Source organism: Notolepis coatsorum, assembly GCF_963971535.1.
Source record: "Notolepis coatsorum genome assembly, chromosome: 11".
NCBI lineage: Eukaryota > Metazoa > Chordata > Actinopteri > Aulopiformes > Paralepididae > Notolepis > Notolepis coatsorum.
This window is the reverse complement of record NC_140175.1, coordinates 81216987-81289075: the sequence shown is the minus strand read 5'-3', so window position 1 is coordinate 81289075 and position 72089 is coordinate 81216987. Positions and strand designations below refer to the sequence as shown.

Genomic DNA, 72089 nt, shown 5'->3' with positions numbered 1-72089 from the left:
GTCACGCGATTGGTGCACATGTCACATGACCAGAAACGTCAGTGGCCAATCAGGCCGCGCAAACCGAACGCGGAAGTGTAACCCCATTCACGTGGCCCCTACACACGGAACGCTGTGTTGGGGGATAGGGTTCCGCACGGACAATTATGTTTGATACTTTTCTGTCTGCAAACGAGCTACTGTTAGCTAGCAAGTAAACAGTCTTGACAATAAAGCAAAATTGTATTTTGCAAACTACATTTTGTGTCGTCAGTTGTGGTCTCAACGATATTTAATTAACTATTTAGTCACGTTAGTGTCACATGGTCTACATTAACGTGACGTCACGTCGTCATGAAAGAAGAACATTTGTGAGACGCAGAACAAGTGAAAAGATGCTGGAAGAGTGCCTGACACCATCTGTCAAGCATGGTGGAGGTAATGTGATGGTCTGGAGCTGCTTTGGTGCTGGTAAAGTGGTAGATTTGTACAAGATAAAAGGGATTTTGAATAAGGAAGGCTATCACTCAATTTTGCATCATGCCATACCCTGTGGACAGTGCTTAGTTGGAGCCAATTTCCTCCTACAACAGGACAAATGACCCAAAGCACACCTCCAAATTATACAAGAACTATTTAGGGAAGAAGCAGGCAGCTGGTATTCTGTCTGTAATGGAGTGACCAGCGCAGTCACCAGATCTCAACCCCATTGAGCTGTTGTGGGAGCAGCTTGACCGTATGGTACGCAAGAAGGCACTTCAAGCCAATCCAACTTGTGGGAGGTGCTTCAGGAAGTGTGGGGTGAAATTTCTTCAGATTCCCTCAACAAATTAACAGCTAGAATGCCAAAGGTCTGCATTGCTGTAATTGCTGCAAAGGGAGCATTCTTTAACGAAAGCAAAGTTTGAAGGACAAAATTATTATTTCAAAATAAAAATCATTATTTCTAACCTCGTCAATGTCTTGACTATATTTTCTATTCATTTTGCAACTCATTTGATCAATAAAAGTGTGAGTTTTCATGCAAAACACAAAATTGTCTGGGTGACCCCAAACTGTTGAACGGTAGTGTACAATCTGGGGCTGCGCTCCACGGTCAATGAATGGGGCTCTGAATTTATGAGGCCATAGCATGTTTGTGTGAGCTTACACCAAAAATGTAAGCCAATATATACAGATATGAGGCATTTTCTTTCGAATGTTACCAATGGTTACAGGCAGCCATGTTGGACTAAGACGGGGGGCCTCACCTGAACAGCATTTGCTTGAGCATGCGGTTGGCGGTGGCCACGTGCGGCAGCCGGCCTGTGGAGAGGGAGTGCAGCTCCAGGTTGGACGAGATGATCTGAGTCGTCACCTCCGTATCTGCTGCTGTACCTGCTCCACAGCAACTGGACAGCAACACAACAAACACAGGTCTTAAGCCTGTGATACACCAGTCACCAGGCAACTGGACAACAACACAACAAACACAGGTCTTAAGGCTGTGATACACCAGGCAACTGGACAGCAACACAACACACACAGGTCTTAATGCTGTGATATACCAGGCAACTAGACAGCAACACAACAAACGCATAGCTCAGGGTTTCCGTTAGAAAAAATTGTTGTCGGTCTCCGTGACCTGCAAGATTTCAATCTACCGGACAAATGAGATTAATTCCGGTCATAGTTTAGAATAAAGAATGTCATCCTCAAGGCATGTAGATTTATAATATTATTACTTAAAACTAGGCTACTTTTGCGTATACAGTCATTAATTAATATATTCCAAATAAAATAAGTCCCTCGATACTCCGTGCTGCTGCTGACTTGAACTAAAATAGACCGCGTATGTGGGCAGTCGGTCCGACACTAAACAGTAGTCTGTTATAATCACATTTTTATGAGCTAACGAATTCCGTTATATTGGACATTTGTATTAATTATATCAAGCGAAGAACTGAGAAAGCAGAGAGGCGGCAACATTATCGTGGTTTGCGTGACGACTCTCTCCACCTCGCAACAACTTATTTGCAAAGAGTATGGCGCTGCAGAGAAGCTCATTCAGCTGTTATTGGCTCTTTTCTGGGAACCGCACAACAGCGCCCCCCACCCAACATTGGCTGAAAATGGCCGAATTGGAGTACTGATGGAATACTGCATTGTGCCGTTGCCTCTCTGGCTCTGCAGCTTCACATGCACTCGCACACCCAGCACTAAGCTCTCGCTGACAACGTCGTTGTCATTATTAGAAGCAACGAGGAAACAAATGTAATGATCGTTTCGTTCATCGCATAGGCTATTTAATTTTAGCCTATTTTAATACAATTCAAATAATCAAATTGTGCTTAGACTCAGGGAATTATTTCCACCGGACATTAAGACCGGAGATATTAAATAAGTCGGACTTCAACAGATTTTGCCGGTCAAAAACCGGTAATTACCGGCTAACGGAAACGCTGGCATAGCTTGAGGATGTGATACACCAGGCAACTAGACAGCAAGTCAGCAACACAACAAACACATAGCTTGAGGATGTCTGCAGCCGAGCACACACACACTCATGCTGCACACGCTCACACTTATGGTCACTTTACAAAAGGAAAGGTCACTTTAAGAATAGTATAGTATAACTTGAGATTGTATAATATAGCAGTGTACATAAAGACCCAGTGCCTCATCCGTAGCTAACAGTGTATTGCACTACCACAGGACCTAGCATGTCCTACCATGCTCTGTAAAAACTCATGTACATATACCGATATGCCCTACTTTGATTACTTGTATTATTGCACAATGTCGTTCTATTGGATTCTTATATTATTATTATTGTATTATGCACAATCATTGCGGGCAAGACCCCCCGCATTTCATTGTATACTTGTATGCCGTGACAAATAAAACTCTTGACTTGATACACCAGGCAACTAGACAGCAACAACAAACACATGTCATAAGGATGTGAAGGGACTTACAACAACAAGTTAATATCAGTCTTTGAGGTCCCCTAAACATGTCTGAACTGAAGTTTCTTAGGCTCTCCATTTCAGTCCTGTTCTCAATGAGCAGTTTTTGTGCCTGTACTGAGCAAGCTGCTTTATCGTACAAATAGCAGTGGCGCGCGAGCCTGTACTGTCAATCAAATTGCAGATGCAATATGACTCCAGATCCAGCAATAGCATAGCAATCTTGTTGTTAAAAATGTTGTCAAGATATTTTAGGCAGAAAAGAGATTTATGCGGGAGCCTCCATCTTGTACATGAACATTTTATCAAGATATCTTCACACGCACGTTATTAACTATGGCGATTGTGGCTGCTGAGGGAGGGTTCTTGTTACACCTGAACTGCAGAAAAGGCACAATGCACATATTTCACATTTTCTCAGTTTTAGGACAACCCCCCATGGTGCAAAAACAATGCAAAACACAGGAAAAGCCAAGGCCATTTTCACAATAGGTCCCATTTAAGCACAAGAGTCTCATTTGTACTTACTAGATGTTGGGGGCAATGTAGTGGATCTTGGAGCAGTTCTTGTCTGCCACTATCATGCCTTCTGTAGCCCTGGTGTCAGCTCCCAGAACTATGCCATCCTTCACAGAGGAAAAACAAATACAGATGAGGAGAGATGGAACTAGCTAGCTAGATAACCCCAGAGAGCACAGCAATACACTGGCTTCTTAAAGAAACAATACAGTTCCAAGACATTGCATCGGTCTGAGAGAAGAATCAAGCATAGGAAATACACAAGGACTGTTGTATTCTATTGTGGAAGGTTAAAAGGTTTGTTTGAATGTTGTGTTGTGGATTCAAATCTTGTTTGTTCACTGGATACCGTGAAGCTGCCCGGCTTGCAAGGAGCACGGCCAGAACCTCGACTACATGTCTTGGTAAGTAAGCTAATAGCTGTGCATCCGTTACACCACTGGCAAGTATTTCATACCACTTTCACTTTGTGTAAAAATAATAAATAACCTAGAACTATCCCTTTAAGAATTACCAAGTTCAAAGGCCTGTTCCGTGGTTGCACTACTGACTTTGTTTACATTGTTACAGTGAGTTCTTGGGTTGAGATCTTTATCTAGAAATATCCATCAGGCTCAGGATTATTAGTATATCCCGAAATATCTTAGCGTCTAGGTGACAAAGAGGTTCAACAACGTACCTTGAATACAACACCAACGATGGTGGTACCCGTCTTGCGGGCAGCAGGCAGGCTGCATCCTACTTTGGCGACGTCAGCTTCCAAAGCTGCATTTCTGAAAATAAATTAATAAAAATGTATTATAAAAATCAGTGTCATTGGGGGGGGGGGGGGGGGGGGGGGAGGCATTTCTGAACAAAAGCCTGGTTGACAATTAAAATCCTGAATTGTTGTTAAAAACTAAAAACTCTTTGATAATAGCCCGATTACTAGTCGATATAATCATTATACAATTTTCATAATAAACTATTTAAAGGAAACGTATTTTGTATATTTTACAACTTCATAGACTTCCTTGAATCTGTGGAACATGTTTGGCTAGTGTAAATCTACTTTATTTTAACGTCCTCTTTCTTCCTTTTTATTTAGCATACTGTTTGTGGGTGTAACAAACACCACATTTTAAATTCATAATGTTCTTGCCCCAAGAGTAAAAAACAAACATGGTATGACATGTTGTTTATCATAACAAACAACAAGTGTATCATATGAAATTAATTGCTGCATCATCAGACCAGAGATGATCTTACCAGAGACGACTAAAGTTACAGCATACGACTCTTTTTGCAGTCATTTTCTGAGACGTCGAAATTAACGTGAGTTAGCAATAGCAACAGCTACGTAACAGTAACGTGCAAACTGATGTTAAATGACGAAATTGCTATCTTTAACGTTATTTGATCTCGCGGAAGGTCTGCGATATTTTACATGTTTGAATTAGGTAACAAATAAATCCTATAGATTTGCACAACAGTCAAAGTGATGCTAACGTTACTCTGCTAACTAATAACGCCTGAGTCATTCGACCAGGCCACGGTGTGTGGCTGCGACAGTCCGGTAACGTTATCATCATATTTTAGACGTGTAGAAAAGACACTGTTACCTCATTTCGGCATAGAACGTTTAGTTAGTGTGTAGACATATTACATTTGTCTTTCAATCTCCCTGAAATGCTTACCTTGTGCAATTCTCGAAACTGAAACCTCCGACTGGCGCCTGGCGCACTGTCAACGTCGCCATTTTCTTCAAATTTTATTTCCGGCAAGTATTTCTCGCGCGAGTCAAAACATTTACGGAATCGGAAGTCCCGCCTATTGTTGCCATTGGTTACTAATACAACGTCAAGGACCATACCAGTCTTTTGACATGTGGGTTCCAAGTGATTCTTGCCTTGATAGAAAAATCACGGAGCTGTTATTTTTTAATATATATATTTTTTACCGTTATTGAAAAATATGGTAGTTTCGACTGATTCACCAGTGCCATTGGCTTCCAGCATATCTGAAAATAAAATTGTACATGTAACATATTTTCAGAAAGGTTTTGTGATACAATAGTTCTTACACTTTATACTTGTATCACTGACTGTGCATATTGGTATTACAACTCTATACATCTGATTAGCACTACACACAGTACTACTCATTTATATATTTGTATACCCAGTTTAATCACCCCTACGTTGTATATTACTATGTAATGTATATTACTATTGCACTTTACTGTTACATTTGCACTCTGGTTGGATGCCAAACTTATTTCTGTTGTACTGTACTTGTGTGCTGTATAATGACAATACATTTTAATCTAATTTAATCTGTCGCCAAGGGTTTGATAAATCTCTTTTCAGCCACCCTCTGGTGAAACGCTTTCTGCAGGGCTAAGACGCCTCAAACCAGTAAAGCTTGTGTTGACTCAGCCCATTCTTGCTTAAATGTAAATAAAGTAATTGACCACAGGAAAAAAGGTTTATAATGTACATTATGTTATAGCCATAAGTAATATTTTACATATTGTATCGTATTGTACAATGTGTACAATTTATAGAAAATGTATGAGCTCGTCTGCTGGGGATTGAACCTGGGGCACTACAGTACATTGGTAGGCAAGTGATTTTTACCTCAACACTACCCAGACACACTTTTCACCCCAACAGCCTCTCCCAAACGCCTGTAACTGTTCCGCAACAGTAAGTTACTTCCGGGGTAGGCCTGATTGGCCCCGACAGGCACGTGACGCGGCAAACTCAGGACGCGCAACGAAGCTGCTGAGAGCTGTCGCGCGGAAATAGGCTGTCTATTGCCATTCTCTAACACAAACTCTAACTTTAACCAGCTCCTTAACAGCGCCTAAACTTAACCCTTCTAACCTTAAGCAACTCCGAAACAATGCCTAACCTTAACCAACTCCGAAACAATGCCTAAACTTAACCGGCGAAATGAAACGGCGAAAGAATGCGAATGCACGTTAAAAAAAATAAAAATAAAAATAAATTGAAGGGAATCGAACTCGCCAGCAACGAGCCGTAGGATCCACAGCCATGCAGTCTTGCCAATTGAGCTATTTCTGGATACTGAATTAGGGGGCGGTTACTGGCATATAATGAGCTCCGCTCTGCCGCTACGCTCCGCGGCAGAGAAAGTTGCGCGTCACGTGCCTGTCGGGGCCAATCAGGCCTACCCCGGAAGTAACTTACTGTTGCGGATAAGCTATAAGCCTCCCAAACCATAACCACAACTCTAACCCTAACCGTAAGTGCCACACTGGTACTTTAAAATAACTATAACCGTTAAGCAGGCCTTAAACCTAACCCTTATTAGAATCGAATTTTATACCTTAACCATGACCATTAAGCACATAGAAAATAATGTTAACTCTAACAAGGACATTTACTTGGTTCTTAGATTCCCAACACAGTAACAGCAGGACAACAGATGAAGGTATAACAGAGGTAAATCTTTATTTGGAAAATGTATTAACAAGTGAAAACACTGTGAGGACGAGGGAACAAGAACTCTCATAATTTAGGGCTGCTTGATGATGGCTTGAATGCAGTGCAGCTGTTTTTCGACTACCTGGGGAGGCTGTGCAGGCAGCTGAACCCCCACTCACCACATTGCAGGCCGGGCCTCGTCCATCAAGCTGAACCCCCCACTGTCCGACCCTGGGGGCAGTGGAAAAGAAGGGCAGCTCAGTGACCCCGACCTCCATGAACTCATCCAGTGGAAGATCACAGGTGAGCACACCCAAGCTGGGGCCCTCTCTCCCACGCAGGTTGCTGGCCCAATGGAACCACTCGGAGCTGAAGGAGGGGGTGCTGACTAGGCTTGTTCTGCCCCCCATGAACACAAGCCGTATTGCATCCACCCAGTGGTTCCCATGAGTCGGACCCACAAGCTGTGGCTGGAATACCATCGTGCTTTTGGACATGGGAGTAGAGAGTGGACATTGACCATACTACTTCCATATGCTTCTGATCGGGGATGGGAGCCAACTCTAGGCTATGGACGTCCCAATGCCCTCTGTGTGGTCAGTAAAGCCAGGCCTCAAGGTAACTGCTCCCCTACACCCTATACAGAGTAACTAGTACCCTTTTGAAATAGTGTCCATGGACTTCCTATCACTAGGGTGACCAGCCAGCATACAAATGGCATAGTAAACACTTTTCTTTTCTTCCCTTATTTTTCTTTGTTATCCTTCCCCAGCCTTAGCTGTCTCCCCACGTCCGCCTCTTTCCCACTCCCCGTAGTGTTTTCAGTGAGCTTCACGCAGCTGTAGGTTATTCTAGTTCCTCATACGGTGGTCCACTAGGGTAGTGGGCTGCAGTATATGTCACATAAGATATCACTTTATGTAGATGATCTATTATTGTATATGAATGGGGTTCCCTCCACATTACCAGTTGTACTAGATATATTTTCTGTTCAATATCTGGCTATAAAATCAATCACAAAAAAAATCGTCCTTATTGCCTCTAAATACACCCATTCTAGATATTCAGCTGGACAACCAGCTACACAGTCCTACTGTACAGCATTTCAGACATTTGGGTATTGATATTCTTTCTAATTTAGAAACAATAATAAGAAAATATATTTGTATGTGACCTCCTCCCTGAACGCAAATTAAATAAATTAAATAACCAAATAAAAAGGGGAGCAGTCAAAATACTTTAGAAACTCACTGTTCACCATGGTTCTAGTATCATTCTAAAGTTCTAAGGTTTATGTCGTCACAGGCATGAGATGCAAAGCATACCTCTGTTTCATGGACAGTTTTGTTTACATAGCTTAATCATACCAAAGATGCATCTACTGTATCAAATATGCGACTGAGCAATGGAAAATTTATGTTTTTAAGTAGAGCAGGTGAAAGTGGGAGGCAGGTTGCATCTGATACAGAATTATGCCTACTCATGTTTTTATTTATATATATATAAAAATAAAAAAGCAAAGGTAAAAACGTCTTGCTGAACATTTATTACATTAAACCACTATTTTAGTAAATATCACAAATAAGATTACAATGTAGTACAACCTTGAACAAAAATGACCAAAGTCCTGAAATATTGACACTGTTTTCCTGCTGAGACAGTGAACACCATGGACCCAAGAGGACAGATTAGTCTGGAAGTCTTTCCAAATGATCGATCCCAACTTCCAAGACTAAAGCCATCAGGATAATTCTAAGGAGGGTCCCGGCTCCAAACTCTCCACAGACACCCAGACAGGCCAGCCAGGCCCCACGCCTGACAGTTGGACAGACTGATGTTTCCTGTCCCCCAGAGGTGTTGAACTGCTGTGCGCCTATCTACCAGAATGTGGTAGAGCCAGGACCCAAAGTGCCAACGTGGGTCAGAAATATCTGTGCCATCCTCAAAGAGAGGAATCAGCAAAGAATGAGCCCTGCTGTTTGCTCAACAGACAAGGCGTCTGTCAGCAGAGGGAGCCAGAGAGCTGCTGGACAGCTAGGAGGAGAAGGAGCTAGAAGGCCTGCCGTCAGTCATGTCCCCACTTGGGATGACCCATCCAAAAATACCAGGAGCAACAATGAAATGGGCTTTTTATTTTATTGTATCCGTCCTGTTATTCTTTTTTATTATTATTAATTCCACTAGATATAACAGTGAGAGAAGGTATAATTAATGACTATTCTGCTCTCTCTTGTTTACTGTTATGTAAAATTATGTTTACGGTTATGCCTGTTATGGAATTCTGGATTCAATTATGTGACATCAAATATCTTGTCAACAAAATCAATTTGGGGGTCCTCGACATGAAAAAGTTCGAGAACCACTGATGGAAACATGGGTCCACCTGCATGGTCTGGATTTCTTTCGCCACCTGTTTTTTCTTAATCCTTGAAGTGTCTATTTTAAGATTTTAACAGGTAACAGGTTGAAATAATGTCCCATGGGGTTTAGGTTTAACCCTTTATTACACCTATCCTGAACGAAAACCTGAAAAAGAAAACAGCATCACTTTTGAAGTTAACAACATATAGAGACAAATTAAAACATTTCCCCAAACAATATTTACCCAAGGAATTCAGTAAAATTGTTATTTTTAAGATTCAAACACATCTTTTTTTGTTACCTACTTTTTCTCCTCCTTTTTCTGTGATCTTTCTCCCATCCCAATTTTTCCTATCGTGCCAATTCTCCCTCCCCTGTCCTGATCGTTGCTCGCATGGGCCCCCCACTGGCCGGTCATAGGGAGGATAGAAGCCCATCACATGTCCCCTGCAATACATGTGGAGGCAGCCAGTCACTTCTTTTCACCTGCCAGCACGGACTCTCATTGGCGAGGTGTAACGTGTGGGAGGCTCACACTGCCCCCGCCCTCTCCTGTTTTTGCTGTGCAGGCGCCCTGACCGACCTGTAGGAGTCGCTGTTTACAACAACCAGACTACCACCCATCGACTCCCCTCCCGCTGACTGCCAATTGAGTCAGTATGACGGCCGGCCCAAGCCGGAGGCAACGCTGACAGCCGAATTCGAGACAGGTGTCTCTTGCGTTGGTGACAAGCGCAATGTCCGCTGCGCCACCCAGCCGCTAGATTCAAACACATCTTGATTCTATTTCAGGACAAGAAAATGCTAAAAAAGCTGAAAATGTTTAGATCACATCTCTATTTTCCCACTTTACTCAAATGCAGTCCATCAGATGAGATCAATTTGAGGTTAATATTGGAAATACAATGTTAATAAAGATTGTATCATGCTGTTATGCCCTAAATATTGTAGATTGTGTAAACAAGGCCAAAAGTGGAAGACTAATGTGAAAAGACATCCTACATAGACAAATTAACACATTTTCCTATAAAATTTGAAATCCAGTGAAATATGTTTTGTTAAGGTTCAAACAAAGTACTATTACAGTACATCTTCTCTGTTGGCACAACATTTAAACCTAAACTACTACTAATCATCATCATCAAAGTCTATCTCTCCAATCTCCATCCTCATCACACTCGTACGCTCCATCCTCCTCATCTACTTTGTTTAGCATAATCTGCCTCCTTATTAAGAGCTTCTTGCTCTTCTGACTCCACTTTCTGGGCCAGTACCTCAACAAGTGAAGGAGGGAGGATGGGTCCAATCGTCCAGACAGGCTCTAACACCCCTCGGCCCTCATCCATCATCTTCTCCCAGCCCATATCCTGATCATAGGGTTTGGGCATCTCAAATATTGGCTGGTCTGCTCTTTTGTAGCAGGCAACTCTGAAGTTGACTCACTGTACATGTGGGATGAGACAGACCTTGGGAGGAGGCAGGTGTTCAAGGTCTACTTTGGATCTGGATATGCCCATCAACCTCCAAGAACTCATGCATTACCCTCTCTTGATGGCTTTTTTGCCAAGACAAACAATGATGATCCTCCTCTACCAACATGACCAACCTCTCCATATACTGATGATCCTCCTCTACCATGTCAGCATGACCAACCTCTATATACTGATGATTCTCCTCTACCATGTCAGCATGACCAACCTCTATATACTGATGATCCTCCTCTACCATGTCAGCATGACCAACCTCTCTATATACTGATGATCGTCCTCTACCATGTCAGCATGACCAACCTCTCCATATACTGATGATCCTCATCTACCATGTCAGCATGACCAACCTCTATATACTGATGATCCTCCTCTACCATGTCAGCATGACCAACCTCTCTATATACTGATGATCGTCCTCTACCATGTCAGCATGACCAACCTCTCCATATACTGATGATCCTCCTCTACCATGTTAGCATGACCAACCTCTCCATATACTGATGATCCTCTACCAGCATGACCAACCTCTCTATATACTGATGATCCTCTACCAGCATGATTTTATATAACAATTTATCAATAAGTCTTGACAGACACAACCATTCCACCAGACATGCTTCTGCACGAGGTTTTACACTTCCAAAAGTGAGGTCGAATGCAATGAAGCGAACTGTCATGTTCCGTGGTATGCAGGAATGGAACTCTCTTCCCAGACATGTTAAGCAGGAGAATAGTAAATGTAGTTTCAAAATCGTGGTAAAACAACATTTTCAACCAAAGAAATTGACATTCCCTAATAGATAGTGTGTACGTAAATGAAAATGTATGCGTCTGATAAAGAGATAGGTATATATGGATGAAAAGGCATGTGTCTGATAGGGATATATTATTAAAATATTGTATAATTGGCTGATATGAACATAGATAATGTATGTAAAAGCTAAATAGTATATTATGCTGTATTGTATTATGAATTGATTATGAGTAGGTATTATTGTATTGTATTATGAATTCATTCATAAGGAGTATATATTTTTATATTGTATTATGAATTTGATTAGGGTTTTTATTGTTTTAATTGTCTGTATGACATGTAAATGTTGTGAGTGTATAAGGGTTTTTATTGTTGTTTTAATTGTCTGTATGACATGTAAATGTTGTGAGTGTATAAGGGTTTTTATTGTTGTTTTAATTGTCTGTATGACATGTAAATGTTATGAGTGTATAAGGGTTTTTATTGTTGTTTTAATTGTCTGTATGACATGTAAATGTTGTGAGTGTATACGTCTGTAACTGTATTTTATGCGTTATGGACCCCAGGAAGAATAGCCCCAGCACTGCTGTGGCTAATGGGGATCCAAATAAACTTAAACTTAAACCAACCTCTCTATATACTGATGATCCTCTACCAGCATGACCAACCTCTCTATATACTGATGATCCTCTACCAACATGACCAACCTCTCTATATACTGATGATCCTCCTCTACCATGTTAGCATGACCAACCTCTCCATATACTGATGATCCTCTACCAGCATGACCAACCTCTCCATATACTGATGATCCTCTACCAGCATGACCAACCTCTCTATATACTGATGATCCTCCTCTACCATGTCAGCATTACCAACCTCTCCATATACTGGTGATCCTCATCTACCATGTCACCATGACCAACCTCTCCATATACTGATGATCCTCCTCTACCATGTCAGCATGACCAACCTCTATATACTAGGGCTGACCCCTATTAGTCTTGTTTACATCAGGGTCCCCCATTTTCAATTCATGACATACACAACATACAGATATTCAGATATAAGAATCTAATCTAATCATGACATTTATGACATACAGATATACATTACTGTTACATTTGTGACAAACAAGATCCTAACAGTAAATATATACATACGAGGGGGAGGGAACTGTATATTAGGAGGGGGTGGGTGGGAGGGTGGTTCAGACATTTACAGGGGCCAGTTTCTAATTGCAGCCTCCTGTATGTAGGTGCTCTTTTAGAGCAGTTTCGAAGGTGGGTAGGGATTAAATTTTTTTACGGCTGTGGGTAGGGCGTTCCACATTGATGTGGCATAATTGCAAAACGTGTTTAGACCCTCGTTTGTGCCGAATCTGGGTTGAACATGATTCGTGGAACTCCCTCTGGTGTTGTGGTTGTGGACCTTTGGGAAGTATTTCGACATGTACATGGGTACCTTCGTGGTGTAGTGTAGGCCCATTGCAAGTTGCTGTACGTCGTCTACTCTAAGCCATCCTAGGTTGTCAAAATGGGAAGGGGTGAGGTGGGTTTTAGGAGTAAGGTCAAGCAGTAGTCTGACCAGTTTGTTTTGTGATGTTTGTAGTCTTGTTTTTAGTGCCTTTGAGGTGCTTTGGTACCATGAGGTGCAAGCATAGTCGTAGTACCCTTGAATGAGTGCTCCTGCTAGAGTCTTCAGGGTATTCTTGTTTATCAGAAAGGAGATCCGGTACAAGAATCTTGTTCTTTGGTTGACTTTTTTTTATTACATTGGATGCCATTTTGTCACAGGAAAGATTTGCCTCTAGGATGGAACCCAGGTATGTAATTTCATCTTTCCTTGTGACAATATTGTCACCCACTGTAACAGAGAAGCCGTTGGTTTTGCTGAGTTTGTTATTTGAACCGAAGACAATGGACTCTGTTTTACCCAGGTGTAATGATAGTTTGTTGTCAGCGAGCCAGGTGCAGATTCTGCCGAGTTCTGAGCTGAGGGTTTTTTCAACCTGTAACTTGTTCTGGTCAGAGACCAGCAGGGCTGAGTCGTCCGCGAACAGGAACAAGTTGCAGTCACAAGCCGACGACATGTAATTTGCATAAATTAGGAAAAGTAACGGTCCTATAGTATGCTTCCTTGTGGAACACCACAGCTCACTGGGAGGTGGGGGGATAGAGTACCGTTTACCTCTACCATCTGTTCTCTCCCCTCCAGGTAGGATTGCATCCAGCTCACTGATAAACTATCAAAACCAATTGCTTTTAGCTTGTCAACGTTTTAAATCAATCAATCAATCAAACATTAGAAGATTTTAACCCTTGTCTGATAAGGACAAAATTGTCCTTTGAGATTTTTTTTTTTTTTTTTTACACAACTTACATTTTTGTAGCCAATATTATATGTGGCAAAGGTGTGTATCTTTGATTTTGTTTACTCCTTTCATTCAGCCTGTAGAATTTAAAGTTAACTCTTCACATTAGACTAAATTGTCCTCTTTTCCATATTTTATTCAACTTCAGCCTTGATCATAACCACCATCTATTCAATTAATTTTAGAATTGTAACTGTGTGGGATGGCATCACAGATTATAAAAAGAAGAAAAAAACATACATTGAAAATGGATTGGGGGGGGGGGGTATTACAGGCTAGCATGTCAATGATTAGCAACAACACTGATTTCGATTGATTTTCCTTTCTTACCATTAGGGGACTAAATTGTTAGTTTTCAGACCCAAGGATTAAATAATATGCTAATCACCCTCAAACAAGTACACGTCAGACTAACCCTTATTATTCAACAAACCTAGATTCAGACGACACTGCAGAGCATTAATAAAAATACTTCTGTAATGTAATTTTGTAGACAAACATCAATGACTACACCAATTAGTAGATTGATTCAGGAAAATTCTACATTTGTATTGAACTACCTTCACTACCAATTAACACAGCTAATGTAGTTACACTAATAACTGGACATCATGTGGCACAATATCGTTTTATCTCGATTATCTTGTTTTCATGATTGTGTGAAGTCAAGTCAACACTGTAATTGAAACTCAGTTAATCACCCAGTCCTAGTCTGACACATGAACAAAATCATGCACTCTTTCAAGGGTAAGCAGTATTCGTATAAAAAAAAAAAAAAAAAAAAAACACCTTGTGCTCATGATAAATTACTTTTTTATTGTAAACAGACATGTAAAAACACTGTGCACAATATACAGGGAAACATTTCAAGACTCAAGTTCCAAGTGGTGATCTAGCAGAAATGTATTTCAACATCTGCCAGAAAAAAACTCTCCTTTTGTTAGGACTCGTCAAGCCTCGTCTGTAATCTGAGTCAAAAGAGACCATGAACCATGATCCAGTGATGATCAAAAACATAGCAGGTAGACTCAACTCCAGGGTCTGTGTTCATGAAGGTAGCAGGTAGACTCAACTCCAGGGTCTGTGTTCATGAAGGTAGCAGGTAGACTCAACTCCAGGGCATGTGTTCATGAAGGTAGCAGGTAGACTCAACTCCAGGGTCTGTGTTCATGAAGGTAGCAGGTAGACTAAACTACAGGGTCTGTGTTCATGAAGGTAGCAGGTAGACTAAACTACAGGGTCTGTGTTCATAAAGGTAGCAGGTAGACTAAACTACAGGGTCTGTGTTCATAAAGGTAGCAGGTAGACTAAACTACAGGGTCTGTGTTCATGAAGGTAGCAGGTAGACTAAACTACAGGGTCTGTGTTCATAAAGGTAGCAGGTAGACTAAACTACAGGGTCTGTGTTCATAAAGGTAGCAGGTACTCAACTCCAGGGCATGTGTTCATGAAGGTAGCAGGTAGACTCAACTCCAGGGCATGTGTTTACAAAGCTAGCAGGTAGACTCAACTACCGGCTCTGTGTGTAAAGTTAGCAGGTAGACAGGGTTTGTGTAAATGTACTTTATGCCTGTGTTTGCAGTGTAAATATACTTTATGCCTTTATGTTCAAAATATATTTTTGTACCGTTGCAATATTCTCATTGTGACATAATAACAGGTGAGATTTCACCCACTTTTGAAACAAAATGGTTTCTTTTGTACTTTAGAAATACACGCCTGGGACATGTTTTTCCACGTTTATCATCTTTCTATCCATAAGGACATCCCAGTTTCCTAGACGACAACAGATTTACATGAGCTTTCATCGTCTTTCTTCCTAGGGTCAGGGTTCTTCCTAGGCAACAACAGATGTACACGTGTTAGCATTCATATTCAAGGTTCGTATTCTGGGATTCTGCAAGACAGGTCTTTGCATTAACATGAGCACGTCCTAATAAACTAAGCTTCTACACTACACTTAAGAAAAAAGCATGTTTGAATTAAATAATTTTCTTTAGTATGCCTGCTGTTCAAACACTGATTAGATTGTGATTTTAAAAACAATAATTATGTTATGACTGCATTTGCACGAGTTACAGCTCACATCAGCGCCAGTCCTTACTGCTGAATGTCAAGTGATATTTACACGTCTACATCCAAGAGATGATAAGAGTTCAATAGGCGGTGGGTATTTTTCAAATATGTACAAAATTAAATAAAAATGTTTGGTGCACAAAATGGCTTTCATTACAAAACAATATGTAAAAAGGTTGTGTAAGGAGGTGAATATCCCACATTGAAAAAAATAAAATAATAATAAGCTAGTCTCATCTAAGGTCAGCGCAGATTTCATTCAAAGTATTCCATTACATCCTCACCGCTGACATCTTGGTAGGTAAACAAGTGGTTGCAATCAAAGATGTGATTCTAATTAAATAACAACTGTGGCCAATGAGCAATTTTACGGCACAGCAACACATTGCATAGGCCCAACACCTCATGAGAACACCAGGACTCCTACTACAAATGGCACAGAAGTCAGTCGCAGAAACAATGCTGCTTTACAGAAACAGTATCATGTGTACGGTATATATGGCCTTTAGCCAACCACTGATAACGCTTTTTAAAGCACAACAATTAACCGGAGCTCACAGGATTTGAACAAGTGCTTGTGTCATATTGGGAAGGGACATGCGTGTACACTCTATACAGTTCCATGTAAACAAGTTTGGCAGGTTTGGTTTCAAGTATAGACTTAAGACTTAAGCTTGGCATTTTTAAGGCTCATGGTGAAACTGGCTGTAAAACCTTGCAGTTGTCTTGGTCTATGCTAGCCGTTTTAAGGGGAACAATGGTCTATGCTAGCTGTTTTAAGGGTAACTATTGTCTACGTTAGCTGTTTTAAGGGTAACTATTGTCTATGCTAGCTGTTTTAAGGGTAACTATGGTCTATGCTAGCTGTTTTAAGGGTAACTATGGTCTATGCTAGCTGTTTTTTATTTTTTTTAATCTTCTTTCTCCGATTTTTTCTCTGTTTTTCTCCCCATCCCAATTTAGTCGTTGTGCCAATTCCCCCCCTCCCTTGCCTGGTTGTTGTGCGCATGTTCTCCTACTGGTCGGTACAAGGGAACCCTGAAGTCATCCGCATGCTTCCTCCGACACGCGCGGCGACAGCCAGTGACTCTTTTTTCACCTGGCAGCGAGGGCTCTCATTGGTGAAGCGTAACGCGTGGGAGGTCACGCTGCCTTCATCAAGTCCTGCCTCCGCTGAGCAAGCGCCCAGACCTGACCTGTAGGCGTCGCTGTCCACAACGCCAGATCCCCACCCGTGACTTCCCTCCCCCTAACCCAGCCAAACGAGTTAGTATGACGATCAGTCCAAGCCAAGGCAATGCTGACTCCGGGAGTCGAGACCGCAGCCTCTTGCATTGGTGACGAGCGCAATCTCCGCTACGCCACCTGACCGCCTCTGCGCTTTAAGGGGGAATTGTGGTTTATGCTAGCTGTTTTAAAGCCATGTTTGCACCGCAGGAACTTTGCCCCAGAACTAGGGACTTGTTCAGGAACTCTGTGCATTTGCACCACAGAGACCAGGGTCTAAACAGAAGTTCCGGGAGATTATTTTACTCGAAAGACTGTGCTCTCTCTGGGGGTAGGTAATTTCCCCAAGTCCAGGAACTTTGGGGGATGGTGCTTGTGGCACTGAACATTCTGAATGATCAAGTAATCGCAGCATTTAATTAAATATTATTTTGTTAATTGAGCTATGCATTAAAACATTTCCCGACAGCAAATATTTTAGTTACATCAATACTGTATTGTGCTGTCAGAACAGTCCTACATTTGTAGTATTTAATGAGACATTTAATGTCCATTTCATCCGCTTTCAACCAGGAAATGCGTATTGTAAGCCGATAAATCTAGTGCTCTATGCAAAAAAGCGATAATTTTTTACTTTACTTTTTACTTACAATTAGATCGTATGAACTGAGCAAATTAAATGTTTGTTTGCAGGTCAAGTATTTAAAGATTGCTATTGGCTATTACTAAGAGAGGATTGCACTACATCCCACTAACACCGGTTCCTGACATGCAGCGAGCGAGCGAACTGGAGACGAAATTGCGCGCGACACTGTCCTGATATGAGGTGGCGCGTGTCCGAGTGTGTCTGTGTGTGTTACCTGGAAGCACACGGGGGCAAAGCAGCCTGCGATTCTTGACCAATAAAAAGTGTTTAGGGGCGGGACTCTGCCGCGTAATCGCTCAACTAGAGACACAGCGAGCAAATATTTGAGGGGGGAACGACATCGCCGCTCAGTTCGCTGTCGCTTGCGGCAGGTCAGGATAGTCTGATTGAAACGAATACATTTTAATCATTTTCGCAATCACGCTTGCTTGCGTCGCTGCCTGTCAGGAAGGGGTGTAAGGCTGAGCCCGAATGTTCGTTCGTTACGTTAACATTCGAATTCTAAATCAAAATTCTAAATTTTTTATTATTTTTATTTTTTTATATATTTCTTTTATGTCTATTCATTCTGTTTAAACCAATGGGAATGGGGGTTTCTTCAGTTGCAGATAAAGAGGGTACACTCATATTATAGTATTAAAAAAACCTGCTAAGTTATATTCATTAAAGTTGATTTAATAAAAAAGAAAGACTCATCATAATCACTTTATTCAAATTGAGGATTTAGTTTGAGGATATTTATAAAAAAAATATATATATATATATATATATATATATATATTTAAAAAATATATATTTGTAATCATTATTATTTTTTTAAATAAAAAACGAAGGTTCAAAGGTTCGTTCGCAAAACCCTGACTAAGTTCGAATCCCAAAAACAGGCTTCGGGGACAGCCTTACAGCCAACAACGTGAAATGTGTATTATAAATTGATAAATCATTGTCAAGACCTTTGGTTTATTTAATGTAAGGATCAGATCCGTAAAGGGGTCTAAATAATTTAACAGGTGTTTGTGCTTGTGAGCATGCGCAGTTGTGGAACTTTGGCGTGTGTGTACTTCGATCGAATGATAAACTGCTGTCTTGTCTTGTCTTGTCTTGTCCCGTTGTGTGTGTGTGTGTGTGTGCTCCGTGTTTGAGATGACTGGTGTTGAATCGCTTGTGTGAGATGCGGAGGAGGAAGTAAACATTGCCAGGCATTCTGGTAAATGTAGTCATTGTAGTTCTCCCTCTTTCACCCACTGTTAAAGGGGACATGACATGCAGGTTTGATTAGTATGTATGATAGTTAGGGGTGTAACGATTCGACCTCACAACGATTCGATTACGATTCTTCAGGCAACGATTGAATGCATCATGAAATCTCTTAATTTGACCACGATTCAATTCGATTAGATTAATTCAGTCAAATCAGTCAATTCCCCCAACATTTTTGAATACACAAATGTGGCTGGGGGAACTGATTCACTCAGCATGAATGGACTATAGGTCAATAAAAACAATACACACAAAAAAAACATTAAATATTTTTAATTTAGATTAATTTCGATTACCGTAATTTTCGGACTATAAGCCGCGCCTTCCGCCCCCCCATTTTTCGACCCTGCGTCTTATATAACGGTGCGGCTAATCTATGGTTTTTTACAGCTAACGGCCACTAGGGGACCTCCTAAATCTATGGATTTTACAGGTTACAGTCCACCACCTTTAACTCTCACTCGCTCTTCTCTCACAGGCACACAGCTGCTGCAAGTTAATAAATGGGAACTTCCTGCCATCTCTTTCCCGACAATCCCCTCTGTGCACGAACCCTTACATATGGTAATTAAACATTAAAACACCTGCGGCTTATAGTCCAGTGTGGCTTATATATGTACACATCATTCAATTTAGCTGCTGCGGCTTATATTCAGGTGCGGCTTATAGTGAGAAAATTACGGTATAATCGATTCTAACATATTCAAATCGATGCATAGAATCGAACACATTATAATCGATGCATCGTTACACCCCTAATGATAGTATATTAATATATATACAATATAACTATTAATATTATGTTTAATTATTGTGCATTTTGTTCTGTTTCACAAGTTTTTGACCTATGGTCAGCTGTGGAAATTATAGCTATGGTCAGCTGTGGGAATTACAGTTGTATTGTGGTAAAAAACATCTCAACTAGTTTGTTTAAAATAAACAAAACTAATGACCAACCATTGAGTCATCCATTGTGTACCTGTCAGACCCTTTCGGAGGGATTCAAATTGAACATTCTTGAAAGATCCGAACAATAGTGATCTATGCACAAAAGCAATATTTTCGTCCCAGCAAATCTTAGTTACAATTAGATTATATGAACCAAGCAGGTGAAATGTTTGCATTGTGCATTGAGCGGTCTGCTGCACGTTCCTGTTAAATGCGAGGACCAATAGTATAATAGTATGCAGGGAACATTGTTGTCTGTTTATTTAACCCGTTAAGCTGTAGGGTCCGGGTCCCCCAGCTGTTTGTCATAAATCGTTCAATACAGACTGTATTAATTAATGTCGTTTCTTTTTCAAATGTAGCCAAGAGTAAAGACCCTAACCCTATCAAAACAGCAGTCCAAGTGTATATTTTCAACACGTTTGTTTACCGATGTTAAATTTCCCCTCGAAAATAAGAGTTTCTCTGAATAATGTGAATGCGAGGAAATGACTAAATCCAGATTTAACACAGTCATTGGAAATATGAGATTTGGCCCTATCAATAGATGTATGACTTGGCCATAATAAGGTAATTTATAGGCCTGATATTATATATTATATATTCAAATGCATTATAATTCAAATTGCATGTGTCCGGATGGCAGAATTCAGTACTGTATCTACAAATCCTTCTGTTTAATCATCTTCCCTTTATTAATTTGCTTAGATCTTTTGTACACTTTATCTCAAGAAGGTGCATAATTAATGAGCTCAGTGAGCGTAATCTGTTAACCCGCAATTTTTGTATGGTTTTATTCACATCAAAGTTGCAAAGAAAAATTATCATTTATATTCTTGGTTTCATTACGATTTACGCCTTGTGTATGTATGTGACAAATAAACCACTTGAATCCTGTAACAGACACAATATTTCTGACACTGGGAATACATTCCCTGAGGTCCATAGATGTTCCTAGATACCAAGAACATGCAAATTGACCTTGTAGAAGTGGCGCAATCTTCCATTTACTTGGGCATGTACTTTTAGGCGGATTTTCTGAAAATAGGGCTACAGCACAGCTTAACAGGTTAACTGTGATCACAAAGATCTGATTAGAGGAATTTGTTCTAATGAGATGCTGGAATGCCTAGAAACCTTTTTCACACGTCAGTGGACTAATTCGCCTAATCTTTGTGGGTCTTTACACTGCGGTGCAAACACAGAACAGTGGGCTGAAGGGAGTTCCGTGAAATGTAGTTCCTGGCAATAAAGTCCCAGGTAGTTTTGGTGCAAACACGGCTTTTGCTAGCAGCTTTAAGGGGAACAATGGTCTATACTAGCCATTCGTTTTAAGGGGAACTATGGTCTATGCTAGCCGTTTTAAGGAGAACTACGCCCAATTTCAGAATTCATACATGTTATTCCTATGGTTTAAGATGGTCCAAAATATTATGAACAATTCTCTCCAAATTTAAAATAAAACTAGAGCCAAAACTCACATTTGTGATGTCATCAGGTATAAAGTCTGATGTCATCAGTTGTAATGTCTGAAGCTGCTCCATAGACCATTGGTTCTAAAACCTATAATACTTTGTCCCAGGGTCCTCCATCTGAGAACATAGTTGTGATAACACTTTGTCCCAGCATCCTACACCTGAGAACATAGTTGTGATAACACTTTGTCCCAGCGTCCTCTTTCTGAGAACATAGTTGTGATAACACTTTGTCCCAGCGTCCTCTTTCTGAGAACATAGTTGTGATAACACTTTGTCCCAGCGTCCTCTTTCTGAGAACATAGTTGTGATAACACTTTGTCCCAGGGTCCTCCATCTGAGAACATAGTTGTAATAACACTTTGTCCCAGGGTCCTCCATCTGAGAACATAGTTGTGATAACACTTTGTCCCAGGGTCCTCCATCTGAGAACATAGTTGTGATAACACTTTGTCCCAGCGTCCTACACCTGAGAACATAGTTGTTGTTCCATACCATTTATTCAAATGATTTGATCAAGTTTATTGTCACACCCCTATCCTTTTACAGTATAGAGGAGTGAAATTATTGGTACAGAATCTCATAACCGTTATTAGTACTGTAGGTGGGGAGAGGAGAGCAGAGAGACAGAAACCTATAATTAGAATAGTCATTCTTATACAATGTGCTAACTTCTAGTGAATATAATAATAGTGGAATTAATTAAACTACTCCCCATCTTGCTGGGGACCCACTTTGAGAACTAGTGCCATAGACAATGAATTGGTAAAGATGTTATAGATGACATTCAGGGAGATGTTCAGAGTATACAGGTAAATTTCTGTTTCAGAACTCGCAACACTACTATAGAATAAAGCTCATTTGGGTAATACAAATAAAAAACATTCTGTGGCTCCACAAAATCAGTTCCACATTAATTATCCAGGGAGCAGTTCCAGACTTTATACCTGAGAGGACATCACACGTTTCTGTTTTTCTGGTGTCTGGCTTTAGGACAGGAGCTCATGTTCACCAATTTTTTTTTTTTTTATTGAACTATCCCAGACCAGGGACAGAACATATTGATTGAACTATCCCAGACCAGGGACAAAACATATTGATTATCCCAGACCAGGGACAGAACATATTGATTGAACTATCCCAGACCAGGGACAGAACATATTGATTGAACTATCCCAGACCAGGGACAGGACATATTGATTGAACTATCCCAGACCAGGGACAGGACATATTGATTGAACTATCCCAGACCAGGGACAGGACATATTGGAATTCATTTGGGTGGTGTTCCTCTTTAACTCCTAGCAAGGCCCATGACAGTGAAGCTACCAAAACCTGGGGCTACAGAATAACACAACCGGCCCGGTAAACACACCTACCACCCACCCTGTCATCAGTAGCATCTAGAGTAGAGGTCGACCGACGGTGGATTTTTAAAAGGCTGTATATAACAACGATCGCTTTGAGCAGAAAAAGGCAGATGGACGATTAACCAACCTCGAATCTTTGATGTATCCAAGTCTGCCCTCAGGGAAACATACAGTACATACATCTAGACAAACCCAGCATCCAGCCACTGCTTCAAAAATCCCATTTCAACCAAGCAGTTCTCCACCCAGAAGCCTGCTGCGTCTACTTGGCGAAGGAAGGGTCCAGGTGTTTGAGCACCCCCCCCACCAGGTGGAGGCTCCCGGCCACCAGGACATGGATCTCCGTGGCCTCGCGGAGCACCGCCGCTTTGGCCGCCACGCTGGGCTTGACCGGCATCACTCTCTTGGCCGGATCGGCCAGAACAGAGTCTCTCCCCTGGGCGATCCACTGGAGGGCGCTGAGGATGCAGGGGAAGACCGAGGTGTCGCTCTCGGCCACCAGGGGCAGGCCGTCCGTGATGAGCAGCTGGGCGTCGGGGTCGCTGCCGTGGCCACGATGCAGGCGCCAGCTCCTCTCGTTGTCCAGGCAACGAGTCAACATGTGTTCCACAGACACATTAAAGTTCTGCTGGTCTGAGAGAGAGAGGAGATAGACAGAGGAGAGAGAGAGAGAGACAGAGAGAGTGAGAGAGAGACAGAGAGTGATAGCAAGAGAGAGCGCAAGAGAGGGAGTGAGAGAGTAAGAGAGAGAGAAAGAGAGTGAGACAGAGAGCGCACACAAGAGAGGGAGAGCAAGAGAGAGCAAGAGAGTGAGCAAGAGTGAGAGCACAAGAGTGAGAGCAAGAGAGAGGGAGCGAGCAAGAGAGGAATAGCATGAGAGCGAAAGAGGGAGAGCAAGAGAGGGAGAGAGCAAGAGCAAGAGAGGGAGGGTGTAAGAGTATGCAGGAGAGAGAAAGAGGGTGTAAGAGTATGCAGGAGAGAGAAAGAGGGTGTAAGAGTATGCAGGAGAGAGAAAGAGGGTGTAAGAGTATGCAGGAGAGAGAAAGAGGGTGTAAGAGTATGCAAGAGAGAGAAAGAGGGTGTAAGAGTATGCAAGAGAGAGAAAGAGGGTGTAAGAGTGTGCAAGAGAGAGAAAGAGGGTGTAAGAGTATGCAGGAGAGAGAAAGAGAGCAAGAGACAGCGGGCAAGAGTTTTTTTTCCCCCCCAACTCAAAAAACAATAAAAAAGAAAAAAAGAAATTTGTCAATTCCAAATCCAGAGATGATAAAGTCTCACCTGCGTTACACGATGCAATTACTTCTGTGATGTTGGGGCAGAACACAGCAAAGTCAAAATGGCACGGCTGCAAGAGGAAACAGATGCAGGTGAGGCAAGACCGACTGATGCAGGACCGAACATAATGTCAGAACTCTGGTCTTGGGGTCATGCTGAACATAATGTCAGAACTCTGGTCTTTGGGTCATGCTGAACATAATGTCAGAACTCTGGTCTTTGGGTCATGCTGAACATAATGTCAGAACTCTGGTCTTGGGGTCATGCTGAACATAATGTCAGAACTCTGGTCTTGGGGTCATGCTGAACATAATGTCAGAACTCTGGTCTTGGGGTCATGCTGAACATAATGTCAGAACTCTGGTCTTGGGGTCATGCTGAACATAATGTCAGAACTCTGGTCTTTGGGTCATGCTGAACATAATGTCAGAACTCTGGTCTTTGGGTCATGCTGAACATAATGTCAGAACTCTGGTCTTGGGGTCATGCTGAACATAATGTCAGAACTCTGGTATTGGGGTCATGCTGAACATAATGTCAGAACTCTGGTCTTGGGGTCATGCAGGACTGAACATAATGTCATCATAATGACCGTGAGAACAAGATAATAAAGATAAAGCGATGACTGTGCCGCACGCCGTGTTGCTCTCATTTAGTCTTGTGTTGAAAGGCAGCCTTTGATTGAGAAGAAAGGTCGTCGTCATATGAAGGGTCTAAAAGGTTCTCAAATCTAATAATCTAGTAATTTAATAATCGTGATTCTGATTCTTTCCATAATGGAGCAGCCCTAGTTGCACTGAATTAGTTTTATATAGAGAGGTAGGTTAATGTAATATCTATCAGAGTATGTCTGTTATTTTAGTCCCGTCAGTAACAGCAGCGACAGTAGTTTGAGCCTGTCTGTCTGTCATACTGACCTGCAGTAGTTTGAGCCTGGCTGTCTGTCATACTGACCTGCAGTAGTTTGAGCCTGGCTGTCTGTCATACTGACCTGCAGCAGTTTGAGTCTGGCTGTCTGTCATACTGACCTGCAGCAGTTTGAGCCTGTCTGTCTGTCATACTGACCTGCAGCAGTTTGAGTCTGGCTGTCTGTCATACTGACCTGCAGCAGTTTGAGCCTGGCTGTCTGTCTGTCATACTGACCTGCAGCAGTTTGAGCCTGGCTGTCTGTCTGTCATACTGACCTGCAGTAGTTTGAGCCTGTCTGTCTGTCATACTGACCTGCAGCAGTTTGAGCCTGGCTGTCTGTCTGTCATACTGACCTGCAGCAGTTTGAGCCTGGCTGTCTGTCTGTCATACTGACCTGCAGCAGTTTGAGTCTGTCTGTCTGTCATACTGACCTGCAGCAGTTTGAGTCTGTCTGTCTGTCATACTGACCTGCAGTAGTTTGAGCATGGCCGCAGAGTCCCTCTCTCCCGTAGCGTTGAACAGCAGAACCCTGATCACGGGGCCCCTGGAAGAGAGGGATGGTACAGATGGAGATGGTCTGGTTGCATCAGCTGCTCAACATGAAGCCTTGAGTCTATCCTTAAATGCGTTTGGCTAGCTACGGTCCAGGCTAGTATGCACTGAGCCACAGGATAGCTACGGTCCAGGCTAGTATGCACTGGGCCACAGGATAGCTATGGTCCAGGCTAGTATGCACTGAGCCACAGGATAGCTACGGTCCAGGCTAGTATGCACTGAGCCACAGGATAGCTATGGTCCAGGCTAGTATGCACTGGGCCACAGGATAGCTACGGTCCAGGCTAGTATGCACTGGGCCACAGGATAGCTACGGTCCAGGCTAGTATGCACTGAGCCACAGGATAGCTACGGTCCAGGCTAGTATGCACTGGTCCACAGGATAGCTACGGTCCAGGCTAGTATGCACTGAGCCACAGGATAGCTACGGTCCAGGCTAGTATGCACTGGGCCACAGGATAGCTATGGTCCAGGCTAGTATGCACTGGGCCACAGGATAGCTATGGTCCAGGCTAGTATGCACTGAGCCACAGGATAGCTACGGTCCAGGCTAGTATGCACTGAGCCACAGGATAGCTACGGTCCAGGCTAGTATGCACTGAGCCACAGGATAGCTACGGTCCAGGCTAGTATGCACTGAGCCACAGGATAGCTACGGTCCAGGCTAGTATGCACTGGGCCACAGGATAGCTACGGTCTAGGCTAGTATGCACTGGGCTACCACAAATGTCCATTCAAGTGTAACATTCATTTCCATCCACTTATGACATTTTGTATACAAACACATACATATATTCTATATATATATAGCCTAGCACAGCACAAATGAATGGAAGCCAAGGCTAGCTTGCAGCCGGATAGCTTTCCACTGAACACAGAGAGGAAATTGGTATCCATCTTCTTGTCCGACTGGAGAAGACGGCAGTAGGCGCACTTCCCATAATGTTGGCGTGTTCCTTTAACACTTTGAGTGCCAGCGACGCATTGTCGTTATTTCATGCCCCCCGTTGAGTGCCGACGACGCGAATTGTAGTTTTATTTTTATTAGCGATCTGAATTCATATTTCATCAACCGAGTCTCCCGTTGGTACAGCAGCCCCTCTAGGAGCTCCGATGGGAAAATACCGCCCCCTATCGTCTATCCCTGTGTAACTGCAGGCCATTCGATTACACTGGTGGATCGGTGGGGGGGGAGCCTACTGGCTCCACTATGCTGGCGAGGGATCTGATGAAGAGGGAAGTGATCGCGAGATGGAAAGCAGCCTGGAATATATATTTACAGCAGCCAATAATCAATCAATAAACACAATCGATATTTGGAATGGCGATCAGGAATTGTAATAATATTTTTGGAGAACATCTGATCTAAGGTAAGGAGTCTATGTTACCAGTTTTAGAATAATCTGAGCTGTTTTCACTGAGATAACAGCATGTCCCCCGTATGTGTATATGTGTGTGTGTGTATGTGTGTGCTGTTGAGGAAATTATTTCTCAGCTCGCTTCTATAGCGTGCATATGTACACATATACTATCGATAATCTAGCATTTATTTGAAAACGATTCATAAATAGGCCGACAAATGACAACGTGTCTAGTGTATTCGAGAATATTCCAATAAATGCCGTTTATGACGTTATCTTTCTATTTCTGAAATTTTCGAAATGCTATAAAAAGGATATGAACAGATTAAAAAACAATCCGTTTCGACAATGTTGACCGCAAACAAGTCATTGATAAGCGACGGGCAGATTAGACACATAGCCATAATTTAAAACATAGATTATGCGTTTTTAACGCTATCATTGAAGTGGGTGGCGGCATTCAAGGGGGTAAAAAGGAAAACACGGCCGGCACTGAAAGTGTTAAGGAGGCAGGCCACTCACCCTGCAGCTCTCTCTTGCTCAGCAGCAACCTCGCTGAACCAGCGGACGCAGGCCTGCATGCTGCGGGTGGTGTGAGCTCCGTCCAGGAAGTAGGTGATGGCTCCGTGTCGCAGCGTCTGGGTCCTTCCGGGCCATTCCGTGTCCGCCAGCCCTGGGGACAAACATCGTGTTTTGTCAAGTGACTTTCTAGTGGATGTTTTTCTCCGTTTTAGAAACGCCCAGCAGCCGGAGTAGGTTGGGCTGTCAGCCGGTCTGCCCGGTCCAGGCCAAACATATCAAAACGTGGCATTTGTTGCGAGATGGTATGTGATAAAAACATGAAATCTGGTAGAGAGCATAATGTGTAGGGTATTCGATAGCAAGTATTAGGTATATTTCTCGTATAATACATTTATTCAAATGGTGATTTAATTGGAGGTGTACTGTTAATTAATGCTTGTATATCTAATTTTATGTTGTTATGTTTATGTGTATGTTTAAAAAAATATATATATATATATATAAAACTTAAAAAAAAAAAAAAAAAATCTGGTAAAATTATAGATATTGGTGTTTAAATACATTATTACCACAATTGGCCAGATTGCGGCACAACAGTGAAAAGACATAATTTATAAATATTTCAAGGCCATGACTCCTAGAGCATCGTAGTCCTCTACAAGCTACGTCACAGGTCACTTGAATCTAGTGTTGCCCGAGGCGTCTGATCTAGCACCGAAACGCCAGCGTTTTTAGACAGAAAGCTATTGGCTCTGTGTGTGCGCTGAGTGGAGAAGGCAGGGCTGTTGGACAGCGTGTGTGTGTCACTGTCCGTGTCACACACCAATCAGCTCTGTCTGTGTGCAGAGGGATAAAGTACAAGGTCTGATCAAAACCGGTTGCGGAGGCTCTGCATGTCTCGTCACTGTTAGCTTAAATATGACAAGAGGAGAGAAGAGTAGCAGCCAGCACTGTCATGGCTGTTGGGTGGGTGTGTGTTGTGTGTAGGCAGTGGTGGAAGAAGTACACAGTGGGTGTGTGTTGTGTGTAGGCAGTGGTGGAAGAAGTGCCCTTGTGTGGTGTTCTCATTTAACCCTTGTGTGGTGCTCTCATTTAACCCTTGTGTGGTGCTCTCATTTAACCCTTGTGTAGTGTTCTCCTATAACCCCTGTGTGGTGTTAATTTAGTTACTCACCCAATGTCAACGGGCCTGGTGGACCAACAACATTATTGGGATTTTAAAACAATAAAGCCATAACAATGTATGTAAAAATACTTAACAGATGTACATTTTATATCAAACTGGCAAACAAGTATGAATTGTTGAGGGGAACTGAGGCTATTACCATACTGCTTACTTTGCAGCCCGGACATTTCCATTTAAACATTTAAACGAGATACAGAGAAGTTATCACAACATAGATGTAACTACCCAATGAAATACATTTTAAAGGGGACATGAATTATAAATGTCTTTTTTCAGTGTCTAGCATTGTATTATAGTAATAGTAGTTAGTATCAATGTGTCTGTGTCTCGAGTCTAAATACCATATTGGCGGATTGCTCTCATTCAGCTCAGACCATTTCCTGGTCGAAAAAAATCTGGTCATTCTGATTTGACTTGCATGGTGACGTCACGTGGCGAGGATGGAGCGGATAGTGATCCGATTGGCTCTGTGGTTGTAGCGCGAGCGAACGAGAGAGAGGGAGAAATACACCCTCACGACAGAGCACACATACACACGCGCGCGTCACACTGTCAGGGAGAGAGAGAGACAAGGGGACCTGCTAATCTCACACATGCAGCCCTGTTTACACAGTGCTCTCTCTCTCTCTCGATTCGGGAGCATAACTAACGCCCGTCTATAGCGCGCGGCACAGTGCAACACTTCCTGAAACGGGAGAGGGAGAGAGACAAGGGGACCTGCTAATCTCACAGACGCAGCCCTGTTTACATCTCTCTCTCTCTATATATATATCTCTCTCTATCTCTCTCTCAGTGGGTGACTGTCACTGAAAGTGCTTATGGGCAGAGCCCAGCCAATAACAGGCTAAAATCCTGAGGCTGGAAAATGATGCTTTTGAGTAGTCCATTAGAAATATAAAACAATGATTTTTTCTTTTTTTAATAAACCTTACAGATGTCTTCCATAGACTCACAGGAATTGTGTAAAGTTGCCCAAATAGTGCTAGGAATAGCAATGCATGTCCCCTTTAAGACCATTAGAATAATATTTAAGACTCTTTTAAAGGCCTGCAATACTGATTATTAAATGTAAGACTTTTTTAGACCTGCAGGAACCCCGTTATTGTATATTACAATTGCACTTTACAGTTACATTTGGTTGGATACCAAACTTTCTGTACTTGTACAATGACAATATATTTTAATCTAATCCCTTCTTGTTTTATAGTTACAGTGCTCGATGTGGCCGTGGCTTTGAGTTATAGTTACAGTGCTCGATGTGGCTTTGAGTTATAGTTAGTGCTCGATGTGGCTTTGAGTTATAGTTAGTGCTCGATGTGGCTTTGAGTTATAGTTAGTGCTCGATGTGGCTTTGAGTTATAGTTACAGTGCTCAATGTGGCTTTGAGTTATAGTTACAGTGCTCAATGTGGCTTTGAGTTATAGTTACAGTGCTCGATGTGGCGGTAGAGCTGCCGCGGTATTGATGTTTTCCTTACCGCACAAATTTGCAAAATATTTCCTACCGCCGCAGTTATTACCACACGCACAAAAAAAAAAAAGTTTGAATGCATTTTTTTTTTTTAGTAGTAGTCTACTCTTTATAGCATATAGTAAGTAAGTAAGTAAGTAAGTAAGTAAGTAAAGTTTATTTATATAGCACTTTTCACAGAGACAGCTCACAAAGTGCTTTACATACAGCAGAAATTAAATTAAATAAAAAAAAAAAAGCAAGAAACCATTCAAGAGATAAGATAGAACAAAACACAATGCATCACAGATAAACAAAACAAAACAAAAGACATATTCTATACCTGAAGGAGAAGCTCAAACATTACCCAAAGGCCTGTTTAAACAGTAATGTTTTTAGCTGATTTTTAAAAATTTCAACAGACGATACAGCTCTTAGGCCACGAGGAAGGGCATTCCAGAGTCTAGGCGCTACAGACTGAAAGGCTCTGTCACCTTTGGTGATCAGCCTGGTGCGCGGAATGACCAACAGATCCTGGTCAGCTGTCCTCAGGGTCCTGCTGGGCACATATGGTTCCAGCAGGTCAGTTAAATATTCTGGTGCCTGGCCGTGCAGAGCTCTGAAAGTGAGCACCAGGGCCCTCATTCATCAACGTGGACGTAGAATATGTTCTATTTCCACACGTAAGCACGGAATGTAGAACTAGTGTACGCACAGGGAAGTCGGGATTCATCACACGGTGCGTACGCAGGCTCTACGCTCCTCCGTAGAACTTTGTTCTACCGTCAATGCTCGTGCATGATTATCCATATATGGTCATGAAAGTGAGGAAACACCCCCCATGGGATGTGAAATAATGGACTGACCCGAGCGGTACTCTGAGAAACTCCACGGAGAATTCACTGCTGTCGAACCAAGAAGACACTATCGCGTATTATGGGATAAATAAAAGGCGGATTTGTAAACGGTGATGTCAGATATCAACGGCTCCCTAAGACCATTGCTGCAATTCTGCCTGGACAGCTCAAAATACTAATAAAGACCGTTCGTTGACCACTGTTTGGCGTTGGTTGTGTGTCATTATAACCGTGCTGTAATATGAATGCCTTTATTAGTTGTGTTCGATTGGCTATATGATTTTTAGAGGCATCTATTTTGTTGTCGGCTAATAAAGACCGCGCTGGAATATGACTGCCTTTTCCCGTGTTGTTTGATTAATACCCAGGGATTAAAGTTCTCCTCAATTTGATTCCAAATCGCGATGGATCTCCCGTCAATTTTCTACCTGCTGCATATGATTTCTAGAGGCATACTACAATCCATTTTGATGTCAGTATTGGGTAGCCTACATAAACAATAATACGAGAGCTATACAAGAACAATGAATCTTACTGCCATGTATGATGTAGCAGATACGCCATGTGTAGCCTGCCTATATGTGATCAATACAAACATGAACTTGAATTCCATCATGTCTGTGTGCGGGTCACTGCGGGAACTCACAAGGCTGTTGTCACAATGTAAATAAGAACGTGCACTGAAAAGTTACAGTATGTAGTTGGTTGATCATTTGTATGACAGTCAGTAAACCCTTGCAAAAAGTATCCGTTTTATTTAATGAATTGAAAACATTCAGCATCGCCTTCCTCCCGGCATCCAGCAATAACATGTATCAGGCAAATGCGCATCGCAACATTGACTGAGTGGAATCCCTTTCTATTCACATAACTGCATTTGTGATGGAGCTTTGACAGCTACAGTAACAGTCTATTGGTCGATCCATCTCCAATATCACGATGGACCGTGCCGCGGTGGCAAAGACCCGAGGGTGGAGAGGATCTTGAATGAATTCCATCATCATATATATATGTTGTGTGTCTGTCCACTATGTTTGTTACTTTGTTATCCCCCCCCCCTATCTATGTAAAGCGACCTTGGGTCTCTTGAAAGGCGCTATATAAAATGAAGCTATTATTATTATTGTTATTATTATTATTATCATCACATCTGTGCGGGAGCTCACAAATAGACTGTTAGTCTCAGTGAAGTTTCAACGGAGGTCATCTATTCTAACCAACAAATTGAAGTAGAAAGCATTTCGTGACCAATCTTATTTGGAATCATGACACGCAAAATAATTCGCTTTTTATTTGAAACAATATCTAATCGCGTTTGGAGGTTGGTGTTTTGCGTCTGCCCCCCCGTGCCAAATAAGCAGGCCAACCTCTTGTTCGCGTGTGAGCCCGTTATAATTACACTACTGTCACTATTTTACAATGAACTATAATGAATTACGGGTCATACAGAAGTTGAACACTAATGCACGGAAGCTTATTTCCGCCTTGAAACTAATGCAGGACTGAGGAGTGCTTATGCGTAGTAACGATATTCTACCACTGGGCGCGAGGTACGCCTGGTCTGACCTGTGCGTAGATGTAAGTAAAGTTCAAATCGAAATTGATGAATCCCACTCTTTGCTTAGAAATGATCGTACGCACAGGGTAAGCACAGATCTGTGCGTAGAACACGTTGATGAATGAGGGCCCAGGACTTTGAAATTAATTCTAAAATGTATAGGAAGCCAGTGCAAGGAGGCCAGAACTGGAGTAATGTGACACCTTCTGCTTGATCTGGTCAGCAGTCTTGCAGCAGTATTTTGGATGAACTGGAGGCGGTCTATGGATGATTTATTGAGGCAGGTGAGAACCGAATTGCAGTAGTCTAGACGAGAAGAAACAAAGGCATGGATGATCAACTCTAGGTCAGAGTGGGAAACCATCAACCTGAGTTTAGCAATATTCCTGAGATGGAAAAAACAGGTGCGGGTCACCGACTTGATATGGGTGTCGAGGTGCATAGTCTGATCAAAGTTTACCCCAAGGTTCCTGAGGTTGGGGCTCACATTAGTTTCTAGGGGCCCAAGGCAACCAGCCACCCTAGATGCAACGCCATCAGAGGCCACGATGAGCACCTCGGTTTTGGCCTCATTTAGCTGGAGGAAGTTGCTAGCTAACCAGGCCTTAATGGCCGACAGACATTCATTTAAAACAATAAAATTAGAATTAAAATCATCAGGGCAATCAGGGTTAAAAGAGCAATACAGCTGGATATCATCCGCATAAAGGTGGTAGGTGATGCATTTAAAAGCGTTAATAATGTGTCCTAATGGGAGCAAATATAGTGAAAATAAAATCGGACCAAGTACCGAGCCCTGGGGGACCCCACAGGAAAGGGTAACAGACTCAGACACATGGGGGCCTACTCCGACTGAGAAACATCTACCTGAGAGATAGGACTCAAACCACTCATGTGCACTCCCTGTGACACCCACCCAATCTCTGAGCCTATTTAACAGAATGTTGTGATCCACAGTGTCAAATGCAACACTGAGATCCAGTAGCACTAAAATGGAGCATCTACCTGAGTCGGCGGACATCATTAGATCATTGGATACTTTTAAAAGTGCAGTTTCCGTGGAGTGTTGCTTACGAAAACCCGACTGGAATTTGTAGAGAATGTGGTGTTCATTTAAAATGGATATAAGCTGGTTGGCAACAATCTTTTCTAAAATCTTGGACATAAATGATAATTTGGAGATGGGCCGATAGTTACTTGGTAACGAGGCGTCCAGACTTGGCTTTTTTAAAAGCGGCTGAACGATTGCCTGTTTGAAGTAGGCGGGGACCTGACCAGAGACCAAAGAGAGATTTATGATGGAAAGCAGACTGGGACCAATAGTGCTGAAAACGTCCTTTAGTAGAGAGGTTGGGATGGTGTCTAATAGGCTAGAGGAGGTTTTTGTGCTTCTCACTAGCTCTGTTAGGTCGTTGAGGGAAATGGGTGAGAAGGAATTTAGAGTAGACTGACTGTTGGGAGATAACGGTTGGATTGAGGTGGAGGGTGTAATACCTGCCCTGACATTTGCAACCTTATTTACAAAAAATAGGAGAAAATCATGACAGTCCTTATCAGATAAAACAGGTGTGACAGGGGTTTGTGGACTGACAATGGTATTAATGGTGTCGAATAGGACTTTGGGGTTTAGTTTGCTAGATGAGATTAAGTTTGTGAAATAGGCAGCTCTGGCATCCTTAACCATACTGTTAAAATCAGTTAAAAGTTGCTTAAAATGAAGACGGTGTACATTAAGCTGAGTGGACTTCCACTTTCGCTCAATACACCGGCAATTTCTTCTAAAACGACGAATATCCTCATTTAGCCAGGGAGAGGAATTTAAAGTGCGAACAGTGCGGGATTTCAGAGGAGCAACTACATCTAAAATGTCTGAGCAGTGCCGGTTAAAAGCATGGACTAAAGTATCAATGTCGCCATTAACGTTCAGAGATGGCACCGCACTGCTCTCAAAGGCTGTGGAAATTTTTTCTGCTGAGAGGTCATTTAGCATGCGCGAGCGTTTAACTCGCTTAGTGGAAATAGTGTCAGTTTTAAAAACTAAATTAAAAAGTATGCATTTGTGATCACTTAAAATCATTTCCTCATAAACAATGTTATCTATGTCTAATCCAAGAGTAAAAACAAGATCAAGTGTGTTACCTTTGTTGTGTGTGGGGCCCGAGACATGTTGGACAAAATTGAAGGATTCAGTGGTACAAATAAAATTGGTGGCAAAATTGTCATTACTGTTATTAATATGGAAATTAAAATCCCCTAATAAAACGATTTTTTCCAGTTTGATGATGGAGGTTAGAACATCGCTAAAATCTGTCAAAAAAGAACTATTAAAACCAGGGGGTCGATAAATTAAAATACAATAAAATGGGTCGGTGTACCCAACTTTGGTGATTAAAAGTTCAAAGGAGCTGTGTGTATTAATAGAGTGCACAGCCCTGGAGGAAAAACAGTTCTTGTGCACCAGCGCTAAGCCGCCTCCTACGCGACTGGTGGTGGCATTTGACCGGGGGGGTCTGGGGGCACAGGTAAAAGAGAAGTTTGGCGGACACAGTTCATTTAAAAATACATATTCCTCTGACCTTTGCCATGACATATAGCCTGCCTCTAGTCTAAATGTCTATCTTTAGAGGATGACTTTGCAGCATGAATATTGTTTGGGATTCGGCAAGCACGCATTCGTTATTGAAAGTGAAACACGGATTAGAAGTTTCCCCTCTGGTCGTGCGCCGTTCACTCGGTGTCGCGGGCAGGGGTGGTTACCCCCCCGACCCTTTCTTATTATTATTACTATAAAGTTACTACTTTATAATAAAGGCATTCGTTTTGTGGCATTAACATTATATAGTTATACGTTCAATAACATCAGCGTATTTACCGGACCATAGCAAGGCAAGCAATTTGCTCAGAGCGTGCTGAGTTGTCCCATTCTGCGGTCTGTTAATAAAGTTTTCAATCAGACAAGTGTATAGAACGAAGGGCTTTTATTATAACATTCATTGCAGACAGTAAAATCATTATGTCTCGTTTAGTACTCCTGAGGAGCGATGGTAGTCCACTCCGGCGGGGAGCTAAAGCTAACGTTATTAGCCGTATTGTGATGAGCTCTGATCAATGGCTGACATTCAGGACGTAAAAAACTGCAGGACGCGTCCAATGTGTGACGCGTCTCTCTTCTGACCAATCAGTGGTCTGCAATGTTTCACGTGACTTTTCTGGTACCCAATAGGGTCGCTTGGAACCTCGATAGAGGAGTAGGGTATATCTGCAGAGCCGCAAGCCCAACGAGAGGAGGGTACTTTATTATTATAAAAAACAGCGGTGATGCGGTATTCAGCCTACTCTGCGGTGGCCGTGATGTAACAGCGATACCGCGGTAATGCGGTAATTGCGGCAGCTCTATGTGGCGGTGGCTTTGAGTTATAGTTACAGTGCTCGATGTGGCTTTGAGTTATAGTTACAGAGCTCGATGTGGCGGTGGCTTTGAGTTATAGTTACAGAGCTCGATGTGGCTTTGAGTTATAGTTACAGAGCTCGATGTGGCTTTGAGTTATAGTTACAGTGCTCGGTGGCTTTGAGTTAGTTATAGTTACAGTGCCCGATGTGGCTTTGAGTTATAGTTACAGTGCTCGGTGGCTTTGAGTTAGTTATAGTTACAGTGCCCGATGTGGCTTTGAGTTATAGTTACAGTGCTCGATGTGGAGGTGGCTTTGAGTTATGCAATATTTTGTGTGGACCCCAGGAAGAAGAGTTGTTTATATGGCAACAACTAATGGGGATCCTAAATAAACATAAATATACATCTCATAATAGTAGATTATGTCACGTTGAGTGTTTGTGTTGTGAACTGACCTTTCACCATGATGGGGCTTGGCTTGAAAGCTATCGCCTGAGGCACGCCAGGGCTCTCCATGGAGGGGGAGGGAAAGCACTTGTCTGTTGGAAGAAGGACAGGGAGCTGTACGTAAGTAATCATTCTCATTCATACTAACGGTACTTACACTATATTCTCCAAGTGGTGGAGGGTCACCACAAAAACATAGGGCCGTGAATGTGATCATCACTGCCTATAGTATAAACATTCATCTAGAAAACAGGGACTTAATATTCTATTTCCTCCTATTTCCCATTTCCTAATAGCTGTGGAAGGGGGCGGGGCATGCCTCATCATGGATAAGAGAACAGATCGCTAGGATCTTTAACACGTGTCCCCATTTTATAAATGTTTTTGCAAATTTGTTGGCTGTAAAATATATAAATCATAATGATGCGTTAGCCCATAGAATGCATGCGTGTATGGTGTATATATTATATTAAACACACTAGCCAACAACTCATCACCTACAACTATACATTACACGCTATTTTACAACTCATCACCTACAACTATACATTCAACACATCAATCACCATTGTCGAGTACTTTCAGGTGATCCATCACATTGACTTTACAACTACAAATATATGGGCTTCCAAAATGTTAAACTTACTTGTCAAGGACATTGGGCTGGTATCGGCACAGATTAGCCAACTCCCTATCGATTCACAAGGTCCCAATTCCATTTAATTTGGCAATTCAATTCAAGTATTAAATTCAATATCGATTACATTTGGCTCGATGGCGCTGGTTTCAAGGGGTCAGCACCTGCTATTGTTGTCAAAAGATGATCATTTGGTGAACCGAGAACTGGAGATGTCCGCAGGATGGGAGGTGCGCTACAAATAATGTTTAGTGAAAACCTCCACATCCACTGACAAGATTAAAAGATCAATCCTGGGATTTTAATAATCGATTTGATTCAAATTAAATGATCAATGTTTTTAATATCCCCCCCCCCCCAGTCCTACAAGGTATATGGACTTATACCCATATTCTGAAGGATACAGGTGAAACAGTATAGTCTACATCACACCTCTTACTGGTGCAACAGGGTAGTCTACATCACACCTCTTACTGGTGCAACAGGGTGGTCTACATCACACCTCTTACTGGTGCAACAGGGTGGTCTACATCACACCTCTTACTGGTGCAACAGGGTGGTCTACATCACACCTCTTACTGGTGCAACAGGGTGGTGTACATCACACCTCTTACTGGTGCAACAGGGTGGTGGTCTACATCACACCACGTACTGGTGCAACAGGGTAGTGTACATCACACCACTTACTGGTGCAACAGGGTGGTCTACATCACACCACTTACTGGTGCAACAGGGTGGTCTACATCACACCACTTACTGGTGCAACAGGGTGGTGTACGGGAGGAGTTGCTGACCTGGTAAGCAGCGTCTCTGCAGCCAGGTGTGGCTGAGCTGGAGGGCCAGGGAGGCGTTGGACAGCTGGTGCTGCCCTGCCAGGCCCAGGTGCAAAGGTCCACAGTCTGCTGGGTACTCGTCCAGCTGGGGACACACCAGCAGGGGACACTGGAGCCAAAAGAAAAGCACACGTTAGGCAACACGGAAGAGCAGCTGGTGCCAAATGCATGGAAATCATTAACATGTTGGCCTGTTTGAGGTGCTCGTAAGCTACGACCAGGGTTCCTGTAGGTTCGTTTTTTAGAACCACTTTGAATAGAATTTAACACCCATTTCAAGGCCATACTGGCAAAAAAAGTATTTGGGGTCCATACAAATTGTTGGGGTGGGGAGGGCGTTTCACTGCAGTAATACATGTATATAACTACTGCAGTAACACATGTCATATGGATAACTGCAGCTCATGCATGTATATAGCTACTGCATTAACAAAATGTGATATGGATAATAACTGCGGCTCATGCATGTATGTAACTACTGCAGTAACACAATGTGAAATGGATAATAACTGCAGGACAACGCACCAACCAACAGTGGATGTGATGCAGGGCACAGGGTTCTCACCTCTATCTCCCTGGCCCTCTCTTTAAGAACAGTCATGGGACCTTCTAGCTGCTTCACAGTGAAGGCTGGAACCCCGGGCTGAAAACCAACATTGATAATCACATGACTTGACAGCAGTAGTAGAGAATTTGGAATGAATGTAAAATCACATGACTTGACAGCAGTAGTAGAGAATTTGGAATGAATGTAAAATCACATGACTTGACAGCAGTAGTAGAGAATTTTGGAAAATCACATAAATTAATCAAATGCAAGTAGAAGTTTGTGCAGATCAGATTGCTCAGGTCACATGAGACATTTACACTTCATCACAACTGGTCTCAGATCAGAACTCTGGAAGACTAATGACACTTGTTTTGTTTTGCACCTGCTCACCTTGAAGATGCCCCCTTTCTGCCAGGCGATCTTCTCTATGGTGTCCCCGAGGATCTGAGTGTGATCTATGCCCAGTGACGAGACGCCACACACCCAGGGTCTCCTAGCAAAGAGAAGAACATCAGTGTTGGTGAAGGACTGGAACACAGCGGTCATCTCTCTCAACAATCCCACGATGACACCCCCACTACCATACCGTATGAACTCTGAACTAAAAAATTTATTACTATTCGATATCACTGAACTATTCGATTACTAATCAAAAATCTCTTTCTTCACGTTTCTTTTCTGTTCTCCCAGCTGTTATACTGTTATGGTACCTGCCTGGCTGCGTCTATACTTCCCACAAGCAAGTTGTCCTTTTGCGTGATCCGATTGGCCACCGACGTTTCTGGTCAGCATGTGACATGTGCGCCCAATCATGTGACGGCAAGTTCTTTGGACGGTTAAGCTTAGGCGCTCTTTCGAAGTTGGTTAAGGTTAGAGTTTGTCTTAGAGCAGGGCGATAGAACGGCAGCCCTGATTCCAAACTCTAACCTTAACCAACTGCGAAAGAGTCACCTAAGCTTAACCAGTGATAAACTAGGCGTTAGGTCGTTTGCAGGCTGTTCAACGCGGAAATGGGCTAAGACACTGCTCGTCATGCGATTGGGTGCACATGTCACATGACCAGAAACGTGCATGGCCAATCAGAGCGCAAAACGGGAACGCGGAAGGACAACTTGCTTGTGGGAAGTATAGACGCTGCCTGGCTACCTGTACCCAGCATGCCGTTCAGTGGTGTAACAGTTAATATGGTCCCATCTCAACACACTACACATTGTAGGTGCCGGTAAAAACAAGGGGAAAAGAAAATACATCAGAGACAAAATATTCACATAACTAAATCGATATTTGATCATTTAACGACTATTCGAATATTCAAAAATGTATGCCCATCTCTACTCTGAACTACCACAATGACAGCCCCACCCCATATGAACTCTAAACCCTGTTGCCTATACTGAATTTATACCTGCCTACTGCCTTCACGGTCTACAACTGCCTTACACTATAATCATAACTACCTACCTCAAAGTATAGTCTACCCATATAGCTCTGCATGATAGCCATATATATATATACACAGTGTTCCTTGAAAGTATGTGAACCCCTTTGGAATAGCCAAGTTTTTCAAATATTTCACACATTAATCTTTATTATATCTTCATCTAAGATACATTTCCTGATAAAGCACGTCATGATTAAAAGGAAACAAATAGTTTGAATATATTTGAATTATTTACAAAATACAATGATTAAACATGAAATATCCTTGTGTGCATAAGTATGTGAACCTTCCCAGAACTTTCCTAGAGTTGAATACTAGGGCCTAACAAAATAAATTGTGTGGTTCCTGTTGGTTGTCAGTTAAGGCCATGGGTAGGTAGGGAATTTATTGTATTTAATTTTTTCCCACAGCGACTATGGATAGGGAATTTTTTTATTTAAAGGGGAACTATTTTACTATTTCTTTCACTATTTGGGCACTTTTACACAATTCCTGTGAGTCTATGGAACACCTCTGTAATATATATATATATTTTTTTTATTCATTGTTTTGTATTTCTAATCAAGTCCTCAAAAACAGCATTTTTCTACCTCAAGATCTCGAGCCGTTTTGAGGCTGGGCACCAACCACTGTGTGCAGCTCATCATGTACCTGATGCCACACAGCCACATTATCATGCAGCTGTGTCTCTCTGACATCACAAATCAGCACATTTTCAAATGACTCAGTTCAGTGAGGGTGAATATTGTGAGAGGAGAATTGGAAGAATGCGCCAATATGAGAATTAGAGACATAGATCATATTAAAGGGGAACTATTTTACTATTTATTTCACTATTTGGGCACTTTTACACAATTCCTGTGAGTCTATGGAACACCTCTGTAATATATATATTTTTTTTATTCATTGTTTTGTATTTCTAATCAAGTCCTCAAAAACAGCATTTTTCTACCTCAAGATCTCGAGTCGTTTTGAGCCGTGTGGAGAGAGAGGCTGTGTGGGCTCCTGGTCAGGGTCCAGCCACTGTGTGGAGCTCATCTTCTATCTCAACATTAACATGCAGCGGTGTCTTTCTGACATCACATATCGCGCACATTTTCAAATGACTCAGTTCAGTGAGGGTGAATATTGTGAGAGGAGAATTGGAAGAATGCGCCAATATGAGAATTTTGAGACATAGATCATATTAACACTTTGACTGCCTAAAAACGATTTACAACGTCTTTGCTGGCGATGCTAAAGTTGCCGGGGGACGCTGTACAGCGTCCTTATATCAATATTTCAAAAATCTGGAATCGGATTCATATTCCCCCTCCGCTGGCCTGAGATTCACCAGCAGGACCCACTGAGCTCTCTGGCGGTTCAGGAGCGCCATCTGGTGGCCGATCGGCGCAACTGCTTAACAGGAAGCGCAGTAGAGGTTTTGCTGGTCGGCCCTATTGCTTCCGGCCACTCGGGATAGGTTCCGGCACTCTAGCTCGTCACTCTACATAGCGATCGATTGCCAATAACTCGATAAACAACATGATTTGGACGTATATACCATTATACAAGCTGGAGATGGACCGGGTAATAATATATCCCATAATGATAAAATTTCTACTCGACGATGATCGCCCAACGGCGCGCGGAGACTGGGGTGAGTTTCAGCGTGTAACGTTACCATCTTCGATACTAACTGCTTTTATCAACATTTGACCCACATTAGATGATTGGTATAACGCTGCCCACGGAATTATAAACGCCCCCTCGCCCATCCGGTCAACATCAGATGACGTGTAGTAACTTCTAGAAGTACGTCTAGTTGGAATTTTTTATATCGCGCTGATTGCCATCAAACTGTATTTCATCATCAATATAATGCATTTGGGGCTATATATCACGTTCTGGAGAAAGTTGCAGAAAGAGATGAAAACATACTTATACATTAGACCATACTTTACTATGAATATGTGAATGAAAAAGTTTAACGTTGCTACACAATGAACAATACATATAGGACTTTGAATGGGCCCTAATAATGGCAATGTAGCAATAGAATTTAAAAAGTTATAGCCCTGCAAAGAAGGGGACGTTCTCCATAGACAAATAGCGCTGGCAATCTATGGTATATCATTAATTTAACCCATGGCAGCCAAAGTGTTAATATAAGTTCACATAGCTAGGAAACAATGCTAAACACTCAAAAAGGCCATTTATAAGATAGTTCCCCTTTAATATAAGTTCACATAGCTAGGAAACAATGCTAAACACTCAAAAAGGCCATTTATAAGATAGTTCCCCTTTAATTAAAATTTTCACGACAACATGGATGTATGTACTCTGCCAGCATGTTTAATATCCATAATACTAAAGGTTAAAATACAAAGACACTGTACTACAAAATTACAATGTACAAAGGTAGTATTAAAAATGCCATCCCTAAATACTACTCACTAAATATCCTGACGTCAGAGCTGTGCAAATATTGTGAAATACTTGCTTTTTATATATTCTCATTATTGACATGGACTGCACTTTTTTACTAAGATGTAACTAAACTTTATTTAAAATGTTTTCTTTTTTTTAACTCATAAAATACATTTGGGTCGCACCTAAATAGGCAGGGTCGGTCGGCAACCGGAACCAAACAATTTATTTTGCATGGCCTAGTCTCTTGCTGGTGCTTTGACAGATTTTGGTTAGTTTTCATCATTGAACTCACTCAATTCACTGACATTTTAGGGATTCCTTGCATTAACTCAATCTGCGCCATCCACGTTAGCCAGTTGGTCGTGTCAATTCAATTCAATTCAATTGCATGTCATTGAAGGTCCGAGCTGGTCTGTGTCTAATGAAATGACAATAGCTCGTCATTGAAGGTCCGCACAGGTCTGTGTCTATAATGAAATGAGAGGAAAGCGCTGCGCTAAAGCAAGTCGGTCCGTGTATATTTTGATAGTCGTTTTCTTTATAGCCACGGCGGCTAACTGACGTTACAACCTATACTCGATGTTCACGATACAGTAATTGACTACATCTCATGTAGAAGAAGCCACGCTACATCGAGTTTTACATTTGAGACTATTTCAAACTTTTTAAGGCCTTTTGTTTTAGGACTTTAGGACCCACGGCCACCGTGAACAAGTGTGAGCTTGCGTGTATGTGCAGACATGATAACGGTACATTATGCACGGTGCAGTAGTATGTATGTGCAGACACGATAAGGTACATTAGGCACGGTGCAGTAGTCACAAGAGCTTTGGACTTTGGCCAAGGGGTACAGCAAGGCATTCCATGAAGGCCACTGAATGGTTGGACTGATTAACATGACCTTCCAGCTACTGGACATTATTCACTTTGTACAGGCAGTATAGCAGACTGGAAGAACAACAGCAACTATGTGTCGCCTGCCCAATAAAGACCCTGATCAGGTGCACTAAATGCCATAAAGGGATATAAAGGTTTATTTCACAAACTGGATTACCATAAGCAAACGTACCAATTTTTTTTTAAGTGCTTAATTCTACATGCCCCCCACAAAAAAGAAGCAAATAATGGATTCTTGACATTTTAATTAAAAGGTTTTTACTCAGGCAAGAACAACTTGACATTTACTTCTGTTACTACAATGTAATGATGTTTGAAAAAGGATTTGTCGTTGATGTTTGTTCCTCTATTAGTAGATGTTGGATTCTCATTCAGATGATTGGTCCTTCTAGTCTGTGAGGATTAAGTCTGGAAGCATTAAGACTGCGGATGTAGTGCCTTGTCTCCATTAGCCATGTTCAGCCTGACTGGGGCTAGCCATGGTCTAGCATGGTATGGTATTGGTTGGGTTTGCATCTCCATTGAATTTCTTGTAAAATCTTCAGTTGCTAGGCAACCTTTCAAAATTCACACCCAACAACTGTGCTGTGAACAAGCTAAAACATGATGCTACAACAGTCCCAGCCAGATCTGGCCAGGTTGTGAAGACAATGGAGACACTCACTGTGTGCCAGACAGGCCACAACACGGCTAAACCCTGGCTAGTGGAGGCAAGGCCACAGCACGGCTAAACCCTGGCTAGTGGAGACGAGGGATAGGTCTGGTAAAAGGAGGAATCTTACCTTATAATGTTAGTGCAGTCGTAGGCTCCACCGATCCCAACTTCAATCACAGCTAAGTCAACCTACACCCGAGGAAGACAAGGGCTCTTTAATGGGCATGACAAAGATATCATGTATGTTTAAAGGGGCACTTCACCAAAAGAAAACGCAGATGTATATATATTTTTTTATTGCAGATGTTCCGTTGTGAGACATAATTTGTCAACATCGTGACTCTAGTAGAGATAATGTGCAAACACTACTGAGCGAGTTTACAGTTTACACTAAGTGGTGCAATGTGGTGCTACAGTACAGCTAGAGTACATCTACAATACAGGTAGAGTACAGATACAATATAACTACAGTACAATAAACAGTGCAATAGACAGTTTAATCTGAGGCGTTTATTGATGATGGGCTAAGTTGTGCCCCCACACTTTCATCAGCACAGCGAAAAGCTGTTGCAACGAGGAGCGAGCCATTGAACAATGGGAGTGAATGGGAGGAGTCTGTACATTCCTACTGAGAGAGTTTGACAACGTACCTTTTCCTGCAGGAAAACGTGAAAGGCCAGGATGGTGAGGAAACGGAAGTAAGCAGGCATGCTCCCCCCATGGGCTTCCTGGTGGAAGTCAAGCATTACAGTGTTTTCAACTGGCGTCAGATCACTTTGGCGGCAAAGGATTCAAAGGGATAATTCAGATCTTTTGGAACATACAGGAGTTTGACCCCAATGACTTTGTTTGCGGCTAACAAGCTAGAGCTTGAGAAAGAGCATGGATTGTGCTGATGACTCTACCGACCAACATCATCATTGGTAATATAAGTAGCTAATAGGGCCAGTGGTCCAAATATCAGAAACAGCCCTTTAATAACAATAAATAAATACAATATTTTTACTAAATGTTAAAGCAGGTCCACAGGGTCCATTAGTGATACTAATATGAACTATGTGATCAGCCTGATGAGGCACATGCTCTGCTCAACACTACACCAGACTGAGGGGGGGGGGAGTGTTGTGGGTTTATACGTTTCATTTTCAGTGAAATGTTCTAAAGTAAATCTTCAATAAATAGTAAGGGGGGAAAAGGAAAAGGAGGTTGAGTTTAGGTCATGTACTCCAGTTAAAAGGAGGTTGAGTTTAGGTCATGTACTCTAGTTAAAGGAGGTTGAGTTTAGGTCATGTACTCCAGTTAAAAGAGGTTGAGTTTAGGTCATGTACTCTAGTTAAAGGAGGTTGAGTTTAGGTCATGTACTCCAGTTAAAGGAGGTTGAGTTTAGGCCATGTACTCCAGTTAAAGGAGGTTGAGTTTAGGTCATGTACTCCAGTTAAAAGAGGTTGAGTTTAGGTCATGTACTCCAGTTAAAGGAGGTTGAGTTTAGGTCATGTACTCCAGTTAAAAGAGGTTGAGTTTAGGTCATGTACTCCAGTTAAAAGGAGGTTGAGTTTAGGTCATGTACTCCAGTTAAAAGGAGGTTGAGTTTAGGTCATGTACTCTAGTTAAAGGAGGTTGAGTTTAGGTCATGTACTCCAGTTAAAAGAGGTTGAGTTTAGGTCATGTACTCTAGTTAAAGGAGGTTGAGTTTAGGTCATGTACTCCAGTTAAAGGAGGTTGAGTTTAGGCCATGTACTCCAGTTAAAGGAGGTTGAGTTTAGGTCATGTACTCCAGTTAAAAGAGGTTGAGTTTAGGTCATGTACTCCAGTTAAAGGAGGTTGAGTTTAGGTCATGTACTCCAGTTAAAAGAGGTTGAGTTTAGGTCATGTACTCCAGTTAAAGGAGGTTGAGTTTAGGTCATGTACTCCAGTTAAAGGAGGTTGAGTTTAGGTCATGTACTCCAGTTAAAAGAGGTTGAGTTTAGGTCATGTACTCCAGTTAAAGGAGGTTGAGTTTAGGTCATGTACTCCAGTTAAAGGAGGTTGAGTTTAGGTCATGTACTCCAGTTAAAAGAGGTTGAGTTTAGGTCATGTACTCCAGTTAAAGGAGGTTGAGTTTAGGCCATGTACTCCAGTTAAAAGAGGTTGAGTTTAGGTCATGTACTCCAGTTAAAGGAGGTTGAGTTTAGGTCATGTACTCCATGTACTACAGTTAAAGGAGGTTGAGTTTAGGTCAGTCATGTACTCCAGTTAAAGGAGGTTGAGTTTAGGTCATGTACTCCATGTACTCCAGTTAAAGGAGGTTGAGTTTAGGTCATGTACTCCAGTTAAAAAGGAGGTTAAGTTTAGGCCATGTGCAAGAAAGCAGCTCAATGGAAACATGCAAGTGAAATGATAAGCAGTCTTAACAAGCATTACGCTAAACCGATATGAAGTTCAAAGAATCAATTAAACCCTTGTACCAATAGTAGTAAATGCATGACTAGCAGTTGTTCGATGCCCCGTGTTGACATTTCCTTACACACACACACGCCACAGAATAGCCGAGGGTGAGGCTTTCCCCCCAGGATCATGAAGCCATTTCTTCATTGCCATATTAGGGATGGGCACGAGTAATGTTTTCCCAGATCAAGTACTTGCATGGATTACTAGAGTAGTGCTCTAGTACCCTTTTAGGGAAATCTGTTTAGAATGCATCTTAAAGACCGTGGCAGCAGCAATAACAATGCACAGCATTTCTTATAATTCGATTAGATTCAAATGTATTCATTATACAGCACATGTACAGTACAACGAAAAATAAGTTTGGCATCCAACCAGAGTGCAAATGTAACAGTAAAAGTGCAATAGTAATGTACAATGTACAGGTGATTAAACTGAGCATAAAATATATAAATGAGTACCACTGGGTGTAGCGCTAATCAGATGCATGTACAGAGATGTACAGTGATACAGGTATAAAGCTAATCAGATGCATGTACAGAGATGTACAGCGATACAGGTATAAAGCTAATCAGATGTATGTACAGAGATGTACAGTGATACAGGTATAAAGCTAATCAGATGCATGTACAGAGATGTACAGTGATACAGGTATAAAGCTAATCAGATGCATGTACAGAGATGTACAGTGATACAGGTATAAAGCTAATCAGATGCATGTACAGAGATGTACAGCAATACAGGTATAAAGCTAATCAGATGCATGTACAGTGATACAGGTATAAAGCTAATCAGATGCATGTACAGAGATGTACAGTGATACAGGTATAAAGCTAATCAGATGTATGTACAGAGATACAGGTATAAAGCTAATCGGATGCATGTACAGAGATACAGGTATAAAGCTAATCGGATGCATGTACAGTGATACAGGTATAAAGCTAATCAGATGTATGTACAGAGATGTACAGTGATACTGGTATAAAGACAGTCAGCTGCTCAGCGCAGCTCCTGAGCACACGGCCAAGGATGCCATCAGGGCCAGCTGCTGCATTAGTCCTGCTCAGTGCGGTACACACGTCAGCAGGGCTGTACAGTGCGACGAGCTCGTCGCAAATTGCCCCTTTAATTGGCCGTTGCGATTGGTAAATAATATTTGGGGGCGGGCTTGCGAGTAGGGATTTCAAGCCTTGCATTCGCATTTCGCTCCTAAATTATCCAAGCCGTGTGATGACGCCACTCACGCGAGCTGAGCACTCAGGTATGAGAGTGGGGAAAATCGATTGAGCACTCTGATAGACTGGCTGACTGTCTGATTTAGCTATGCCTATGAAGAAAAGTAAAGTTAGTATTGCTTCATATTTTCGACGCGTTCCACCTCCTAGTGAGCCGTCGAATGAAAATGTGACCGTCGAGAACATTGAGCCAGCAGTGGCAGTAGCCACCACCGCAGACCTGCCTTTGTACTAGGGTTGGATGCAGTTCCCTGTTGGTCAGTCTGTGTCTGTTATTCCATCTTCTTCTGCTCTGTTTAACGTTATACACTTCAAATAGTGCAGCATGTTTGAGAGTGCTCCCTTGACTGAGAGGATGGCTAGAGGATGGCCGGAACCACGAGAACTTTTATTAAACATTCTATTAAACATTCTGATATTTCCGCGGGTCTCGTGCAGTGGTCTCGTGCCACTGTCAACTAAAGCGAGCACTCGGAAGACAGGCACCGTTTGACAGTGATATGCGCACTGACAGTCGGCGCAGTTGACATTTTCCAAGTGGGGGAAAATAAATCCTCTTCGTCCGGACTGTGTCCCGGCCCCGTGGAGGATTTTTCTTCATCCCAAATACATATTTTATTTCCCCCGGGACGACGGGACGGTGTTAGTCTCAAGCCCTGTCGTCGTATACCATTATCGATCCCCAGGTACTGGTTCAAATGTGAACGGTACCCAACCCTAACTGTTCAAAACGAAACGTCCCATTAAACTAAATAGTTCAGATAGCTCCTGATATCAATGTCTTATAACACTGAGTCGATGCGTATTCGAGCTGAGGGCACGCTGAATATAGTCAATAGGGTCCAGCTGCAGCGCCGGAGAATCCTGGCCGTAGCTGGAGGCTACAGTATAGGGTCCAGCTGCAGCTCCGGAGAATCCTGGCCGTAGCTGGAGGCTACTCAGTACACACAGACAGTGGAGCTGGTTGCATATAGCGAGCATTTTGACTTGTTGCGTGGTGGCGATGTCTCGCAGATAATACAACTACAAGTATGATTATATAATATATATATTTTATTAAAAAAGATTTATATAAAATAATTTTTTTTAAATAAAAAACAATCGATATAAATAATGGTACAATTGTTATTTAAAAATGTGCCCCTAAAAAATATTTTTTGCCCCTAAATTTCTCATTTAGGGGCAAGTGTGCCCCTAGTGAAAAAGCTTAGCGTACAGCCCTGGTCAGTGGGGGAGTGGGTGAAGGGTGGAAATTGGCAGGGAGGGCAGCATTGGTGGGCGCCTCCTGGTTGTCCTCGTCAAAGCGGGCATAAAGGTTATTGAGCTCATCAGGGAGGGAGGGGTCAGTGGTTGGGGGATTTATAGATGTTGGTGGGTTTATGGTCTGTGATGGACTGGATGCCCTGCCAGGCTGCCACATGCGTCAGAGTTGTTAAAGTGCTCTTCAACCCTTAGCTTGTAGCTATGCTTGGCCCACTTGATTCCCCTATTCAGGCTTCAGTAGTAGGCCTGCATGTCACATGCCTTTATGTAGTTAGACCTCTCTGTTCATCCATGGCTTCTGATTGGGGAATACAGTCATCTGTTTAAGGGTGGCGAGTGGCGACACCTTCAATGTTGGAGTTGATGTAATCAACAATGGAGGAGGTGTAGGAGTCAAAGTGTGGGAGTCCAGGGTGGCCGGTGTGGCAAACGTACTGCAGTCCGTGTGTTGAAACCGGTGCTGCAGCTCAGAGTCTGTCCCCTGAGGCAATATTTTTACTGTTCTAACTGAGGGCTTCACACGTTTGCCGAGTGGGGTGTCCTTGGGTAAGAGGAACAAAGAGACGTGGTCCCATTACATTACCTCCACTCCGTTTGCAGTAGGCTAGGATAGGATTTCCTTATAAATAGTCTATGAACGCTATGCAAACTGGGCTACATGTTGGCACAATTTGGAAATGCACAAACACAAACCGGTTTTTATCTTTTAGATAACGCTAAGCTAGCTGTAGTCCAACGCAACAAACTTTTAGCTGCAACAAGCGCACTATTCAATATCATCCTTTACGCTCTCATGCTCCACAGCTTCCAGTGTTTCACTTTGCAGGATTTCAGAGTTCGATTTCTGGTCCAAATCAAAAAATAAAACAGAGCACCCTCAAAAACCACAGAGTTCAGTTGAAAGGGCAAGTACACAAGTAATCGATTACTCACACCCATCCCCAATTCACATCAGAGGTAAACATAATAAAACATGTAGTTAAACTTAAATGGTGACCTTTTAAAACTGGTTGAAACCTGTAGTCCTACCTTAGTTTCATCCAGTTGTCCATAAACCTGCCAGAAGTATTTAGTAAAGAGCTCTTTTCCGATGGGTTGTCCGTTGATCCGGATCCTCTCTCTTACTTGTACCAGATGTGGTGAGCTGCAATCAAGGCCGAGTATGTTAGTATGTGAGAGGCGTATAATATAACATACACAGAAAAACACATGTATACATAATCCACTGCTCATGAAAAGGGACCGGTTTAACCCTTTCACTACCACACTACAGAAGGTTATTGTAGTGTGGTAGTGAAAGGTTAACCTTCTGTAGTGTGGTAGTGAAAGGGTTAACCCTTTGTCGTGTGGCAGTGAAAGGGTAGTGTGGTAGTGAAAGGGTTCAAACCATTATAGTTCCAACATCGACTTTGAAAACATGTTTTATTTTCATCAATGTTGCTCACTTTCTGACTCTTAACAAAGTAAATATACAACATGACGCTGACATTCTAAGTTGGCTGTTTTCCTGAACAAACTGAGTAGTAATGTAGCAGTAGTTTTACGAGTACATGAGCACAACATCAGACCCGACACTGGTACATCCCTATACCCTATGAATCTGCCAATATATCATGCGTTAACAAAACAAACAAAAGGAAAGAGTGATTACCACTTATTGCCATTAAAAAAAGGGAAAAACCCTCTTATGGTCGTATGAACTAAGGTAGCACGCTAATATTCAGGCCCGTGTATATGGGTCAAAGTCCAAAGAGGGAATGATTACTTCAGCCTGACTGCAAAAACATGTGGAGCAGTTACTATCCGAGAAACCCCCCTCCAGCACACAAGGCAGCTTGTTCACTGCCAAGTGGACGAGGGAAAAGCCAAAGACGGAATAGGTTCACATGCACCATTAGCTCCTATTCTACGAGTATTATGTGTTTGGGGTTGACACGACACGTGTTAGCATTTTCCGCCGTTTACAATAAGTGTGATCAGCTCTTATCCCAACTTCACAGGGATACAAGCCAACTGCTTCCACTAGTGGCACACATGGAAGAGTCTAGTATCCATTAGTTAGTGACCCAACACTGTGGTCCAGAAACAGCTTCCCTCAGTGTGAACCATGTGGACATTATGCCCAATATATGAGACTGTGCTATTCTGATTGGATACAAGTAGATGAATGAAGTAGTGAAGTAGGCCAGGTAAGGTAGGCCAGTTACAGCGGTGTAATGTGTGTGTATGTCATTCCATGCTCCCCCACTTCTAAAAATAACACAATCACTGGTCAGTTCACATCCCCACAATAACAAACACGAGTTGCAGTATTGGAAGGTGACTTGGTTGCTTTAGCTTTTATTCGCATGGCTCCTGAATGGAGGACCAATATTTATGCAGATATACAGGTTAATCTGTGAGAGTGAGACATGGAGATGTATATAAACTAGGGCTGGTTGATTAATAGTCAGAGGACTGGTTGATTAGTTGATTTAATCAATGCCCATAAACAGACTCATGTCTGGAAGTCAGATCACGAGAACATTTATGAAATGTTTTTTCCGTTTTCCATATTATCAGTTTGAATGTTTAAGAACATATTTACTGTAACAGCTAACAGTTATAGTAATATCTCTAAATAGTAAAAGCTTTCATTTAAAAAAGTGTGTGACACCTAGTACCCGAGTGCCAAAGTGTTAAAAATGCAGCCAAACTTTAGATTGGATCTTCTGTTTTTCTCTGCTCTGAGACTTAACTAGATTCAAATAAGCATATATTCTTCAACTATTTTCATGATGTATGACACATTGACACATCATTTGAAAGCCTACATTGTAACTGTAATGAATTACAACATGCACGTGGCACATGTCTTCTCCTGGAAGCATAACAAAAGATCTCATCACACAGAAGACCACGTGGGCTGCTTAACTCACTGCTTAACTGGTGTGTATTAGGGATGGGCAAGAGTAATGTTTTCCCAGATCGAGTATGAATTACTCAAGTAGTGCTTGATTACTTGTTTAGGGAAATCTACTTTTCGAACGCATCGTAACCCCTTAAGCCTGATGTGTCATCAGTGAAATATGAGCCTATAAAAATATCTGCGCATTGCATCGGAAAGTGGAGGATTTAAATGTTACTTGTCCTTTCGGACAAGTTATGTTTTTGTAGGTTTTTATTGATTTTTGCTACCGGGCAGTCCGATAGAGAGAGAGAGAGAGAGAGAGAGAGAGAGAGGAGGAATGGGAGATAGACCAGGGAAGACATTCGGCAAAGATCACCGGGTCTGGGAGTCGAACCCGGGTCGGCCGTGTTGCACCGTAGTGCTGTATGCAGTGCGCCACTCGGGCGCCCCGGAAAGTGGAGGATTTAGGCGGAAGTAAAGCAAGCCGTCATACGTGTGTGGAGTCCTATGAACGGGAAGACCCAGGGCTTTCGATGGACTTTGGAATTTCATAAAACTACACTTCCCAGCTCACGCCAGCCCCTGTCAATCATCTGACTTCCAGAATGAAGCATTTTTTTTGTGTGTGTGATTTTCGGGATCATATCTCACATTGTCGGGAACAAACCTGAACGTTATTACCATGAAATAGAACGAAGTTAGTTTCTTTACCTTTCTGTGAACATCTAGCAAAAAAAAAAAACACGTTGCAATCTGATGAAAAATGGCAGAGGTATTTACATTATAAAAAAGTAACTGTACAGGCGGCTGGGTGGCGCAGCGGTCTAAGCGCTCGTCACCAACGCGTGAGACACTGGTATCGAATCCGACTGTCAGCGTTGCCTCCGGCTTGAGCCTCCCACGCGTTACACCTCGCCAATGAGAGTCCGCGCTGGCAGGTGAAAAGAGGTGGCTGGCTGACTGCATGTATCGGGAGGGGACATGCGATAGATTTTTCAGCCATCCCTACAACCGACCAGTGGGGGGCACATGCAAGCAATGATCAAGACAGGGGAAAGGGGAATTGGCACGACTAAAATTGGGATGAGAAAAAAACAGGAGAAAAAGTGGATAAAAAATAATAATAATAATAAAGTAACTGTACTTACAGTAGATTTTATTCACGGTTTTTGCTGCCCCGTCAGGGGCGCCTGGTGATACTAAATCCAGATTGAACTCTGCCATTGGAAAGGGGAGATTTAGCACGACCCATAGATGTGTGACTTGGCCATAATAAGGTCAATAATGTGTCCGGATGACAAAATTCAGTACTGCATCTACAAAAAACCCTGTAAATCCTCTGCCCTTCATTCATTTGTTTAGATCTTTTTTTATACAATAATGGCATGCAACTTTCTTGATTCGGATTGGCTGAAACACTTGTTTCAGACGTTGTTATTTCTCATAACACACTCCACGTGATCCCAGAACCCGCCCACAACCGAATAACTTTTTTACCAAATCACTCCCCTCCCGCTGATTTTCTGAAAATATGGCTAGGGCTTGAGACGTTAAAAGAGCACGGCTGCAGTAATAACAATGCACAGCAATTTACCCGATGCTTAATGCATATTGTCAGTCAAAACAGTCAGTTACCATTTGTAATAATTACATTACCCGCAGCATTGAACAGAATATTTCTTCCGTGTCAATAGTCTACAAATGCAACATCATGTTGGCACTATTTGAAAAATACACAAACTGCTGTTTTTATCTTTTAGATAAAAGTGGGGTGTATTCCAATGCAAACTTTTAGTAACGTTAGCCTACTATCCATAGAATACTCGCTACACTCATGCGCCACAGCTTCCAGTGTTTCCATCTTCTTGCAACAACTCATGCCTTGAGGGATTTCAGAGCGAGATTTTTGGTTCAGTGGCAAAAAGAAGCACTTTGTGGATGCATTTATAAAAATAATTATTAAATTAATTTCTTTTTTAAATGTAATACCCTCGAGTTCAGTTGAAACGGCGAGTAGTCGAGTTATGGATAACCAATACCCATCCCTAGTGTGTGGTGGGCAATAATATTAGTGGGTCTCTGTACCCGAACTAATGCAACATTAGTCTGGTTTTAGAGATTTACCTGTAAAATCCCGTCCGAAAGCCGTAGCCTCTCAAAATGCGCTCAGTGAAAGCACACGTTGACCCCTGAAAAGTTTGAGATTCAAAACAAATATTTAGGTGTCGCCTTAAAAAGGACCATAGCAGTCTTTTTGACATGTGGGTCATTCTTGCCTCGATACAAAAATGAAGGTGCGCTTCTTTTTATCATAATGTTTTACCATTCACTGAAAAGTTTTGAAGTGAAGTTATTTTCTGCTTCACCACTGCCACTGGCTTCCATTGCATGTGTAAATGTGTCTTAATGCATTTAGACCTAAAACGCCTGCTAAGAATGCATTATATAGCCTGCATAATATACACACAAATGTGTTTCCCGGTTTCAATGGGTCAAAAAAGAAACACCAACATTATGGGAAATGCGCTTACCATTTTCTCCAGAGTCACATACTGTAGGAAGATAAGATACCAATTTCCTAGCTTAGCACAAAACGGATCACTAGCCTAGCTTAAAACTCTAGGAGAGGAAGTGTGGCTGGGTGGCGTAGCGGAGATTGCGCTCGTCACCAATGCAAGAGACTCCGGTCTCGACTCCCCGAGTCAGCATTGCCTGCGGCTTGGACCAGTCGTCATACTATCTCAATTAGCAGAGGTAGCGGGTGTAAAGTTGATGGGTGGGGATTGGACGTTGTGGACAGCGACTCCTACAGGTTGGTTGGGTGACGCCTGTACAGCAGAGACAGGAAGTATCGGGGGCAGCGTGAGCCTCCCACGCGTTACTCCTCGCCACTGAGAGTCCTCGCGGTCTGGTGAAAAGATGCGACAGGCTGCCTCCTCGTGTACCGGAGGGGACACGTGATGCAAGGCTTCTATCCTCCCTACAGCCGACCAGTGGGAGACATAGTCTAGCAATGTTCAAGACAGGGGAGGGGAGAATTGGCAATACGAAATTGGGATGGGAGAAAAAAATTGAAAAAGTGGATACAAAAAAAATCTAAGAGAGGTGTTTTTCAACAGCTAGGCTAGCTGGTCCATATCCGATTCCATTCATTGGTGCTAAACTAGGCTAGTACCTTTACAGCTGGATAGCTTTCTATTGAACGCACAGAGAGAAAATTGGATCCATCTTCTTGTCCGACTCTGGAGAAGACGGTAAACGCATTTGCCATAATGTTGAGAGTATTCCTTTAAACACAGCATAAACCCATGAAAGTCACCACTTTAATCAAATGTGGCGATTTTCTTCATTTATGTGGTGTTTAAAACACATTTTCAAATATGCTGTAAGGTTTCGTCATAACATTCCATAATGGCAGTGGTGAATCTGCAAAAAATAACTACCAAATATTTCAGTAATGGTAAAACATGAAAAAAAGAAGGGCACCTTGATTTTTTACATCAAGGCAAGAATGACGTAGAATCCACAAATAAAAGACTGTTATGGTCCTTTAAAAACGATGCATCCAACTGCTCTAACAGTTCCACAATCACAAAGTGTCTTGTCAAAATGTTGGTTGCACATCTGTTTGCACAACATCTGTTTGCCATGGTTTGTTTGCACAATGCAAGCTCACTTCAAACATTGCTAATACAACAACACACACACACCCACCTTGCCCTTTGTTCCGGTGACGTGAATGATATTGAGATGGTCCAGCTGCTCAACCTGTGAAACAAACAACAGATGAGTGAGGAGGACCAGAGCAACTCCACCCGCTACAATATTCAACAGTATGCAGATCTTCCATCAATTAGATTTTGCATAAGAAATGTAATCCTTGAATATAGTTAAAAGGTCTCATACTTCCAATTCTGACAGATAGAAGAGAATCTCCCGATTCAGATACAATTTAAAGAGAGTCTTTATCATAAACGGTTCCAAAGATATGTAATGTCTTTGGAACTGTTTACCATGGGCCGTGGGCACGACACTCTGCTTTAGAGGGTTAAACTAGGCATCATACCAGATTGGGTCTGATCAAAATATTCACACTTGGACCAGAAATGAGTGATGCAAGCTTTCCTGGATGTAATACAATGCGTCACTGGCAACCATGAAAAGGAAGCCCAACAGCCTTTTGAACTATGAAAGGACATATTTTTGTTTGTGGTAACTTCTTTTGCAGTTTGATTGAACAGCAGCTCGGATATCTGCAGCCAATTTGAGCCCCCAGAAAATCAACTTGCTCAAACGGGACAGTCATCCAATGAATGACTTTGGTCAGAATCAATTGGTATGATGCCAGACGGTAGAAAACTATGGTTCAAGGTTGGAAATGACCAGAATTATACTTTTTAGTCTCACGTTATTTATTAGCGGTGGCACCCAGAGTGCACTGCTAAAAACTGTCCACACTTTGAAATGCCAATATCAGCATTATAAAGTAACGTTTGGTATATTTGCCCACTTCCTAAAGCAAGAAGTTCATCTGTGCAAGTTTGTTTTGATGGGAGTTAGAAATATAAACAGAGAGACTGACTTCTGTAGCCACAGATGTCACCACAAATGGTTCCCACTAGTGTAGTCTGATGCACGCGACACAATGAGGCAAAAGATCAATACTAATCTGTGTCAGGCTTTAGGTACTCTTTTCCCGTTACTGTCCGACTTACCTTCAGACCGGACCGCTCAAGGAAGCCCGTCATCGCCTGGAGCTGGAGTTTAGGGTGCCCCCGCTCTCGACGCACCTGCTCCAGGGCGCCGGCGTTGGTCTGTAGAGTGTTAAGAGTGCACACTGCATCCTGTGTCAGAAAATGAGTAGAATGATTAGGGACATCAAACTACATGACAGCAACAGACACGGTTTGGCACTAGAAAGTGTCACTGTTTCGTGTCAAGTACCATCATATGAAAATACATTAAAGATAGATACATCAATTAACCCCTTAAGCCCGGTACCGGGTTGAGATGTCATGAGATGTCATAAATAGATCAATACAGTCCATATGAATTAACGTTGCGTTTCTTTTTCAAATGCAGCCAAGAGTAAAGAAGACCCTAACCCTATCAAAACAGCGTGTATATTTTCAGCACTACGTTTGTTTAACAATGATTTTAAGTGTTATTAGGGAAACATGAGTTTATAAAAATCTCTGCGCATTGCATCTATCGGAAACCGGATGATTTAGACGCAAGGAAATGACACCGTCATGAAATCGTTGCAGTAGTCGTAAGAAGGAGGAGACCCAGGGCTTTCGATGGACATCGAATTTTCATAAAACTACACTACCCAGCTCACACCAGCCTCTGTCAAAGCTGCAGCCAGCTCATGTGAAAAAGAATATTGACGTTATTTTCATGATTATATCGCACAGGACGAATAAACCTGAACGTTGCCATAAAATGCAACATATATTGTTTCTTTACCTTTCTGTGAACGCGTCGCAATCTGGTGAAAACGGCGGAGCTATGCACAATATACAAAAGTAACTACTTACAGTAGATTTCATTCATGGTCTTTGCTGCACTGTAACAGGCGCCTGGTGGTACTAAATCCAGATTTAACGCCGCCATTCAAAAGAGGAGATTTGGCCCGATCCATAGATGTATGACTTGGCCATAATAAGGTCATTTATAGGCCTGATATTCTATATTAATATTTCAAATTGCATGTGTCTGGATGGAAAGATTCATTAATGCATCTACAAAAAACCCTGTAAATAATCTGCCCTTTATTCATTTGCTTAGATTTTTAGTACACTTGATCTCAAGAAAGTGCTGAATGAATCTGAAATGTTCACGTCTGGTCAATGTTAGCATGGTGTTATTCACCGCCAAAGATGAAAAAAAATTATAATAATAGTTGATATTCTCCTTTGGTTCATTACAATTTACTCAAGCATAGTAACAGACACACTATTTATGACACTGGGAATACATTCCCTGAGGTCCATAGACGTCCCTAGATACCAAGAACATGCAAAAAAAATTACCCTGGTAGAAGTGGAGCAATCTTCCATTTACTTGGGTATGTACTTTTAGGCGAATTTTCTGAAAATATGGCTAGGTTAAGCTGTAACTGTTACCATGTTGTTTACATGCATACACTGTACTGTTACCATATTGTTGTTTACATGCATAAACTGTAACCATTACCATATTGTTGTTTACATGCACACGCTGTAACGACGGTTATCATGTTGTCGGTTACATGCATTTTCAGTAACAAGATATTAAGAGAGTCAGCACTCAGCAGTGAGTCATCTTATCTTAACCAAGCTCCACTGTGAATGTAGTGCAGTAAAGGAATGTGGATCACTACCCACTTTCAAAACCTCTCTCAAGGGACACCTACGGGAGACTGCAATTCAACACTGGCCCCTGTAAATATCCTAACCCAACCCCCTCCAATGTACAGTCATTTACCTAGTATGGTTGTCAATAGTTCAATGTACAATTGTGTTTGTTTGTACAGTGTCTCCTCCCCCCCCCCCCTCAATGTACAGTGTTACTTGTTTATACAGTGTGCCCCCCGCCCCCCCCCCCCCCCCCCCAACCACCTCCAATGTAAATTACCCAGTATGGTTGTCAATATCCCAATGTACCCAACCCCCCCCACCCAACCTCCTCCAATGTACAGTTTCTACGTCAAATGTATATACTCCCTTTTCTTGACTCCTTCTGTATCACAAAAAGTACTGTATTTGCAAATCTGGTATGTCATAAATGTATAGATGTAGCAGTACTGACTATCTGTATGTCATGTATGTCATATATGTCTATATGAATTGAAAATGGGGGACCCTGATGGAAACAAGACAAACGTCTTTCTCAGGTCTGCATCCCCTTAACAATTGTATGTATTGAGCCGTACTGTATTGTACCCATTCTGCAATCTGTTAAATAAAGTTTTCATTCATTCATTCATTCAGTGCAGGTCTCATCTTAGTCACTAGTTCAAAAATCAAACCTGCTCTGCCAGGCTGAAGTGGAACATCTATCTTGTAGCCATATAGTCGCTAAGCCAAATGTAAAGCAAAGGTCGTCCATAATACAGGTCAGTGTCCAGAGTCCCAAAAGCATCTAAACACTCACAGGATCTTAGCCCCTTGACTCAGTTGATCTTAGTGCCATTGATTGATTGATTGAAAACTTTATTAACAGATTGCAGAATGGGTACAGTACAGTACAGCTCAATACATACAATTGTTAAGGGGATGCAGACCAGAGAAAGACTTTCGTCTTGTTTACATCAGGGTCCCCCAAGGGGGGGGGGTGTGGGGAAACTGGGATCTCCTATCCCAGTTTGAATACAATTCACGTTCACCTGCAGTGACGTCTCTAACGTATATCATCATGCTGTTGGCACTTTCGTTTTTAAGTACGTTTTTAAGTACGCTATGAAGTTCAGAGATAAACCAATAGAGCTGATGCAATAGCTTAGCTCACTTAACGTTGCTGCGATGAACAAACGACACGACTAAGTTAAACATGGGGAGCACGTTAGTAGTAAGTCCAAAGACATCACGATTACAATCACAATCGCTAATTGAAGAAGTGATGCGCCCCATCGTAAAACTTCACATTAGCATCATCACTACGCTATAGCCCACCTCGCTACTAGCATACAGGCTAGGTTTTGCACAGCAGCAGCTAGCGGTCTTAATTGAAAGTATAAAACATGTTACCTGATACTCCATTCCGGGAAGCTGTGGCGCTGCTTTTGTGCTGGAATATTTGAATGACAATGTGGTAAAGTTGGCCCTGGTCCACTCCTGATGGCGGAGTTGCGCGGCAAGTGCGGGAGGAGCCCGCAGCCATACGCGGGAGAGGCGCACCATCATCACAGGCTCGTGCAGCGGAGGAGGAAGCCACGGCCAAATTTGGGCGAACCTGTCATAAACGTACGTCGTGACGTCACACCACGCACCCGGTGAACGTGAGCACAGGAGCGAGTAGGGTATATCTGCAGAGCCCCGAAGACCCGCCTCAAACCGAGTACAAGCCACGAAGCCCCGCCCAGACGTTGGGCTTGCGGCTCTGCAGATGTACCCTACTCAACGTGAGCACAGGAGCACAGCGTGGAAACCTAAACTCGGCTCTCGAGTTGTGTTAGCAGAAGCATAACCGTCATATGATTTTATTCATATTTATTACTCCATTCAATCACTCATTTTATCAATAAGGTAAACAAATAAATAAACGATTAAAGAGCTGAAGGCCTAATCGGTTGAAGTCTGTACAATATAAAGGATTCAACATTCAACAAGGATTCACAAGCCACAAGAGAACCAGTCTTACCCACGTGAATTTGTCAAGTTGGCATAGAAAAAAAGAAAGTTATGAAAGTCAGGACTGTTGCTCACGTGTGTAATACTGCCGTCTCCTACAGATTGTTGACAGTACTGCCACCTATTGGTTTAGATTGAAGGTGTAGGCCTAGATTGTTGACATCACTGCCATCTACTGGTTTAGAAGGTGTAGGCCTAGGCTACTCCAACCTATCTACTGACCTAGGCTACTCCAACCTATCTACTGGTTTAGAAGGTGTAGGACTAGGCTACTCCAACCTATCTACTGGTTTAGAAGGTGTAGACCTAGGCTACACCTTCTACTGGCCGCTATGAAAACCAGAGACAAAAAATGCTCTGAGTTTCGTAAAAGTCAGTCAAAGCTTACTAAAAGCACGAGCAGTGAACTCCAAGCCCACGTGACTGAACTCAAACTAGAAAGAAACAGACTAAGAAACGACGTAAACTCCATGATCAAAACTGCAAAAAAGAATTTCATCAATGACAAAACTGAGGAAAACAAAAACAAACCACGTGAACTTTGGAAATTACTCAATAATCAACTAGGATGCAGTAAAAAACTTAAAACCAGATTCTCAAACATAAACATAAAAACGGACAACACGCTCATCACAGACAAGCTGGATGTAGCCAATTACTTAAACATTTTCTTCACAAACATAGCCACAACACTGGTAAACAAACTACCCTCCCACTCAGGGCTTTATGGGGTAGAACACATAGTAGCTTACTACAAAAACCTAGGGGTCCCCAAGGACGACTTCAAGCTGGAAATGGTAACAACAGATGAGGTACTCAATAAACTGAGCGCCCTCCAACCTAACAAGGCCACTGGCCATGACAACATCCCCTCCAAATTCCTCAGAGACTCAGCAGCCGCCATCACCCCAATCATCACACACATAATAAACCTCTCCATAAAACAGGGACACGTCCCCAAGGACTTCAAAATTGCGAGGGTGACCCCTCTGCACAAAAAGGGCAGCAAATTAGACCCAGGCAACTACCGCCCTGTTTCTATTCTCACCTCCATCTCGAAAGTCATGGAAAAAATAGTCTACGAACAGGTCGAAAAGTACCTAGCGGAAAAAAATCTAATCTACGAATTCCAATCTGGCTTCAGAACATCCCACTCCACTGACACATGCCTTCTCTATTTGAATGACCACATCAAACAAGAGGTGGACGCAGGCAAATACTGCGGCATGGTCATGCTGGACCTACAAAAGGCCTTTGACACGGTCAATCACTCCATTCTGATTGACAAGCTAAAAGCAATTGGTTTTGATAGTCTATCAGTGAGCTGGATGCAATCCTCAAGTTCAAGTTCAAGTTCTTTAATAGTTGTCATACAGAAGTACAGAATACTTTCATACAAAATGCTTCTTACTGTTACGCTCCAGAGACTGTGCTAGACAAGATAGTATCAAATAACATAATAACATAATATAGCATGAATTTAGAAGAAGAAAATGAGGTCACAGTGTTCGGTATAGACATATGTACAATGTTCTGAGTTACCATATAATATACAATACACAATACTATGCAGTGTACTAATGTACAGTACTATCTAGTGCAAAGCAGAAATGGGATGAGGTACAATTTTAGGTACAATTTACAGTAAGGTGTACGAGTTGTAGTGCAATCCTTCATCCATAAATATAAAGTGTGGGGAGTGGGTGCTACAGTGTGTTTGTTTAAAGTGGGTGTGTGCTATAAGTGTGTGGAGTGGGTGCTACAGTGTGTTTGTTTAAAGTGAGTGTGTGCGTGTGGATGTGTGTGCTATGTGCGTTTGGTGGTTGTTGTTGTGTAGTGTTCATTCATTGTTTGTTTAGCAGCCTGATGGCCTGGGGATAGAAGCTTCTTCTGAGTCTTTCTGTGCTCGCCTTGAGACTCCTGTATCGCTTGCCTGACCGCAGCAGTTCAAAGAGGCAGTTGTTCGGGTGACTGGAGTCTTTAATGATTCTCTTAGCCTTGCCCTTGCAACGCTTGTAGTAAATGTTCTGGAGGGTGGGGAGCCCCCCTCCAATTGTGCGTTCGGCTGAACGTGTCACTCTTTGTAGTCTGCTTTGGTCTTGTGCAGTGCTATTCCCAAACCAGGAGGTGATGTTGCCGGTCAAGATGCTCTCTATTGTACATGAGTAGAAGTTCTTAAGGATCTTCTGGCTGACTTGGAACTTCCTTAGGCGCCTGAGGAAGTAGAGGCGTTGTCGTGCCTTCTTCACAACACTGTTAATGTGTGTGGTCCATGTCAAGTCCTCGGATATGTAGGCTCCGAGGTACTTAAAGCTGTTGACTCTCTCAACCGGTGCCCCGTCGATGCTGAGGGGGCTGTAGTCCTTGACCCCCGACCTCCTGAAGTCCACAATCATCTCCTTTGTTTTGCTGACGTTCAGGGAGAGGCTGTTTTCCTGGCACCATCCCGCCAGGACCTTGACCTCTTCCAGGTAGGCCCTCTCGTCGTTGGCAGAGATCAGGCCCACCACCACTGTGTCGTCAGCAAATTTGACGATTGTATTGCTACTCCGCTGAGCCACACAGTCGTGTGTGTACAGGGAGTAGAGGAGGGGACTCAGAACACAGCCCTGGGGGGCCCCTATGTTGAGGGTGATGGATGAGGAGGTGCAGTTGCCTGCTCTCACCACCTGGGGTCTGCCAGTCAGGAAGTCCAAGACCCACTGGCAGAGGTCATAGCCCAAGCCCAGGTCCCTGAGCTTGGCTATGAGTATGGAGGGGACTATGGTATTGAATGCCGAGCTGTAGTCGATGAATAGCATTCTCACATAGTTCCCCTGCCTCTTGTCCAGGTGTGATGCTGCTGTGTGCAGCACATGGGATATGGCGTCCTCCGTGGACCTGTTGGGGCGGTATGCAAATTGCAGGGGGTCCATGTTGATGGGGAGGGAGGAGCAGATGTAGCCCTTTACTAGCTTCTCGAAGCACTTCATGGCTATGGAGGTGAGAGCTACAGGGCGGTAGTCGTTGAGGCAAGCAGGCTTGGATTTTTTGGGTACAGGGATAATAGTGGACTTCTTCAGGCAGGTGGGGATGACAGCCTGTTCTAAGGACAGGTTAAATATGTCAGTGAATACTGGGGCCAGTTGGTCGGCACAGACTTTTAGGACGCGGCCGGGGATGCCGTCTGGACCTGCTGCCTTCCTGATATTCACTTTTTTAAAGGTCCGCCTCACCTCATGCTCTGTTACCCTGAACACTGCGCCTCCATCAGCAGCCGACCCCCCCCCCCCCCATTGCCGAGGCTTGTGAGCTGGTGTTGTTATTACCAGCATCAAACCTCGCATAGAAGGTATTGAGGTCATTTGCTAAGGAGATGTCACTGTTCAGTTTGAGGGAGGCGCCTTTGTAGTCTGTCATCGTTTTGAGCCCCTGCCACATAGCTCTAGAGTCAGCTTGTTCAAACTGGAGTTCAATTTTATCCCTGTAGCGTCGTTTGGCCTCTGACACTGTCCTCCTTACGTTGTATCGCGCCACCTTGTGGTCATTCATGTTGCCTGCCTCTAGGCCGTCGTTGTATGCTTTGGTGCGCTCTCTCAGAGCTTCACGGACGGATTTGTCTACCCAGGGTTTTTGATTTGGGTAAACTTTCATTTTGGTAGTGGGGATTGTTTCTTTCACCCTAGTACAAACATAGTCCAGCACTGTCTCCGTGTAGGCATTAATGTTATCTGTGTCGCGGAACACAATCCAGTCTGTGTGGTGAAACACTGACCGGATCGTCTCCTCTGACGTCACATCCCATTTCTGCACCTCTCGCGAGACTACGGGAGTACTTTTAATTCTCTGTCTGTACTTTGGTGAAAGAAAAATGGATGCGTGATCTGACTTACCAAAGCCACTATCAGAATGAGCCTTGTAGCCACCTTTAAATTGCGTGTAACAGTGATCTAGGATGTTACCGCCTCTGGTGTTGCAAGTCACATGCTGATAGAAGTCAGGCAATACCTTTCTCAGATTGGCGCTATTGAAATCTCCCAGAACTAAAATGGCGGCGTTAACATTCGCCACTTGGATTCTATTTACCTCGTCGTGTAGTCTGGAGAGCGCAACCTTGTTGCTGGCTTGCGGTGGAATATACACTCCGACCAGGACGATCGCCGTTAACTCCCTCGGGAGGAAGAAAGGACGACACTTGATGGTTATATATTCCAGTTCTGGGGAGCAGTGGTTGGATAATTCCTTCACGTTAGTTGGGTCGCTCCAATTTTTGTTAAACATGAAGGCAATACCTCCTCCACGTTGTTTACCGGACTCTGATGATGTCCGATCCTTGCGATGGATAAAGAAGTGATCAGCCGGTTGAATTGCGTGGTCTGGGACGTCCGGCGTCAACCACGTCTCGGTGAAGCAGAGGACGTTGCAGTCCCTAACGTCTCTTTGATATTGAATCCTTGCTCGGATGTCATCCAGTTTATTGTCAATTGATTGTACATTGGCTAGCAATATACTGGGCAGTGGTGTACGGTGGCGTCTGGATCTCAGCCTGTTACGGATCCCAGCCCTCTTCCCTCGCCGTCTGGTTCCTCTGTTCCTGGGGTCTAGGAACAAAGGATCTGGTCCTGATCTCCGGAGAATTTCTTCAGGCCATTGATGCGGTTCGGAAAGCTGATCCAGTGAGTAATCCAGTTGATAAGTTTCCCGTAATCCAATGTCTATGAGTGACTGACGGTCATATACATTAAATGCACCAACAGTTGGTACGAACAAAACTCTAAAAACTATAAATATTAACAAAAGTAAACACAGTCTCGACGGAGCGAACAGAGAGGCAGCCGGTCGGAGCAGCGCCATCATCAGCGCCAATCCTACCTTGAGGGGAGGGAACAGATGGTGGAGGTAAACGGTACCCTATCCCCCCCCCTCACAGTGAGCTGTGGTGTTCCACAAGGAAGCATACTAGGACCGCTACTGTTCCTAATTTATGCAAATGACATGTCGTCAGCTTGTGACTGCAACTTGTTCCTGTTTGCGGACGACTCAGCCCTGCTGGTCTCTGACAAGAACAAGTTACAGGTTGAAAAAACCCTCAGCTCGGAACTAGGCAGAATCTGCATATGGCTCGCTGATAACAAACTATCATTACACATGGGCAAAACAGAGTCCATTCTCTTCGGTTCAAATAACAAACTCAGCAAGACCGACGGCTTCTCAGTTACAGTGGGTGACAATATTGTCACAAGGAAAGATGAAATTACCTACCTGGGTTCCATCCTAGAGGCTAATCTCTCCTGTGACAAAATGGCATCCAATGTAATAAAAAAAGTCAACCAACGAACTCGATTCTTGTACCGGATCTCCTCTCTGGTAAACAAGAATACCCTGAAGACTCTGGCAGGAGCACTCATTCAGGGGTACTACGACTATGCTTGCACCTCATGGTACCAAAGCACCTCAAAGGCGCTAAAAACAAAATTACAAACATCTCAAAACAAACTGGTCAGACTACTGCTTGACCTTACTCCTAGAACCCACCTCACCCCTGCCCACTTTGACAACCTAGGATGGCTTAGAGTAGACGACAGAGTACAGCAACTTGCAATGGGCCTGGTCTACAAGATACACTACACGACCAAGGTACCCATGTACATGTCAAAATACTTCCCAAAGGTCAGTGAATACCACGATCACAACACCAGAGGGAGCTCCACAAATCATGTTAAACCCAGATTCGGCTCAAATAAGGGACTAAACACGTTTCGCAATTATGCCACATCAATGTGGAACGCCCTACCCAAAGCTGTAAAGGAATGTGGATCACTACCCACTTTCAAAACCTCTCTCAAGGGACACCTACGGGAGACTGCAATTCAACACTGGCCCCTGTAAATATCCTAACCCAACCCCCTCCAATGTACAGTCATTTACCTAGTATGGTTTTGTCAATAGTCCAATGTACAATTTTGTTTGTTTGTACAGTGTCTCCTCCCCCCCCCCCTCATTGTACAGTTTTACTTGTTTATACAGTGTGCCCCCCCCCCCCCAACCACCTCCAATGTAAATTACCCAGTATGGTTGTCAATATCCCAATGTACCCAACCCCCCCCACCCAACCTCCTCCAATGTACAGTTTCTACGTCAAATGTATATACTCCCTTTTCTTGACTCCTTCTGTATCACAAACAGTACTGTATTTGCAAATCTGGTATGTCATAAATGTATAGATGTAGCAGTACTGACTATCTGTATGTCATGTATGTCATATATGTCCTGATGAATTGAAAATGGGGGACCCTGATGTAAACAAGACGAAAGTCTTTCTCTGGTCTGCATCCCCTTAACAATTGTGTGTATTGAGCTGTACTGTATTGTACCCATTCTGCAATCTGTTAATAAAGTTTTCAATCAATCAATCAATACTCCAACCTATCTACTGGTTTAGAAGGTGTAGACCTAGGCTACTTCTATCTATCTACTGGTTTAGAAGGTGTAGGACTAGGCTACTCCAACCTATCTACTGGTTTAGAAGGTGTAGGCCTAGGCTACTCCAACCTATCTACTGGTTTAGAAGGTGTAGGCCTAGGCTACTCCAGCCTATCTACTGGTTTAGAAGGTGTAGACCTAGGCTACTCCAACCTATCTACTGGTTTAGAAGGTGTAGGACTAGGCTACTCCAACCTATCTACTGGTTTAGAAGGTGTAGACCTAGGCTACTCCAACCTATCTACTGGTTTAGAAGGTGTAGGACTAGGCTACTCCAACCTATCTACTGGTTTAGAAGGTGTAGACCTAGGCTACTCCAACCTATCTACTGGTTTAGAAGGTGTAGGCCTAGGCTACTCCAGCCTATCTACTGGTTTAGAAGGTGTAGACCTAGGCTACTCCAACCTATCTACTGGTTTAGAAGGTGTAGGACTAGGCTACTCCAACCTATCTACTGGTTTAGAAGGTGTAGACCTAGGCTACTCCAACCTATCTACTGGTTTAGAAGGTGTAGGACTAGGCTACTCCAACCTATCTACTGGTTTAGAAGGTGTAGACCTAGGCTACTCCAACCTGTCTACTGGTTTAGAAGGTGTAGGCCTAGGCTACTCCAACCTGTCTACTGGTTTAGAAGGTGTAGGCCTAGGCTACTCCAACCTATCTACTGGTTTAGAAGGTGTAGACCTAGGCTACTCCAACCTATCTACTGGTTTAGAAGGTGTAGACCTAGGCTACTCCAACCTATCTACTGGGCTAGAAGGTGTCGACCTAGGCTACTCCAACCTATCTACTGGTTTAGAAGGTGTAGACCTAGGCTACTCCAACCTATCTACTGGTTTAGAAGGTGTAGGACTAGGCTACTCCAACCTATCTACTGGTTTAGAAGGTGTAGACCTAGGCTACTCCAACCTATCTACTGGTTTAGAAGGTGTAGACCTAGGCTACTTCTATCTATCTACTGGTTTAGAAGGTGTAGGACTAGGCTACTCCAACCTGTCTACTGGTTTAGAAGGTGTAGGCCTAGGCTACTCCAACCTATCTACTGGTTTAGAAGGTGTAGACCTAGGCTACTCCAACCTATCTACTGGTTTAGAAGGTGTAGACCTAGGCTACTCCAACCTATCTACTGGTTTAGAAGGTGTAGACCTAGGCTACTTCTATCTATCTACTGGTTTAGAAGGTGTAGGACTAGGCTACTCCAACCTATCTACTGGTTTAGAAGGTGTAGACCTAGGCTACTCCAACCTATCTACTGGTTTAGAAGGTGTAGACCTAGGCTACTTCTATCTATCTACTGGTTTAGAAGGTGTCGACCTAGGCTACTCCAACCTATCTACTGGTTTAGAAGGTGTAGACCTAGGCTACTCCAACCTGTCTACTGGTTTAGAAGGTGTAGGCCTAGGCTACTCCAACCTATCTACTGGTTTAGAAGGTGTAGACCTAGGCTACTCCAACCTGTCTACTGGTTTAGAAGGTGTAGGCCTAGGCTACTCCAACCTGTCTACTGGTTTAGAAGGTGTAGGCCTAGGCTACTCCAACCTATCTACTGGTTTAGAAGGTGTAGACCTAGGCTACTCCAACCTGTCTACTGGTTTAGAAGGTGTAGGCCTAGGCTACTCCAACCTATCTACTGGTTTAGAAGGTGTAGGCCTAGGCTACTCCAACCTATCTACTGGTTTAGAAGGTGTAGGCCTAGGCTACTCCAACCTATCTACTGGTTTAGAAGGTGTAGGCCTAGGCTACTCCAACCTATCTACTGGTTTAGAAGGTGTAGGCCTAGGCTACTCCAGCCTATCTACTGGTTTAGAAGGTGTAGACCTAGGCTACTCCAACCTATCTACTGGTTTAGAAGGTGTAGACCTAGGCTACTTCTATCTATCTACTGGTTTAGAAGGTGTAGGACTAGGCTACTCCAACCTGTCTACTGGTTTAGAAGGTGTAGACCTAGGCTACTCCAACCTATCTACTGGTTTAGAAGGTGTAGACCTAGGCTACTCCAACCTATCTACTGGTTTAGAAGGTGTAGACCTAGGCTACTCCAACCTATCTACTGGTTTAGAATGTGTAGACCTAGGCTACTCCAACCTATCTACTGGTTTAGAAGGTGTCGACCTAGGCTACTCCAACCTATCTACTGGTTTAGAAGGTGTAGACCTAGGCTACTCCAACCTATCTACTGGTTTAGAAGGTGTAGACCTAGGCTACTCCAACCTATCTACTGGTTTAGAATGTGTAGACCTAGGCTACTCCAACCTATCTACTGGTTTAGAAGGTGTAGACCTAGGCTACTCCAACCTATCTACTGGTTTAGAAGGTGTCGACCTAGGCTACTCCAACCTATCTACTGGTTTAGAAGGTGTAGACCTAGGCTACTCCAACCTATCTACTGGTTTAGAAGGTGTAGGACTAGGCTACTCCAACCTATCTACTGGTTTAGAAGGTGTAGACCTAGGCTACTCCAACCTATCTACTGGTTTAGAAGGTGTAGACCTAGGCTACTTCTATCTATCTACTGGTTTAGAAGGTGTAGGACTAGGCTACTCCAACCTATCTACTGGTTTAGAAGGTGTAGACCTAGGCTACTCCAACCAATCTACTGGTTTAGAAGGTGTAGACCTAGGCTACTCCAACCTATCTACTGGTTTAGAAGGTGTAGGACTAGGCTACTTCTATCTATCTACTGGTTTAGAAGGTGTAGACCTAGGCTACTCCAACCTATCTACTGGTTTAGAAGGTGTAGACCTAGGCTACTTCTATCTATCTACTGGTTTAGAAGGTGTAGGCCTAGGCTACTCCAACCTATCTACTGGTTTAGAAGGTGTAGGCCTAGGCTACTCCAACCTATCTACTGGTTTAGAAGGTGTAGACCTAGGCTACTCCAACCTATCTACTGGTTTAGAAGGTGTAGGACTAGGCTACTTCTATCTATCTACTGGTTTAGAAGGTGTCGACCTAGGCTACTCCAACCTATCTACTGGTTTAGAAGGTGTAGACCTAGGCTACTTCTATCTATCTACTGGTTTAGAAGGTGTAGGACTAGGCTACTCCAACCTGTCTACTGGTTTAGAAGGTGTAGGCCTAGGCTACTCCAACCTATCTACTGGTTTAGAAGGTGTAGACCTAGGCTACTCCAACCTATCTACTGGTTTAGAAGGTGTAGACCTAGGCTACTCCAACCTATCTACTGGTTTAGAAGGTGTCGACCTAGGCTACTCCAACCTATCTACTGGTTTAGAAGGTGTAGACCTAGGCTACTCCAACCTATCTACTGGTTTAGAAGGTGTAGACCTAGGCTACTTCTATCTATCTACTGGTTTAGAAGGTGTAGGACTAGGCTACTCCAACCTGTCTACTGGTTTAGAAGGTGTAGACCTAGGCTACTCCAACCTATCTACTGGTTTAGAAGGTGTAGACCTAGGCTACTTCTATCTATCTACTGGTTTAGAAGGTGTAGGACTAGGCTACTCCAACCTGTCTACTGGTTTAGAAGGTGTAGGCCTAGGCTACTCCAACCTATCTACTGGTTTAGAAGGTGTAGACCTAGGCTACTCCAACCTATCTACTGGTTTAGAAGGTGTAGACCTAGGCTACTCCAACCTATCTACTGGTTTAGAAGGTGTAGACCTAGGCTACTCCAACCTATCTACTGGTTTAGAAGGTGAAGACCTAGGCTACTCCAACCTATCTACTGGTTTAGAAGGTGTAGACCTAGGTTACTTCTATCTATCTACTGGTTTAGAAGGTGTAGGACTAGGCTACTCCAACCTGTCTACTGGTTTAGAAGGTGTAGGCCTAGGCTACTCCAACCTATCTACTGGTTTAGAAGGTGTAGACCTAGGCTACTCCAACCTATCTACTGGTTTAGAAGGTGTAGACCTAGGCTACTTCTATCTATCAACTGGTTTAGAAGGTGTAGGACTAGGCTACTCCAACCTATCTACTGGTTTAGAAGGTGTAGACCTAGGCTACTCCAACCTATCTACTGGTTTAGAAGGTGTAGACCTAGGTTACTCCAACCTATCTACTGGTTTAGAAGGTGTAGACCTAGGCTACTCCAACCTATCTACTGGTTTAGAAGGTGTAGACCTAGGCTACTCCAACCTATCTACTGGTTTAGAAGGTGTAGACCTAGGCTACTCCAACCTATCTACTGGTTTAGAAGGTGTAGACCTAGGCTACTTCTATCTATCTACTGGTTTAGAAGGTGTAGGACTAGGCTACTCCAACCTATCTACTGGTTTAGAAGGTGTAGACCTAGGCTAGTCCAACCTATCTACTGGTTTAGAAGGTGTAGACCTAGGCTACTTCTATCTATCTACTGGTTTAGAAGGTGTAGGACTAGGCTACTCCAACCTATCTACTGGTTTAGAAGGTGTAGACCTAGGCTACTCCAACCTATCTACTGGTTTAGAAGGTGTAGACCTAGGCTACTCCAACCTATCTACTGGTTTAGAAGGTGTAGACCTAGGCTACTCCAACCTATCTACTGGTTTAGAAGGTGTAGGACTAGGCTACTCCAACCTATCTACTGGTTTAGAAGGTGTAGACCTAGGCTACTCCAACCTATCTACTGGTTTAGAAGGTGTAGACCTAGGCTACTTCTATCTATCTACTGGTTTAGAAGGTGTAGGACTAGGCTACTCCAACCTATCTACTGGTTTAGAAGGTGTAGACCTAGGCTACTCCAACCTATCTACTGGTTTAGAAGGTGTAGACCTAGGCTACTCCAACCTGTCTACTGGTTTAGAAGGTGTAGGCCTAGGCTACTCCAACCTATCTACTGGTTTAGAAGGTGTAGACCTAGGCTACTCCAACCTATCTACTGGTTTAGAAGGTGTAAACCTAGGCTACTCCAACCTATCTACTGGTTTAGAAGGTGTAGACCTAGGCTACTTCTATCTATCTACTGGTTTAGAAGGTGTAGGACTAGGCTACTCCAACCTATCTACTGGTTTAGAAGGTGTAGACCTAGGCTACTCCAACCTATCTACTGGTTTAGAAGGTGTAGACCTAGGCTACTTCTATCTATCTACTGGTTTAGAAGGTGTAGACCTAGGCTACTCCAACCTATCTACTGGTTTAGAAGGTGTAGACCTAGGCTACTCCAACCTATCTACTGGTTTAGAAGGTGTAGACCTAGGCTACTCCAACCTATCTACTGGTTTAGAAGGTGTAGACCTAGGCTACTCCAACCTATCTACTGGTTTAGAAGGTGTAGACCTAGGCTACTTCTATCTATCTACTGGTTTAGAAGGTGTAGGACTAGGCTACTTTAACCTATCTACTGGTTTAGAAGGTGTAGACCTAGGCTACTCCAACCTATCTACTGGTTTAGAAGGTGTAGACCTAGGCTACTCCAACCTGTCTACTGGTTTAGAAGGTGTAGGCCTAGGCTACTCCAACCTATCTACTGGTTTAGAAGGTGTAGACCTAGGCTACTCCAACCTATCTACTGGTTTAGAAGGTGTAAACCTAGGCTACTCCAACCTATCTACTGGTTTAGAAGGTGTAGACCTAGGCTACTTCTATCTATCTACTGGTTTAGAAGGTGTAGGACTAGGCTACTCCAACCTATCTACTGGTTTAGAAGGTGTAGACCTAGGCTACTCCAACCTATCTACTGGTTTAGAAGGTGTAGACCTAGGCTACTTCTATCTATCTACTGGTTTAGAAGGTGTAGACCTAGGCTACT

General features: G+C 42.8%; 2 protein-coding genes across 2 annotated transcripts in view; both read right to left on the bottom strand.

The window, feature by feature from the left end:
- psmb7 (proteasome 20S subunit beta 7) overlaps positions 1 to 5225 on the bottom strand; it is a 44479-nt gene extending 39254 nt beyond the window's left edge. Inside the window, exons 1-4 of the mRNA XM_084324605.1 lie at positions 5123 to 5225; positions 4126 to 4219; positions 3456 to 3553; positions 1230 to 1370 (exon numbers count right to left, since the gene is read on the bottom strand). Coding sequence (XP_084180731.1) covers positions 1230 to 1370; positions 3456 to 3553; positions 4126 to 4219; positions 5123 to 5184 — 395 coding nt within the window. The 5' untranslated portion in view covers positions 5185 to 5225. The remainder of the gene's footprint in view (positions 1 to 1229; positions 1371 to 3455; positions 3554 to 4125; positions 4220 to 5122) is intronic.
- Positions 5226 to 18640: 13415 nt separating this feature from the next.
- Positions 18641 to 59428, bottom strand: fpgs (folylpolyglutamate synthase). Its single transcript, XM_084324253.1, has 15 exons — positions 59333 to 59428; positions 56318 to 56446; positions 55317 to 55370; positions 53727 to 53791; positions 49742 to 49856; positions 44441 to 44518; positions 43918 to 43979; positions 38776 to 38878; positions 38401 to 38478; positions 37797 to 37944; positions 36374 to 36457; positions 27478 to 27628; positions 25508 to 25583; positions 24134 to 24200; positions 18641 to 23491 (listed from the first exon to the last, which is right to left on the bottom strand). Exons 1-15 carry the CDS (start codon positions 59342 to 59344, stop codon positions 23121 to 23123), a joined length of 1593 nt encoding a protein of 530 aa, XP_084180379.1. The 5' UTR covers positions 59345 to 59428; the 3' UTR covers positions 18641 to 23120.
- Between the last annotated feature and the right edge of the window lie 12661 nt (positions 59429 to 72089).

Excerpts from the sequence above, each read along its gene's own strand:
- fpgs (XM_084324253.1), bottom strand. Across the intron at positions 24,201-25,507 it reads CCATGCTCAAACTACTGCAG|CCGTGCCATTTTGACTTTGC; the intron begins GTCAGTATGACA and ends TTCCTCTTGCAG. Across the intron at positions 23,492-24,133 it reads AATTGCATCGTGTAACGCAG|ACCAGCAGAACTTTAATGTG; the intron begins GTGAGACTTTAT and ends TCTCTCTCTCAG.